Source organism: Dendrobates tinctorius, unplaced genomic scaffold (assembly GCF_039654945.1).
Source record: "Dendrobates tinctorius isolate UK_male_01 unplaced genomic scaffold, ASM3965494v1 ptg000015l, whole genome shotgun sequence".
Classification (NCBI taxonomy): Eukaryota; Metazoa; Chordata; class Amphibia; order Anura; family Dendrobatidae; genus Dendrobates; species Dendrobates tinctorius.
In genome coordinates, this window is record NW_027361683.1 from 43,446,021 (window position 1) to 43,518,109 (window position 72,089).

The 72,089-nt window shown below is 46.2% G+C and overlaps 2 protein-coding genes across 3 annotated transcripts; both read left to right on the top strand.

The window, feature by feature from the left end:
- Positions 1–8,163: 8,163 nt before the first annotated feature.
- Positions 8,164–34,646, top strand: SESN2 (sestrin 2). The gene is made up of 10 exons (XM_073564005.1): positions 8,164–8,410; positions 11,420–11,485; positions 11,556–11,702; positions 12,792–12,974; positions 13,550–13,726; positions 23,575–23,716; positions 23,802–23,920; positions 24,264–24,454; positions 28,692–28,836; positions 33,184–34,646. The coding sequence occupies exons 1-10, from the start codon at positions 8,405–8,407 to the stop codon at positions 33,268–33,270; spliced, it is 1,263 nt and encodes a 420-aa protein (XP_073420106.1). The 5' UTR covers positions 8,164–8,404; the 3' UTR covers positions 33,271–34,646.
- A 19,403-nt stretch (positions 34,647–54,049) lies between these two features.
- On the top strand, positions 54,050–59,603 carry MED18 (mediator complex subunit 18). 2 transcript variants are annotated; one of them, XM_073564007.1, is made up of 3 exons: positions 54,050–54,225; positions 54,365–54,442; positions 58,291–59,603. In XM_073564007.1, exons 2-3 carry the CDS (start codon positions 54,370–54,372, stop codon positions 58,842–58,844), a joined length of 627 nt encoding a protein of 208 aa, XP_073420108.1. In that variant the 5' UTR covers positions 54,050–54,225; positions 54,365–54,369; the 3' UTR covers positions 58,845–59,603. The 2 variants fall into 2 exon arrangements, with proteins under 2 accessions (XP_073420108.1, XP_073420115.1); XM_073564014.1 differs by having other exon boundaries at positions 54,051–54,225; positions 54,362–54,442.
- The last annotated feature ends 12,486 nt before the right edge of the window (positions 59,604–72,089 follow it).

The window sequence follows — 72,089 nt, forward strand, 5'->3', positions numbered from 1 at the left end:
GAGCCTTTTATAAAGGTGACTATGTAAGACGTGTCTTTAATGCAGGTAGCGAGTTGATTAGGAGCGTCTAAGGGTATGTGCACACGCTGCGGATTCTGCTGCGGTGTACAGTACCATAATATCCTATGGACATCAAAAACTGCCGTGCAGACGGTGCGGATTTTTCCGCGCGGATTTGCTGTGGTTTCTAAACCGCAGAAAGAATTGAATGTCAATTCTTTCTGCGGATTCCGCTGCGGTTTACCACCTCCTCCATTGTAGAGATGATAAACCGCAGGCTAATCCGCAGGGCAAAACCGCAGGTAAAACTGCAGGTCTTTTGATTTTGTAAAATCCGCGCGGCCAAATCCGCAGAGCATTCCGCAGCGTGTGCACATACCCTTACTGATCTGTAGGAGCCAGAACTCTTAATGGTTGGTAGGGGATCAAATACTTATTTCTCACAGTAAAACGCAAATAAATTTATATAATTTATACTATGTGATTTTCTGGATTTTAGTTTTGATATTCTGTCTCTCAAAGTTCAAATTAACCTACCAGTAAAATTATAGACTGTTCATGTCTGTGTCAGTGGGAAAACTTACAAAATCAGCAAGGGATCAAATACTTATTTCCTTCACTGTCTTTAGTCTGTGAATGTCTTTTAGGCTGTGTGCCCACGTAGCGATTTTTAAGCGTTTTTTTAGGCACGAAAATGCAGCGAAAACGTTTAAAAATCGTGTACAGAACGCACCCCATGCATTCCTATGGCATTCCGCACATGCTGTGCTAATGCTGCGCTTTTTTACGCGGCGGAATCGCATCGCGGAAAAAATCGCAGCATGCTCATTCTTTTGTGCGGAATCGCAAAGAATTGCCGCGATTCCGCACCCATAGGAAAGCATGAGAATCGCTTACTTCCCGCATGTGGCTATGCCCACCATGTGCGAAGTTAAGCTTCTCATGTGCGGTTGGTACCCACGGTGTGGAGGAGAGGAGACTGTCCTCCAGGCCCTGGGTACCATACCCCTGTAAAAAAAAGAAAAAAAAAGAAAAAATCGGGGTATATTTACCTTCCGTCGTCCCGCGCTGCATTCCCGGCCTAAGCGTTCCCAGTAATGCCTTTGCGGCAAGGTCCTGTGATGACGTAGTCTCGCGAGATCGCTATAGTAACGCGAGACTACGTCATCACAGGGCCTTGCCGCAAGGCATTACTGGGAACGCTGAGGCCCGGGAATGCAGCGCGGGACGCCGGAAGGTAAATATACCGATTTTTTTTATTTTTTTTTCGCATTTTAACATTCTATCTTTTACTATTGAGGCCGCATAGGCAGCCTCAATAGTAAAAAGCTGCTTCAAATCGCTTGGAAAGTGCTTGAATATCGCACTTGAAAATCGCGGCAAAATCGCGATCATAATCGTGGTAAAATCGCGGTGAAATCGCGCTGGAAAAAAACGTGCGATTTCTGGGAAGGAGTCCGGTTTTTGGTGTGCGTTTTAACACGCACCGTGGGCCCATAGCCTTAAAGAAGTTATCCGAGACAATTTTATTTGTATTCTTTTGTGTGGCTGCTCCTGCCAGCAATTCTGTTGCTTCCTGTGATGTCACAGGGCAGAACAGGCAGGTAGTTAACAACTACGTGCCAGGAACTTCTTAGACTTTAGGGACATCATACTGTGTTAGGGTGCTTTCACACATCAGTTTATGGCCATCAGTCACAATACATTGGCTAGCGGATCTAGCGTAAAAACGGATCCGTTGCATCATTTTTTCCATCCGTTTTTCGACAGATCCGTTTTTTAAAAGCCGGCAATACAGTGCACTGTACAGTAAAATCACACTGACATGTTAATCGAAAGAATAGATATATACACATAGAATACATATATACAGTATATATATACATGTCATTGAGACATACATATATATATATTTATAGTTCATAGAGTTCTGCATAGCAGAATAGCCGCTAAATCAGTTGCTGGCTTCTGTAAATCATTCCCGAACCCCAAATGATATGACACATGGTTTACATACAGTAAACCATGTCATATCAAAATCTAACATATAAAGCTCAATGTGTGTGTGTGTGTGTGTGTGTATGTCCGGGATTGGCATCTGCACCGTCGCAGCTACAGCCACAAAATTTGGCACAGTCACACGTCTGGACCCCGAGAGCGTCATAGGCTATGTTGTGAGGCAAAATTTTAACCCCGCGCGTTCCAATTCACCAAACAATTTGGCCCCTATCTACATAATGGGGAAAAAGTGAAAGGAAAAGTGTTGGAGGCAAATTGACAGCTGCCAGATGTGAACAAGGGGGACTTAAAGAATGAGAGCGATGGTGCCAAAGAGTATATACCGTACAGTTGCTAAAGTGGGGCCCTGACATGGGATACCACACACGGGGATATGAACACACACACAAAATGCGCCACATGCTACCACGTGCTTCAACACATATACCACCCTCAGCACGCATTTCACCACACATACACCAACCTTGTCACATAAAAGTCGAAACACAAAACTCGCCACTAAAAACTCGCCATGCTGTCCCAGAGCTGTTTAAAAGATGAAAAATGAGCTGTGATTGGTTGCTATCAGCAACAGTTTTCTTTATAGACAGTTGTGGTAACTGAGGCCTATTATTCTTATCATTTATATGGTGTTATCGTCCTTCTGTAAAGCTGGAAATAACACAATTTATTACCGTGCCAACACAGACAACCCTCTGACACAGACTGCAGGGGGAGCCCAGTATCACACAGGATAGGATTAGATACACGGCTCAGCAGTCAGTATCACACAGGATAGGATTAGATACACGGCTCAGCAGTCAGTATCACACAGGAGAGGATTAGATACACGGCTCAGCAGTCAGTATCACACAGGAGAGGATTAGACACACGGCTCAGCAGTCAGTATCACACAGGATAGGATTAGACACACGACTCAGCAGTCAGTATCACACAGGATAGGATTAGACACACGGCTCAGCAGTCAGTATCACACAGGATAGGATTAGACACACGGCTCAGCAGTCAGTGTCACACAGGATAGGATTAGATACATGGCTCAGCAGTCAGTATCACACAGGATAGGATTAGATACAGGGCTCAGCAGTCAGTATCACACAGGAGAGGATTAGACACACGGCTCAGCAGTCAGTGTCACACAGGATAGGATTAGATACATGGCTCAGCAGTCAGTATCACACAGGATAGGATTAGATACACGGCTCAGCAGACTGTATCACACAGGATAGGATTAGATATACGGGTCAGCAGGCAGTATCACACAGGATAGGATTAGAGACACGGCTCAGCAGACAGTATCACACAGAATAGGATTAGATACACGGCTCAGCAGTCAGTATCACACAGGATAGGATTAGATACACGGCTCAGCAGTCAGTATCACACAGGAGAGGATTAGACACATGGCTCAGCAGGCAGTATCACACAGGATAGGATTAGATACACGGCTCAGCAGTCAGTATCACACAGGAGAGGATTAGATACACGGCTCAGCAGGCAGTATCACACAGGATAGGATTAGATACACAGCTCAGCAGTCAGTATCACACAGGATAGGATTAGATACACAGCTCAGCAGTCAGTATCACACAGGAGAGGATTAGACACATACGGCTCAGCAGACAGTATCACACAGGATAGGATTAGATACACGGCTCAGCAGGCAGTATCACACAGGATAGAATTAGATACACAGCTCAGCAGTCAGTATCACACAGGATAGGATTAGATACACAGCTCAGCAGTCAGTATCACACAGGAGAGGATTAGATACACGGCTCAGCAGTCAGTATCACACAGGATAGGAATAGATACGCGGCTCAGCAGACAGTATCACACAGGATAGTATTAGATACACGGCTCAGCAGTCAGTATCACACAGGATAGGATTAGATGCACGTTTTTTATGTGCAATATAATCATTATAATTTGTTATAACTAACCACAGTTGATTACTTTGCCCAGGCAACGCCGGGCTCTTCAGCTAGTGATTTATATATGTCAGTGTTTAATCAATTTAGTAGTTTGTGCTAGGAAAAATTTGGAACTCTAGTGGTTAAATTTAAGGCTATAAGGTTAAATTGAGTGGGCTCCTGAGCAATTTTCTCTGCCAGAGAGGGAAAGCCAGTGAGAGAGGGCAAATATTAATAGCCTAGAAAGGGACCATTGTTTTTGCCCCCCCGGCTAAAAAAAATCTGCCCCCAGCCACCCCAGAAAAGGTGCATATATAAGATGCACTTTTTCTGGCACTTAGCCTGTCTATTCCCATTGCCTTTAGCGGTGGCTCATGGGTTAATAATAATGGGTTAATATCACCTTGCTATTGAAAGGTGACATTAAGCCGGGTTAATAATGGAGAGGGGTCAATAAGACACCTATTCATTATTAATCCTATAGTAGTAAAGGGTAAAAAAAAGACACACACACATTAATTAAAAATTATTTTAATGAAAGAAATACACAAAGTTTTTGACCAAATGTATTATTCTGCCAATCCAACAAAAGCCCTTGTTCTGTAAAAAGAAAAAAACAACAATATCCATACCTCTCCGTCGTTCAGTCAGGTCCCCCCCGCTGCATTCCATCACAAGGGGTTAACTAGTTTACAACAGGGAGCGGTGCTAAGGGTATGTGCACACGCTGCGGATTTACCTGCAGGTTTTTTCCCGCGGAAACGCAGGTAAAACCGCAGGTAAAGTGACCTGCGGTTTTGCTGCGGTTTGGCCTGCGGTTTTGCCCTGCGGTTTCACACCTCTACTATGTGAAAGGTGTGAAACCGCAGCAGAATCCGCAGAAACAATTGACATGCTGCGGAAAAAAACCCGCAGCTTTTCCGCAGGTAAAAAACCGCAGCGTGAGCACTGCGGTTTTGAAAACCCATAGGCTAACATGGTGAAGTACCATGTCTGCAGAACTGCTGCAGTTCTGCAGGGCCAAAACGGCAGCTGAACCGCAGCAAAACCGCAGCGTGTGCACATGGCCTAATGCTACCGGCCCCGCTGTAAACCACTGCAGAATGATTGAAATCATGTCTGCGCAGGCGTCCCATATCATATTATGGTGGCACCATAGTGTGCATGTACTGGGGGTATCATATTATGAGGGCACCATACTGCGCATGTACTGGGAGTATCATATTAGGGGACATCATACTGCGCATGTACTGGGAGTATCATATTATGGGGACATCATACTGCGCATGTACTGGGGGTATCATATTATGGGGGCACCATACTGTTCATGTACTGGGGGTATCATATTATGGTGGCACCATAGTGTGCATGTACTGGAGGTATCATATTATGAGGACACCATACTGTGCATGTACTGGGGTATCATATTATGGGGACACCATCCTGTGTCGGGGGCATGTTTGCTGGCATCACACGCTATATCACATCCAATGTCCATGTGGTGGCTGATATTTAGTGGACGGCGTTTTGAACTGCAGTCTCACAGATCCATGTACACATCTGTGGCAATGACGGATCCAAGTATGAGAGCATGTCCTTTCTGATTGGATGGTGAGGATCATGTGTCCCACTCTGTTTTTACAAGTTGGTCGGTATGACTCCCCTCTCACCTACTCCACTAAATACTTTTGGGGGAAATGGAGCCCCATGCTTTCTTTGCCACGACGTGTGTACAAGATGCAGCAGTCGTGTGCTCCGCATGTGCTCAATCAGCTGGAGTAACCAGTGAACTGCATGTTTGCACACATTTTCCTCGAACGTCCACGGAGCGCCCTTTCACCCCACACTGAGGCGCCCTTTCACCCCTCACTGGGGAGCCCTTTCACTCCACACTGAGGCGCCCTTTCACCCCTCACTGGGGAGCCCTTTCACTCCACACTGAGGTGCCCTTTCACCCCTCACTGGGGAGCCCTTTCACTCCACACTGGGGCACCCTTTCACTCCACACTGAGGCGCCCTTTCACCCCACACTGAGGCGCCCTTTCACCCCTCACTGGGGAGCCCTTTCACTCCACACTGAGGCGCCCTTTCACCCCTCACTGGGGAGCCCTTTCACTCCACACTGAGGCGCCCTTTCGCCCCTCACTGGGGAGCCCTTTCGCCCCTCCCTGGGGAGCCCTTTCACCCCTCACTGGGGCGCCCTTTCACTCCACACTGAGGCGCCCTTTCGCCCCACACTGAGGCGCCCTTTCACCCCACACTGGGGAGCCCTTTCGCCCTTCACTGAGGCGCCCTTTCGCTCCACACTGGGGAGCCCTTTCGCCCCTCACTGAGGCGCCCTTTCGCCCCTCACTGAGGCGCCCTTTCACTCCACACTGGGGCACCCTTTCACTCCACACTGAGGCGCCCTTTCGCCCCTCACTGGGGAGCCCTTTCACCCCACACTGCGGCGCCCTTTCACTCCACACTGAGGCGCCCTTTCGCTCCACACTGGGGCACCCTTTCGCTCCTCACTGGGGCGACCTTTCGCCCCTCACTGGGGAGCCCTTTCGCCCCTCACTGGGGAGCCCTTTCGCCCCTCAGAGGCGCCCTTTCACTCCACACTGAGGCGCCCTTTCGCCCCTCACTGAGGCGCCCTTTCGCCCCTCACTGGGGAGCCCTTTCGCCTCACACTGGGGCGCCCTTTCACTCCACACTGAGGCGCCCTTTCACCCCTCACTGGGGAGCCCTTTCACTCCACACTGAGGTGCCCTTTCACCCCTCACTGGGGAGCCCTTTCACTCCACACTGGGGCACCCTTTCACTCCACACTGGGGCACCCTTTCACTCCACACTGAGGCGCCCTTTCACCCCTCACTGGGGAGCCCTTTCACTCCACACTGAGGCGCCCTTTCACCCCTCACTGGGGAGCCCTTTCACTCCACACTGAGGCGCCCTTTCGCCCCTCACTGGGGAGCCCTTTCGCCCCTCCCTGGGGAGCCCTTTCACCCCTCACTGGGGCGCCCTTTCACTCCACACTGAGGCGCCCTTTCGCCCCACACTGAGGCGCCCTTTCACCCCACACTGGGGAGCCCTTTCACCCTTCACTGAGGCGCCCTTTCGCTCCACACTGGGGAGCCCTTTCGCCCCTCACTGAGGCGCCCTTTCGCCCCTCACTGAGGCGCCCTTTCACTCCACACTGGGGCACCCTTTCACTCCACACTGAGGCGCCCTTTCGCCCCTCACTGGGGAGCCCTTTCACCCCACACTGCGGCGCCCTTTCACTCCACACTGAGGCGCCCTTTCGCTCCACACTGGGGCACCCTTTCGCTCCTCACTGGGGCACCCTTTCGCTCCTCACTGGGGCACCCTTTCGCTCCTCACTGGGGCGACCTTTCGCCCCTCACTGAGGCGCCCTTTCACTCAACACTGAGGCGCCCTTTCGCCCCTCACTGAGGCGCCCTTTCGCCCCTCACTGGGGAGCCCTTTCACCCCTCACTGGGGAGCCCTTTCGCCTCACACTGGGGCACCCTTTCACTCCACACTGAGGCGCCATTTCACCCCTCCCTGGGGAGCCCTTTCGCCCCTCCCTGGGGCGCCCTTTCACCCCTCACTGGGGCGCCCTTTCACCCCACACTGGGGAGCCCTTTCGCCCTTCACTGAGGCGCCCTTTCGCTCCACACTGAGGAGCCCTTTCACCCCTCACTGAGGCGCCCTTTCGCCCCTCACTGAGGCGCCCTTTCACTCCACACTGGGGCACCCTTTCACTCCACACTGAGGCGCCCTTTCGCCCCTCACTGGGGAGCCCTTTCACCCCTCACTGGGGCGCCCTTTCACTCCACACTGGGGCGCCCTTTCACTCCACACTGAGGCGCCCTTTCGCCCCTCACTGGGGAGCCCTTTCACCCCTCACTGGGGCGCCCTTTCACTCCACACTGGGGCGCCCTTTCACTCCACACTGAGGCGCCCTTTCGCCCCACACTGGGGCACCCTTTCGCCCCTCACTGGGGCGCCCTTTCACCCCACACTAAGGCGCGCTGCAGATAAGCCGCTCGCATTGGCCGAGCTACAAAAGTTGTTTTTCTCACATAAAATCTATTGCAGCAAAAAGAGGCAAAACTACAACTCCCACGAACCATTGCGAACGCAGCGGGGCGGTTCTTGGTATTTTACGTGCACTGATTGGTGGAAAAGTCCAGGGTAAGGTTCTCGGTTGGCGAAGCTATATATAGAGGCTGAGCCGGCTTTGTAGAGTTGTGGTCGCTCTGTGTGGACGATGTACTAACGGCAGCGGTCCCGATGTGCAGCAGCCAGCAGACCTATGCATCTACTCCTCCAGCCGCCTCCAGCAGAGTCCGCCGGCTCCCTGCCTCTCCGCAGCCCTGGCGGCCATCTCCTCCGCTGCCATCCCGTTGGCAGGCCGGCAGTGTACTTGCTCCAGAGTCCTTGAGGATTGTTATCCCGGATGCCCACAGTGCTGTGCCCGCAGGGTCATGAAGGTGAGCGGATCCATAGTAACTGCTAGTTTCCCCGAGTGGCTGCCCCAGCAGAGTGCAGTCTGTGCCGGTAATGAGCGCTGTCTCCGGGGAGCGGGCTGCGGGAAGGCTCCGGTGACCTTTGCTCTAAGTGGCAGGCACGTAAGGAGCAGATCTGTGCAGCGGACGGTGTGGGCGCTAGGGGGCGTGCGTACCCTCCGGTTGCCATGGTGCCTCCAGCTGACGCCTCCGCTGCTGCTCGGCTGCCCTGTAACATGGCACAAAGTTACATCAGCTGTAGGGCCCACTGCATGAGCCCGGTCCGATCATGGCTGCACACAAGGAGGTGCCAAGAATGGGCTGACTCTTCTTTATACCCAAAAGGCATATTAAAATAGCAGCGCATTGAAATGGAGGATATGGCTCATACACACTTCAGTATTCCAGAGCCTGAGAATGATGACATTAAGTGTCTATGAGGGGTGTGGGTGCTCCGAGGGCTCAGTGTGCCGAGCTCTGGCAGTGAGTGCTGCCCATCAGCAGTGATTTAAGCCCTTGGTCCTGCCAAGACTGCACTGAAGACCCCACATCTGAATGTACCATGTTTCTCCCAAAAGACCGTGTGCAATGATCATTTTTGCTTTTCAGAGGATGTATTTTTTTCCATGGACATAAATCCACACCTATTCTTGAACAAAAGCTCCTGATTTCTTCATATATAATCAGGTCATCACATTCTGGATCACCACAGCGCTCCAGACCCTAACTCCATCATGCATTTTGTTTTTCAGTGTACCGCCATCTTCTGTCCACATGCTGCTGAAGGATCACTACCAGACCATTCTGTCCCCATAGATAATGTTATCCGCAGCACATCTGTTTACGCTGGGCGATGTGCTGATGAGAACAATGGCCTTAATCCATTAATACTGGCATTGTCAGGCCAGTCTTATTGAATGGCGCTGCTGGAGTAAGACCCACCTAATTCATTAAAGGGAATTTGTCAGCAGGATTTGGTACCGTAATCTGAGAGCAGCGTAATGTAGGGAAAGAGACCGATTCCAGCGATGTCTGAACAGCTGCACCCAGTAAACGATCAGTTCTTAGATTTGGCATGAAGCAGGGCTGAGAAGGCTAACCCCACCCACACCAGGCTGTATATACAAAGTCTATAGCTAGTGAGCTGCTTATTACAAGAGGCGGAGTCCGACCAGGAGGAACGCCCTGCTGGCAGTGCAATGAGGAGCTTCTGGTGCTAAAACAATCAGTGCAAGACTATGGATCTTCATACGAAAAGTATAACTAAAATTTGTGTTCACTCCTACAACATGATGTCTTCAGATTACACAGCAAAAATCTGCTGACATTTTCCTTTTAGAAAGTGCACACCACTTAATAAATTGGGAATCTTAAAAGTGAGATGCTCCTCTGGTAGAAACTGCACACTACATACCAGCTGGTCTCCTCTTCACACCCAGACTCCTATAGTTGAGACCTTTGGTGGCATCATGGTCACATGACTGATGTCCTCAAGCAGAATTGCCTGGTTTGCTTCCCATTCCTGTGCGCACTGGCCCTGCAAACCAGCCTGTCTCCTCTTCAGTTCTCCAGATTCCTGCAGTTGAGACCTCTAGTGACATTATGGTCACATGACTGAAGTCACCAAAGGTCCTCAAGCAGTCTTAACATGGAAGTAGAAATGCTGGGTGGCCCTAAGAGTGAAGGGCCCTGGGTGATTGGCCAGTTTGACTCCTCCTAATACCTGCCCTGACTGTAATTGGGACTTATTTTTGGTGTAGGGCTTGTATTTCAAGCATACCATAAAATCATGCTAGGTCATGATTCAGGGAAACACTAATGTTCTCAGGTAATGGTACTATTAAAGCATCGCTGCTGTGTGGGTTGCTTTTTATTGCAGTGCTGGAGTGGTGCTTCTCATCTTGGTTCCCTGCATTTGGTCTTGTATCAGCTGCTCTCTTCAGCTGTTCCCAGTGCCGCTCCGGCTTCATCTCCAGTGGCTTGTGGTCTGCAGATTGCTCCAGTGTTTGCTGGGCACTCGGGAAGTCACTTCTCATTGTAAGACTGAGTCTGAACAAGGCTCTTACATACCCTGAAAGCTTGTGATTGTTACTAGAGATGAGCGAATATCTTCGGTTCCCCGCTATAGTGGGAACCTGGCTTCCTGGATCTCGCCCGCTGAACTGATCGTCGCTGCAGCTTCATGTGTTGAGGCTGCGTCACGGTCATAGCACATGCATGGGAGTCCAACACACTGGCTCTCCATGCATGTACTGTGACAAGCTGCGACACGTAGCTGCAGCGGCGCGATCCAGGAAGCCAGGTTCTCGTTATAGCTTCGGGGAACCGAAGATATTTGCTCAACTTCCGTCAGTCAGAAGTTGTGGTCACAAGATGGTGGTGTGAGACCAGGGTCAGGAAACTTAATTAGTGGCACCACTTTTTGTTATAATAGGGGCCGAGCCCCCTATGTCACTGCACAGCATACGTTAATATGCATTGTTGATGTGACACTCCCTCTAATTGGGGTTATTTAATATAAATTACCTCTATTATCTGTCATTTCCTTTTGCTTGTTTACCGCACACATACACAATGCTATACATTGATTGTCCGCTGTTCTACGCGCTGCAATCTTGTCTGATTACACCTGAAGGCCAGTTGCGTGATCATGACTAGTGTCCATATGTTAATGTTGCCCTGTAGGGCCGCCCTATGGCATTACATAATGCTTCCCTTGTGCCGTTTGCTGGTAATGATAGATTGGCTGCTCTGCAGTTGGTAATGGCATGGCCGGTCCATCCGTCAGCTATGTGATATTTGGCACTATGCTGTGCTCCTGCATTCCTTGGTGATTCCAGTGCCTGGGGCGGTGTGACTATAGATAGGTGATGTAATTGACTCTATACATTGCACTGAGCCTGTATGAACACGTGCATCTTGCCTGCGTCACGGCTTTTCCACTTGGGTGGCTATGATTTGATTCTTCCGGTCTAATAGTGTTTCAACTTTCAGGATCGAGGTGATCAGATGGGACCAATAGATGCCATGGGGCCCAGTGCCTATGTCCCAGTGTCACAGGTGAGCGTGTCTGCAGGGCTGTACATTCGGCACATAATAGAAGCATGTATTAATGGTGTATTTATTACAGCTGCCTGGGCCAATTCTGAGTGATAACCTTGCTTCAGTAATGGGGCTTCATCCGGAATATCTGCACATATTTTGGAAGACCCAGCAACAGCTTCTGCGTATGGATGGAGCGTTGTCCCTTCAAGAGAGACACTATGTGGCTATAATGGTAAGTGATGGTATCTCCAGTTTGTCAATTCATTTAATGTCTGCCATATAAGATGGTCTGCAATCGTCCCCAGTAATAGTTGCCGTCATGATGGCCAAGGCAGGCAGCCTGACTTTAGCTTTCTACATGACGCCAGAAGAAAAACTCTCTTGGCCTCTTCAACTGGCTTATCACCATTGTGTTAATAAACTGCAAGCAATGGTCTTGTAGATGTTTCCTGGTTCTGTAAACCGCGTCCCATGCCCAGTTTGTTTTAACGGTGCCATATTCCTCCTCAGATCGTGTAGTCTCTGCCACTGCTCCTGATGCCTGTAATATCCTGCAGTGTTGGCATCATTGCAGTCGGTGGCTCTGCCTGAGTGGAGGGCATGAGCTGCTCAGATCACTGATTGGCTGCAGCGCTGTCAACATGATGTCAATGCAGGGTATTAGACATCAGGAGTAGTGAAGTAGACTTGTCTAAGGACCTGAGAAGGGTGCATAAATGTGTATTTCTAGCTTTACTTATGACTTTATGAAACCAGGAAATCAACTTTAACACATTCAGATTGAAAATCAAAGAATGCATGACTCATCCCTTTAATATTAACCTTGTAATAAGTGTGTGACCTGTTCTGGTTGTGGCAGTGTACCTTCTCTTGTGTACGCAGTCGGTGATGGTGGACTGTACGGGTGTACACCCTGCTCGTCTGTGTGGCACTGACTGCAGTATGATTGTGTAGGGTTCTGCTTGGGAACGCAGGCATTACCTGACCTTAGCTAGTAAGGGCTGCTGTTGTCTATGGGCAGGCAAGTTGGCCTCCTTGCACATGTCACTGGTCATGTATGACTCTAGCCACAGTCTGCTGCTGTAAGGACACTGGAGTCATTATATATTGCTGTGATAAGCTCACATGTATTGGGGGGGGTCAGAAACGTGAAGGCAAAACAGGGTGTCTGCTTTGCTTGCCAACTAAGGTGGAAGGTTTCTGCAGCCACACAAATGTGTTTTTTAGTGCAAGCTTTTTGCATTGAGACTGCAGGATAAAGGCCATTGTGTAAAGTGTTGATTACGTCTAGCACGTTCTCATGACACTACTTTTGTTTCAGGCTTCTGCAAGGCACCACTGCGTGTATTTGGTGTCCCTCCATTCGTCAAGCTTTCTTCAAGTTGGCGGAGATCCTCGCTGGTTGGAAGGTCTGAGTTATGCACCTTTGAAACTGCGCAGACTAAATGATCTGAATAAATATCTTGCCCATAGGCCATGGCTGATTACCAAAGAACACATTGCGGTGAGTGATGAGCAGGAGCGAACACTCGTATTTACAAGGAAAGAGAAAAGGCTCCGCTCCACAATGGTGCACAATGGCTTGAGTGAAAGAGTACAATTAGAATGTGCAAGGAAAATAGGAGATTTTGTCAGTGCATTTCTGGTGCAGTAGCACCCTTAATTGGATTTACCTTGCATTAAAGCCTGTTCAGGATTATGATCCTACACTGCTTGTAGTTTTAAACATGAATAGTCTGATTATCACGTCACTGGGTCCATTCTGCTATGAATTTTGAGGAAGCAGTTTCACATTGATGCCTGTCTTTATTATTATTATTATTATTATTATGCATTTATATAGCGTCATTTATTCCATGGCGCTTTACATGTGAAAAGGGGAAATATAGACAGGTACAATAAACATGTGTAAGACAAGTACATAAGGAGAGGGGACCCTGCCCGCGAGGGCTCAGTCTACAGGCATGGGTGAGGATACAGTAGGAGAGGGTAGAGCAGACTTATTTCCTAAATGGAAAATGTTTTGTTTGAGGCCATATTACACTGGGTTGAAATATTGACCTTTTTCCCTCTTTTCAGTGCCTTTTAAAAGCTCCAGCTGGCCATGCCTGGTCTCTTGCAGAGTTGATCCATGCGATTGTCCTGCTTACACACTTCCATGCGCTTTCCTCTTTTATTCTGGGTTGTGGCATTTACCCACCAGAGGGGAAAGAGGGCATTCAGCGGCCCCCTTCCCCTGATGTCTTAATTGGTGAGGTGAGTAGACTATAAAATCTGTTTACATGAATTGATAACCCAATATGGCTAATTGGTCCACTTTTACTAATCAATGGTCAAACAATGCTCTCAGGTCAATGGTGCGCTTGAGCTTCACTGTCCTGTGTATTGTAAGTATTGTTTCCCTAGGACAAGGCCCTGCTGAGTGACCCTTCTGTGCAGCACATAGGATAATGTCGTCCAATGAAAGGGCAGTTTGCATGTTCATCATGAAATCTGCTGCCTGTTTATATAGCAAGATAATGGTGACATAAGCATTTTGACCACTTCACCATTATCTTGTATTGTTCCTGCCCTTTAAGTGTATGCACATAAATATTTGGTGCTAACATTTTTGCACCCTCCCTGCAGCTTGCGTTTGCAGTTGGGTGCAAATATTTCCCCACTCATTATTGGTGAAATCTTCAACAATAAATATCTAAAGAATTAACATGTTGCAGACTTAAATCTGCAAGTCACAAATACGCAACATGGGCAGGAGACTTCAGGATTTGAAAAGCTACAAAAACACAATGTGTGCACACAGCCTAAATGTCTAGCTCAGGGGGCCAGTTCAGTGTCCCTCAGACCATTGGCGGGCCGGAATATACCGTAGTTTAAGAAAACTATGAACAAATTCCTATGCACACAGCTTATTTTGAATTAAAAAACAAAAAACAAAACTGGAACAAATGCAATATTTAAAATGAAGAACAAGTAAAGTTAAATCAACAAAGTTACTGGTATGGGCCTGCTTTTGGCTAATGAGATGGTCAATGTCCAGTTCCATTTTTGTCACCGCTAGTTGTAACAAGTGAAGCAATTGTTCGTTCTTGCTATCATACAGCACTATAAAAACAATATACCAGCAATAAAATTGCCCACACAGAGACATACAGACTGCACTGCCCATCGATGCAGTCCGATCAGTGCCCATCAATGCAGCCTTACCAGTCCTTATTTCAGCCTCACCAGTGCCCATATTGGTGGAACTGCGCTTTTAACCTCAGGCTCAGACTGGTGTGGTGTGAGAGTCCACAATAGGCAGCATAGGTCCCCACTAGGCATAATAGACCAGACCCAGCGTTCAAAAAAGAAAAAACAGCACTCACCTACGTCCCCTGCTGCTCTGAAGAGAAGCCCACTCGACTGTCTTCTGGCACGGACGGTGTGACATCATCAGGCTGTGTAGGTGGTGTGATGACTATTGTGTCTGTGCTGCAGACAGAGGGCTGCAAGTCTTCTGGAGTGGCAGTGCATTTCCATGCAACTGTAGTGACGTTCAATGTCTGCCGGGCCCAGGGGTCGATATAGCTGAGGTAGGAGGAACAGCTGCTCGGGGCCCCTTGAGACGGGCCGGATAAATGTCCTCAGAGGGATGCATGTGACCCGCGGGCCGTAGTTTGAGGACCCCAGGTCTAGCTTATGGAAATGCAGTGTGTGCAGTATTTTTGCTGCACCATAACCTAACTTGGTTAAGTCAAATAAAGGGGATTTGTATAGCTCTGTAATTTGACCAAATTAAAGATTTCCTCCAAATAAAAAATGGACTAAATAGTGCTTTGTGCCCCAAAAGGATGATCAGCTCATTTTGATGAAAGTTGTCAGTCTAAATGGAATATGGTGAAATAAAAACAAATGGACCTCACACCTTGGTATTCAATTAATGTACAGGTGTACAAATACTCTGCGGCAAACATACATTCACCATGCGTCAGCATACTAAAATTAATGAATACATGAACGTCAATATTGCTGGAGTTCAGTAATAAAGCTCATATATTGGCTGTAGAGGATCTGTGCACCCGTACATTCATACTAAAAATGTGCATCTGTGTTGTGCCCCCCTCCATGGCTCTACACACATATCCACCTACCTTTCCCATACATGGTTTCCTTTTCACTCCCCGTTCAGATGAGGCCTGGTTTGGCACATGGAGAGGTAGGACATTTAGTGATGGGGACAGCCATATGTAGGTACAACTCTTGATTAATGGCTTTTGCGGTTATCGATCACAAAATGCTAAGTACCTTGTGTTTGACAGTTAGCAGCAATATTGCAGTTCATGTATTAAACTGTGTATGTATAAAAACAAATTGTGACCATCCTTGTTGTGATATGAAGCAGTATTCTAAAATGTTAGTATATTTAAAAAAAAAAAAAAAAATCCTCTCCCGACCCATAAGGGTGTGTGCACACGGTGCGGATTTGCCTCCTGCGGAACCGCAAGCAATGTACAGTACAATGTTAATGAATGGAATTTAAAAACTGCAGTGCACATGCTGCGGCTTTTTCTGTGGTTTTTAAATCCGCAGCATGTCAATTCTTTCTGGAGATTCCGCAGCGGTTTGACACCTGCTCCATTGTACAGGTGTCAAAAGACAGGGGCAAATCTGCAGGTAAAACGCAGGTCATTTTACCTGCAGATTTACCTGCAAATCCGCAGCACAATCCGCACTGTGTGCACTCACCCTAACAGTGAGCCACAACCTATTACTATTAATAGTGCTGCTTTGGCGAGACTGTCAGTCCTATGCCAGAGGAGTTCAGTAAAGCAGTGGTGAATGACCAATTGTTAGCCCAGAAATCCTACAATTTCGACTTGGAATTGGATGCCCTAAAGCCTTGAACATTGCTTTATTTCTAAAGTTGTTGTGCAGTATTTGTTGAATTGCAGGTTGTTCTCTCGTCACTATTTTTGCAGCAAGTGTGTTAAAAGCATTGATTTGTCCGTTCACCCAGGCCCTCTGACATACAGCTGACCGTTTCTTCCAATTCGTACTAATCCGAAAGATTCTGCTCCTGAAAAGCAGACTTTGCCCTAACGTTCCGCTTCATAAAGTCAGAACACTTGTTTCCATATTTCTCTGAATGTCGGCCTTCTGTTCTTAGTTGATCGCTAAGCCTGGCTCCACAAACCCCTGGAAATCATGACGGTGGCTAAATCCTCTATGGCCTATGTTTAATATGGAAGGATACACTTAAGGCTATGTTCACATGTGTTATGCTAATGTAAAGTTGCTTTTTTTCCAGTACCAGCAGGTGCTATGACACTTCAGAAATCTCATGCACAGTTTTCCTGACTGAATTGGAAAACTGCTGTGTTTTTGAAAACTGCAACATGTCACTTCAGCAATTTTTCACCAACAGAAGGCAATAAATGAATGCAAAAACACGGCTATCAGCATTTTTGGTTAAGAAAACTCTGGTTTTGCATCCTGCCGTAACAATTTTATTATGACTTTCTCCTGAGTCATAGTGGTGATTATAAAAGCACTCCTATCTTTTTGGCCTATTAATATATTGCAGACATCATGCTATATAGCACTGGGAGCTTACAATTGCTCATTTTGCCCTTCTACCCAGTTAATGCTTCTCTTTTCTATTCAGTCTGATATGTAATTAAAAACTAGCTGATTCCTTCAAAGCTCTATGTAGAAACGGGAGGTATTTTCCCTTAGACTCATCGTCAGTGCAAATGTGCCTGGCTGGGTCAATGATAACTGCAGGGAGCAGGAATTCCTGTTTCTATATACAGTATAGAAAATGGCTAGGTAGAAATGCAAAATGAGCAATTGGACGTATACAACACTATATGAAAGGAAACGATTGCAACATGAAGAGGATAAAAACTTTAATGGGAGTAGTTCTTTTACCCCTTCCCAACATGTGCTGTATATATTCAGTGCTGTGGGAGCTGTGTTACCATAAGTGTGTGTGTATATGTATGTGTGTGTGTGTGTGTGTGTATATATATATCTATATCTATATCTATATCTCTATCTTGGTAATCGCATAGACTCTGCTCTGAGAGCTGACACTCTGAAACACCCACAATTGGTGCTGGCACTGATCGCCGGTGTTTACCCCGTCTGATGCTGATTGCGATCCTGTTGTGCCAACGGTGCTCCCAGGCTGAAATACTGCCATGGGGTCACCCAGTGACACTGCCCTGTCAGCTCATGCTTAGAGCATCTGAGAGCTGCTGATCTAATGCTATGCATAGCTGCTGTAGGTCACATGGTGATCTCCAGGTCTGCCAGCCACGGTGGCCTGTGACTCAGCTGATGGCTAAGTGCCCACGTTGCAGAAATGCTGTGGAAAGTTCCGCAACTCTCGCCGCTGGTAAAACGCATGCGAATTCACATGTGTTTTTCCCATGAAAAATAAGCGTTTTGCTTGCGGATTGCTTGTGCATTCCAAGCGATTTGAAGCATCACTTGGAAATGTGATTGACAGGTTGGTCATACTTGTCAAGCATAGTACTTGACAAGTATGACCAACTTTTTACTATTGACTCTGCCTATGCAGCATCAGTAGTAAAAGATAGGATGTTAAAAAATAGTGATATTCTCACCTTCCGATGGCCGCCAGAGCCTTCCCGCCTGTCTGCCACACTCCCGACATCTTCTGGTCTCAGTGTGGTAAGGGCCCAGATTGGGGGGTGGTCCACTGGTTACCGTGACCAGACGACAGACACCAGACGGAGGCAGATTTTGGTTGCAACAGGTCTGAGTTTATTGGCCGTCCTCCTGACGACCGTAGCCATACACCGCAGCACCTTTACAGCTCTCCGTATCCAGGCCCGGGTACCTTCACCTTCCCTCAGTTGTAGTGACGTTCCTCGCGGATCTTTTGCTGGGGCTGCCCTAGGCCTATCTACCGCCAGCGCTTCACCAGTCCGAGGTCGTTGTCCAATCGGTACCTCCGGGGCCTCGTCTGTCCTGCGGTTCTTTGTGTCAGGGCCACCCCCCTAACTGTCTCTTCCTATCAGTCCCCTGGTCGAGCTCTCCACCGTTGTCATTTCTCTGTACTGATTCTCCGGAGCTCCTCCTGGGACTAGACTCCTCTGGAACCTTGTCCTGTCCTATTTATCCCCCTCCTCGGGAAATCCCCTCCTGGGTTCCTATCTCCCTGCCCCCCCATGACTAAGTGGTTTCTAAAGCCCTAAGCTTCTGTCAGGTCCTAAACTACGCTCCCCCTGCCATCTTGTGGTCAACGCTAGGTACTGCACTCCTTTTCCATCTTCCCCAGCTGTTTCCCTTCTGTCATTGCCAATATCCGTCTACAGTGCACAAACCGTCCCTTCTCCCTACAGACAAGTCTGTCCATCAGGTCACCTTCCCTACACTAGTAATGCTTTGCGCGAAGGACCTGAGATGACGTCACGCTCGCGAGAGTGCAACGTCATCAGTGGTCATTCGTGCAAAGCATTACTGGGACCAGAAGATGCCGGTAGTGGGGTGAGAAGTGGGAAGGAAGGTTCTGGGGGCCGCCGGAGGATGAATATATCACTTTTTTTTTTTTTTTTTTTTTTTTTTTTTTTTTTTTTCTCCAGGATTATGGTACCCAGGGCCTGGAGGAGTGTCTCCTCTCCTCCAGACACTGGGTACCATCCACATATGATCCACTTACTTTGCGCATGGTGGACATAGCCACTTGTGTAAAGTGAGCGTTTCAATGCAATCCCATGGGTGCAGAATTGCCGCGATTCCGCAAAAAGAATGAGCATGCTGCGAATTCTTCCGCTATGATTCCGCGGCAGCAAAATATGCAGCGTTGGCACAGCATTGCGGAATCCCATAGGACTGCATAGGATGCCTTTTTTGCATTTTCGCGGCAATTCTGCAGCAGAAAAGCGCCACAAACGCAATGTGTGCACAGCCTAAAACTGACAAGTCTCATGCGTTGCAATACATATGTATTGCAGTGCATGAGACCAGTGATCAGAAAATTAAAAATTTAAGTCTTGTACAAGGACCAAGTAAAAAGTTAGGGTCCCGTTTCACTTAGCGACGCACCAGCGATCCCGACAACAATATGACCTGTTAAGGATCGCTGGTGTGTCGCTAAATGATCGCTAGTAAGCTACCAAACCGGCAGATCTCTTCAGCGACGCAGCAGCGATCCGTGTAATGACCTCGTCAGTCGCTGGTACCTTGTCACACAACAGCTTTTCAGACGATTCCCGCCTGTGTCCCTGAGTTCTGAGTCGCCGACAACGAAAAAATGGCCCAGGACATTCAAGCACGATCAGCAATATCGAGCGGGGGAGGCGGTCGCCGCTGCGTGTCACATGTAGCAAGATCGCTGGCGAGGTCGCTGTTGCGTCTCAAAATCGGTGACGCTTCATCGATCTCACTATGTGAGAAGAGGGCTTTAGTTTTTAAAAAAAAAAAAAATAATAATCTGATATATACGTATATTTATGTAAAAACAAAGTACACATCTGGTATCATCGCGTACAGAACGACCTGACCTATAAAATTGTCAGTTAAGCCCTTCAGTGCACACCGTAAATTAAACTTTACAAAAACTGCTTTTTCATCATAACACCAAAGTGGAGTAAAAGGCGATCAAAAAGGCAAATGGAAATAAACATTGTACCAATGAAAACCATTTTCTTCAGCAAAAAAAAAACAGCTGCCTCATAGCTCAGTGGAAAAATAAAGAAGTTATAGCTCTCAGAATAAAGTGATGTGAGAACAATTCTCTTCTATAAAATAGTTTTTGTATAAATGTGATATCGCTGTAATCATACTGACGCAAAGAATAAAGCAGTCTCATCAATTTTAAAACATGTGGAACGGCATTAAAAAAAATCATGAGTTGCTATTTTTTGTTCTGCCTTTCAAAGTCATCTGCCCAATAACGATACCAATAAAAAATGTCAACACGTCCCATGAAAAACAAGCCCTCTCACATGAATTTCTACATTCAGCAAAAACTGTGGGACACATTTTGAGGTCTAAAGTAATGTTTTTGTTGGAAGCTTAAATGTTCAGTCTTTCCTTCCACGTTCCATTAATTCCTGTGAAGCACCTGAAGGGTTAACACACTTGAATGTGGTTTTGAGCACCTTGACAGGTACAGTTTAGACTGGTCTTGCTTCTGGGCATTTTCTGTCCTATCGGCCCCTCAGTCACTTCAAATGGGATGTGGTCCAAAAAGTGTGGTGTAAACTATTTTGTGACATAACTTCTGTGTAACACTAGTTTCACACTAGCGTTTCACTGACCTGCATCGGTGTGCACACGGCCGCCGCTAAGCTCCGCCCCCGGCCGCTCCACCTATGGGCGCATGACAATGCATGCGACCTGAGTACCCAATCTTTAGCATTGGGTACGCAGGCCATGCGCAGGTATGTGTTTGCTGGCGCATGTGTCCTTTTGACGGTGCGCCAAACGCACCGTGTTGCATTTTTGGTGCGCTTAGCGCACCGTAAAAAGGACGCATGCGCCGGCAAACGCACGGCCTGCGTACCCAATTCTAAAGATGGGGTACGCAGGCTGCATACAGCGTCATGCACCCATAGGCGGAGTGGCCAGTAGCAGGCGCAGTCGGGGGTGGAGCTTAGCGGTGGCCGTGCGCAGACTGACACAGGTCAGTGAAACGCTAGTGTGAAACTAGCCTAAAGGAATAAATTACATTTGTGAAAATATGGGAAATTGTGAAAATTTTGAAAAATTTTTAAATAAACACAAGTCATATTGAACAAATTTTACCATGACATGAAGTACAATGTCACAAGAAAACTGTCTCACAATCACAGGGATCCATTGAAATGTTCCAGAGTTATGACCACAAAGTGAAGGTGAAAACTGTCTTCAGGGTGAGTGGGTAAGGCTGGCTTCTCATTTGCATATGGAGGAGCTGCGGACTTCCTCCGTAAAGCTCTGCCCACGGCCGCACCTCCTCCGGTCAGCTCCGCCTCCGGCATGAGACCTGCGTACCCTACTATCCTTACATTGGCACAGCCTGCGTACCTAATGCTATGTGGATGCCTCCGCATGCGTCGTTTTGATGGTGCGGCGACCTGCGCCAAACGCATCGTGTTGCTTTTTGGTGCGGTTGCATCCGGAGGCATCCACATTGGCACAGCCTGCGTACCTAATGCTAAAGATAGGGTACGCATGCCGACAGAGGCGGAGCTGACCGGAGGAGGTGTGGCTGTGGGCAGAGCTTCACAGAGGAAGTCCGCAGCTCCTCCATACGCAAATGTGAAACCGGTCTTAAATTGGTGGTGTGTATTGAGTAAACCATGCCCTACCAATTCAACATCTCCCTGCTGCTTTTACATTTGCCCTTTTAATCAAAATGTTTTATGGTATTGTCATGCAGTAGTGTTGTGAATTCTCTCTGGCTTTCCTCTGGTGATTACTGAGGGTGGTGGAGCTGGTCAGATTGACAGAGGGGTTGCGAGTTCTTTCTGGGCTCCCTCTGGTTACTGGAGGTAGTGGAGCTGATCTAATTGACAGAGGCTTGCCACCTGATAATGAGGAAGACTATTGGAGATCTAGGGTTTCAGATTGGGATTTGACAGCCGACTCTCTACCCCTGCTGGTGATTTTCTTTTGTGCTTCCTGAGGTCTGATGTCTCCTTCTCTGTCCCTGCATGTTCAGCTAACTGGTTCATTTGCTATTCTGTTTGCATTTGATCTGGTTTTGTCTCTCTGCTTTGTGCAGATCAGCCAGCTCCGGCTGGGGCTGTGCTGAATCACTGCCCATGTTACTGCTTGTGCCAGTTTTGTCCCCTGTTATATTGGTCTCTTTTTGCTTTGCTTTCAGAATATACCAGAGTGATATAGTGGGGGACAAAGTCGTGCGACTTCATTGTTTTTGTGCATCAGATGTGTTGGACTTTTGCAGGGTGTTTTGTGTGACTAAAGACAGTGTCTTTCCTTTCCTGCCCTGTCTAGTCAGTGTGGGCCCCATTGTTTACTCAGTCTATTTTTCTGTTTGTGTTTTCGTCTTGTCTCACCGACAATATATGTTTGGGGGCTATCTATTCCTTTGGGGTCTGCTCCAGGGCAGTTTAGATTTCCCCTTTCTTGCTTTAGGCTTAGTTAGCTCTCCGGCTGTGCAGAGGCGTCTAGTATCATCGTAGGTACGCTCCACGGCTACTGCTAGTTGTGTGGACAGGATCAGGGGTCTGCAATCCACTTAGTTACAACCTCTCTGGTTTTCTGTGGCTTAGCCTGGGCCTGCTATCCTCCTCAGTGACCCATTCATAACAGTAGAGGCCTAACACACCTTGTATTGTTTTATGCTTTCATGGTGGAAGCAAAGCTCAGCTTTGGAACTCTAAAACGCAGCAAAAAAATTACTGGAAACCTTGTGATTTTTGGTTGCAGCATAAAAAAAGCAAAAAAATCAACGTGTGAGCAAAGCCCTTAAAGGGAATCTCACACCTTTTTTTTTTTTTTTTTTTTTTTTTTTTTTTTTTTTTTGGTCTTTCAGCTGCCGGCATAGACATCGGGGGCTTATCTACAGCATTCTGTAATGCTGTATATAAGCCCCCGATGTAACCTGAAAAGAAGAAAAACATGTTATGTTATACTCACCGAGGTGGCCGGTCCGGTCCGATGGGTGTTGCCGTCCCATCCAGCGCCTCCCTTCATGCGATGACGTCCTCTTCTCCCGTTCTGTAATGGCGCAGGCGCACTGCTCTGCCTTGTTGAGGGCAGAGTCCTGCAGTGCGCAGGCGTCAGGAGAAGTCTAGCGCCTGCGGACTGCAGAATTCTGCTCTGCCCGTTGACTGCCCACCTCGGTGAGTATAATATAACGTGTTTTTCTTTCAGGTTGCATCGGGGACTTATCTACAGCATTACAAAATGCTGTAGATAAGCCCCTGATGTCTATGCCGGCATCTGAAAGGCCAAAAAAAGTGAGATTCCCTTTAAATGCATATATTTTAAATACCCTGCTTAGTAAGGTTTGTGCTCACTGTATGATAAGAAATTGCATCACCTTTTTTGATTATTTCTGAATACTTCATAAAATGTGAATGTTGGGGCAAAAAAACAGTTTATACAATGACAAAATTGCAGTACATTTGTGTCGACAGGGAATCGGCCCACCACAAGAAGCAGAACGTGTTCTGGCCCAGATTAAGAAACTGGATGAAGTGGAACAGGAGGCAAGCAAAGAAGAGATGGAGACTAGGTTTGAACAGGAGAAGAGAGAATGTGTAATGGTAACGCCTAATGGTATGACTTGTTTTTAACTTTTTTAAAATCAAAGCTTATAGATGTGCATGTTTGTATTGAACATAAAATGCTTTCTATTTGACAGGTGATATTGTTAGTTCTTTCTGCTCACCAAGTGTTCTCCGCTTCCTGGATGACCCAGATTTTAACTACATTGACTTCACTCGAAGGGGAGAGCAGGCTCCCCCTACATTCCGTGCTCATGTGAGTCATCCATTACCTTTTTTGACAATAAGTGTTAAATGGCATTTAGGCCAAATGGACCATTTTACACTGAATGTATCATCTGCATTCCATTATAGATTTAACTAATTTGTTTTTCATTTCATCGAAGACCTGAATCTGACACTGAAAACCATCCTGAGCTTAATATAATAGTGGATTAGTCCTCACTTAACCATAACTTGTCCTTTACGATAGTTTCTAGTCCTCCTTCCAACAAAGAGGTGGGGATTGGTTGCGCTTCATGTTATGTTCCATACCTCTGGATTGCAAGGTGTTTAGGGGCTTGAATTTGATGTTTACATTAAAACCATTTCTTTTTCAGGACTACACTTGGGAAGACCATGGCTTCTCTCTATTGCATAGATTGTATCCAGAGGTTGGTCAACTGTTGGATGAAAAATTCCAAGTGGCCTATAACCTGACATATCATACTATAGCTTCTCACCAAGAAGTGGACACTTTCAAATTGCGTAGAGCCATCTGGAACTATATCCAGTGTATTTATGGGATCAGGTAGGAAGTTTAATGAGCTGTTGAAAATATTGGCATTGTGACCAGGATAACAATATTGTGTTTTTGCCAGGGAAAGGATGTCAGGCATGGGGCCTGGGATTTTTTTTTTTTTTTTTTTTTTTTGCCAAATGGGGAAAAAAAAATCACTTTTCTTTCCTCAACCTAGCTTTGTTTGTATTTTTTTTCTTTTACGGGAGGAGTTGTGGTATTGAATGACCTCATTCATTATATCAGTGTTCTGAATAACTGCAAAAATCCAAACTGAATGAAAATATGCAATTCTAAAATCACTTGTTTACCAATCTGGTAAATTTTTATATCTTGATGGGACTTTTACAGACCACTAACATAATTTTGTATTTTTCCTTCCGGGGAGGGTGATAACTACTTTAGTTGTGTTTGGGGACTTAAACCTGTCATGAAGCTAACACCTTCCTGAACTTTGACATGCGACGTGGTCAGATAGTTTGCTGACCTTTTGAAGTATGGGTACGTCATGGCGACTGCAGGGCACAGGAGCTGTGATTGCCACTGGGAGCTCGGCTTAAATTAAAGCAGTGACTCTGCTGTCCCTGGCAGGAGCAGTGCCCACACGGCCCTATGAATTTTAACCCTCCTAAATGCTGCAATTGATATCTATCGCAGCATTTAGAAAGGGAGGGGAGCTTCTAGGAGACTTCGGTCACTGTAGCACTGACAGGTATAATGCAGTGTTGTTGCATTTAACTAGCAATCAGTCAATTAGGGCCCCGTCACACATAGCGACTCACCAGCGATCCCAACAAGGAAGTTACCTTGTCAGGATCGCTGGTGAGCTGTCAAACAGGCAGCTTCACCAGCGATCAGGACAGCGACACATGGGTAACAAGCGACGCGTGGCGCATAGAAACCCTATGTGTACCTTGGTTACCAGCTCCCTGCACCAGCGCACTGGTAACTAAGGTATACATCTGGTTTCTAAGCACCGCGCGGCGCTTAGAAACCCGATGTTTACCTTTGTTACCAGCTCGCTGATCACTGGTCTCCTGCCTGCCACACACAGCAATGCGTGCTGGCCAGCGGGAGACCAGCGATCAAAAAAAAATGTCCTGGCCATTCCAGGACGATCAGCGATACCTGGCAGGGGGGCCGGTCGCTGATAAGTGTCACACACCGCGATCTCTCTGGTGAGATCACAGTTGCGTCACAAAACTTGTGACTCAGCAGCAATCTTGCTAGCGAGATCGCTGTGTGTGACTGGGGCATTAGTCCCATAAAGGGCCTGAGTAAGCTTAAAAATGTAATTGCTTTTATTTTGCAATTTAAAAAAAAAAAATTAGAAGATTGTACACAAATATGGATGTTGGTAAAAAAAGTACACATTCGGTATCGCTGCATCCAGAACAACCCAACCTATAAAATTGTCACACTGGTAAAGCCCATATAAAAATGAAGCAAAAAATGATGATTTTTCATCATACCAGCGATCAAAAAGTCATATAGAAACAAAAATGGTATCTTATGAAAACCTAATCCTGTCCAGCAAAAACAAGCCGCCATGCAGCTCCCTCAGCAGAGAAATATATAGCAGTTAGAGCTCTGCGAAAACTAACTGTGTAAAAGTGGCAAAACATACAAAAATACAAATGTGGCATCGCTGTATTTGTAATGACCCGAAGAATAAATCTTACTGTTTACCATCTGGTAAAAACAAATCCTCAAGTCATGAACTGTTAGATTTTGTTCATTCTACCTCCCTAAAATCTGAATAGAAAGTGTTCAAAAATGTATTGTGCCTGAAAATAGTACCAATAATAAAAATACTAAATAACAATCTTTATGTATAGCACCAACATATTCCGCAGCACTTTACAATTCAACAGTTCATACGAGTCTTAAGTAATAACGTTAAAAATAATACAAGAATTGAAGCAAAATAATGATGACCCTGCTTGTGAGTGCTTACAATCTACAATGAGGTGGGGGTGACAAAGTACAGGTGTTTATTTGCAATGATGATCCAGCCATTTTGAAGAAATGGGGGGTAGATAAAGGCTGCATGAGTTAGTAATCAGCAATATTTGTGGTGCTTTTGGGTGCAGGGGAGTTGTGTTCAGAGAAATAGTGAATGGGCTATATAAAAGGACTTCGATAAGGGAATGTAATAGGTTGCTTTGAACAGATGTGTTTATAGGGAGTGCCTAAAACTGTAAATTGTGGTTAGTCATAATATCTTGAGGTAGAGCACTTCGGAGTAGTGACACCACTCGGGAGAAGTCTTAAAGCCAGGATTAGTGTGGATTAGTCGAAAGTTGCTTGCAGAGTGTAACAATAAACATCAACTTGTCCTGTCAAAAGCAAAGCCCTCACATGTCTGTCAGCAGAAATATAGAAAAATCATAGCTCTTAATATGGCAACGCAAAAACTTGTTTTTGAAATAAAAAGCATTTGTCTGCAGCAAAACATATATAAACATATATAAATCGCTCCAACTCAAAAAATAGTCTTTTCACTTATACCGCACAAGGAACAGCATAAACTAGTTCTTCACTTGGTGTTGATTTGTTCATTCTGCCTCCCAAAGATCACAGGAAGGCTTGGCTCAACTTTATCCTGCGCACTAAACTGAGCACTTAACACCAGTGTCTATGTAGACCTCTGAAATGTGGTTTAGACAGAACCTATGACAGAAAATTCCCTATAATGAGAAAGATGGAGACATTGTGGGCTCTGATTGGCGTATGATCCAGCGGTGTCATCATTTTAAAGTGTGCATAAAAGTGAGATTGGCCAGCTTTTTGTACTTTTGAAAAGGAAACTGCTGAACAGCGACAGACTAAGTTCAGAGTAACTCTGCTGCACAAAGTGCAATGGCTTTTTTCCACCTTCCACCCCTCCAAAAATAATATCCTGTGAATTCTGCACTTACAAATCCAAATGCCCCTCTCCCTTCTGAGTCCCTCAGTGTGCCTAAACCACACTTGATGTCCATGTTTGGCATATCTGCAGTTATGAGAGCCTGCCTAATTTAGGGGGTCTGTGTATCCAGAACCAAAAGCTGGACATTGCAGTTTATGGTCACTACACTGGCAGATTTGCAACTTTCACTCGGTAGCAGCACCTACTACTGTTTCTGCAAAACTCACAAGGAGTCGATCATCTCTACACTAGCAGATTCCCATGGCATACTCAGGAAAAATTGCATAACAATTTGGTTTATTTTCTCCTATTTTCCCTTTACAAAATTAAAAAAAACTTGGGGCTAAAGAAACATTTTAGTGGAAAAAATATTTTTCATTGACTCGGCTCAATGTTGTGCAAATCTTGGAGGGTTAAAATTCCAACATGGGGTCACTTGTGGGGGTTTCTGTTTTGGCATATCGGGGGCTTTTCATATGTGACATTGCAACTGCAATCTGTTCCTGCCAAAATTGCACTCCAGAAGTCAATTGGTGCTCCTTCCCTTCTGAGCCCTGTCATGTGCCCAAATGGTAGTTTTCAACCACATAAAGGGTACCTGTGCACTTAAAAGATATCGTGCAACATACTTTGCAGTCCATTTTCTCCTGCTACCCTTGTAAGGCTGGAGTCACAGTGCCATATTTCTCATGCGATAATCGCATCGCACTGCACGGACTGGCCGGCATCTCTCCTGACCTGAGCATGACAGCATGATGGATTACTATGCAGCGGTCAAGCTCAGGTCAGGAGAGCCGACAGCCAGTGCAACTTACGATGCGATTCTCACACGAGAAATACGGCAGTGTGACTCCAGCCTGTCAAAGAAAATCTGGGGCTAAAGCAACATTTTTGCAGGAAAATTTATTTTCAGTTTCACAGCTCAACGTTATAAATGCTATGCACCTGTGGGTTAAATGTGCTCACCACACCTCTAGATAAGTTCCTTGAAGGGTGTAGTTTCCAAAACAAAGGTCCCTTCTGGTGGTTTTCCACTGTTTAAGCACATTAGAGGCTCTACAAACATGACATGGTGTCTATCTATTCCAGCCAATTTTGTTCACCAAAAGTGAAATGGCGTTCCTTCCCTTCCCCAGCTTTGCCATGCCCCCAGTTTTCCACCACATGGGGTATTGGCCTACACAGGAGAAACACAATCTAGTTTAAAGGCATAAAAATTTAAAGTTTAAGAACTGGAAAATGTTCAATATTGTAGTAATGCATAGGATAAATCCTCAATAACGTGGACAACCTCTTTGAACCTTTGTTCACTTCCATTCTTATTTTTTTTGCTACTAGGTATGATGATTATGACTATGGTGAGGTTAACCAGCTGCTAGAAAGAAGCTTGAAGACTTATATGAAAACTGTGACTTGCCACCCAGAGAGAGTGACACGCCAACTGTACAATGACTTTTGGAGGCAATTTAAGCACTCTGAAAAGGTAAATTTTGAAACTTATGTTCATTGCTTCTGCAAAAAAACTCCTCTCAATTCTCAGATGGTGAAAATGTATCAGACAATCTCCTTTTGCATATCTGACATTTATTGTACTGGAAGACTATCAAAGGGTAAACTGATCAAATCCACCTCGCATATAGCTGTTAACTAAAGAAAAGGACAATGATTTTAACCCCTTTCTGTCATGTGACGTACTATCCCGTCCATGTGCCCTGGCACTTAATTCCCAGGGACGGGATAGTACGTCACAGCGATCAGCGGCGCCCACGTGGTGAGCGCTGCTGATTGCGGCCGGGTGTCAGCTGTGATAATGTGTCAGGGGCGGTCACGGACTGCCCCGACACGTTAACCCCTTGCACACCGCGATCAAACATGATCGCAGTGTACCGGGGTTAAAGGGAAGCATCGGCAGGGAGGGGGCTCCCTCTGTGCTTCCCTGAGCCCCCCACAGCGGCGCAATGTGCAGCGCTGCTGCGGGGGGCTCCATCCCTGCAGGTCCCCGAATCCAAGATGGCGACGGGGACCTTCGGGGCCTGCAGGGAGCTGGCTTCCTCAATGCCTGCAAAGCGCAGGCATGAGGAAAGCCTGTGCAGTGCCTGTGACAGATCGCTGATCTGTCAGTGATCTGTGATGTGACAGATCAGCAATCTGTCACATGACAGCTATGTCCCCCCTGGGACAATGTAATAAAGTTAAAAAAAAAAAAAAAGTGTAAAAATCATTTTAAAAAAATCGCTAAATTAAAAAAAAAAAAATAGATAAAATTCCCTAATTCATTTTTTGGAAATAAAAAAAACACAATAAAAGTACACATTTGGTATTGCCACGTCCGTAACGACCCACGCTATAAAACTGTCCCACTAGTTAACCCCTTTAGCGAACCCCTTAAAATAAAAATAAAAACTAAGCAAAAATTATTTATTATCATACCGCCAAACAAAGTGCAATAACGCGCGATCAAAAAGACTCATAAATATCCATGGTACCGCTGAAAACATCTTGTCCCGCAAAAAACGAGCCGCCATACAGCATCATCAGCAAAAAAATAAAGTTATAGCTCGCAGAATAAAGCGATGCAAAAATAATTTTTTATATAAAATTATTTTCATTGCATAAAAGCGCCAGAACATAAAAAAAACCTAAATGAGGTATCGCTGTAACCGTACTGACCCGAAGAAGAAAACCACTTTATCAATTTTACCGCAGTCGGAACGGTGTAAACGCATCCCCCAAAAGAAATTCACAAAACACTGGTTTTTGTTCGTTCTGCATCCCAAAAATTGGAATAAAAAGCGATCAAAAGATGTCACGTGCCCGAAAATGATACCAATAAAAACGTCAACTCGTCCCGCAAAAAATAAGACCTCACATGACTCGGTGGGTCAAAATATGGAACAATTATAGCTCTCAATATGTGGTGATGCAAAAACTATATTTACAATAAAAAGCGTCTTTTAGCGTATGACAGCTGCCAAACATAAAAACCGCCATAAATAGTAAATCAAACCCCCCGTTATCACCCCCTTAGTTAGGGAAAATTAATAAAATTAAATGAAAATGTATTTATTTCCATTTTCCCGCTAGGGTTAGGGATGTGTTGGGGTTAGGGTTGGAGTTATAATTGGGTGCTCTCCAAACGCAACATGGCATCTGATCTCAATTCCAGCCAATTCTGTATTAAAAAAGTCAAACGGCACTCCTTCCCTTCCAAGCTCTGCCATGCACCCAAACAGTGTTTTACCCCCACATATGGGGTATCGGCTTACTCAGGACAAATTGCAAAACAACTTTTGGGGTCCAATTTCTCCTGTTACCCTTAGGAAAATAAAAAATTGGGGGCAAAAATATCACTTTTGTGGAAAAGATTTTTTTATTTTCATGTTATAAACTTCTGTGAAGCACTTGGGGGTTCAAAGTGCTCACCACACATCTAGATAAGTTCCTTGGGGGGTCTAGTTTCCAAAATGGGGTCACTTGTGGGGAGTTTCAATAGTTTAGGTACATCAGGGGCTCTCCAAACGCACATGACACCCGCAGACCATTCCATCAAAGTCTGCATTCCAAAACGTCACTACTTCCCTTCCGAGCCCCGACGTGTGCCCATACGGTAGTTTTCTCAAACATATGAGGTATCAGCGTACTCAGGACAAATTGGACATCAACTGTTGGGGTCCAATTTCTCCGGTTACCCTTAGGAAAATAAAAAAATTGGGGACTAAATGATCAGGTTTGTGGGGGGAAAAAATACGATTTTTTTTTTTTTTTATTTTCACGCCCGGGCGTTATAAACTTCTGTGAAGCCCTTGGGGGTTCAAAGTTCTCACCACACATCTAGATAAGTTCCTGGGGGGTCTAGTTTCCAAAATGGTGTCATTTGTGGGGGGTTTCCACTGTTTTGGTACATCAGGGGTTTTTCAATCGTGACATGGTGTCCGATCTTAATTCCAGCCAAAGTCAAATGGCGCTGCTTCCCTTCTGAGCTCTGCCATGCGCCCAAATAGTCGTTTACACTCACATATGGGGTATCGGCGTACTCAGGACAAATTGCACAAAAACTTATGGCCCTGTTACCCTCAGAAAAATAAATATTGGGGGTGAAAAGATCATTTTTGTGGAAAAATGTTTTTTTTTTTTTTTTTTAATGGTGTACGTTATAAACTTCTGTGAAGCCCTTGTGGGTTCAAAGTTCTCACCACATATCTAGAAAAGTTCCTTGGGGGGTCTAGTTTCCAAAATGGGGTCATTTGTGGGGGGTTTCCACTGTTTAGGTACATCAGGGGCTCTCCAAACGTGACATGGCGTCCGATCTGAATTCCAGCCAATTTTGCATTGAAAAAGTCAAACGGCGCTCCTTCCCTTCTGAGCTCTGCCATGTGCCAAAACAGTGGTTTTCCCCCCCCCCACCACATCAGGTATCGGCGTACTCAGGACAAACTGCACAATAACGTTTGCAGTCCAATTTCTCCTGTTACCCTTGGTAAAATAAAAAAATTGAATCTAAAGTATTTTTTGTGAAAAAGTTAAATGTTCATTTTTTTTTTTTTTTTTTTTTTATATTCAAAAAATTCCTGTGACACACCTGAAGGATTAATAAACTTCTTGAATGTGGTTTTGAGCACCTTAAGGGGTGCGGTTTTTAGAATGGTGTCACTTTTGGGTATTTTCTATCATATAGACCCCTCAAAGTGGCTTCAAATGTGATGTGGTCCGTAAAAATAAAATGGTGTTGCAAAAATGAGAGAGCGCTGGTCAACTTTTAACCCTTATAACTTCCTAACGTGAAGTAAACATGTGGGAAATGTTACTTATTAAGTGTTTTGTGTGCCATATCTTTGATTTAAGGGCATAAAAATTCAAAGTTGGAAAATTGCAAAATTTTCGCCAAATTTCTGTTTTTTCACAAACACAAGTAATTTGAATGAAATTTTACCACTAACATGAAGTACAATATGTCACGAGAAAACAATGTCAGAATCACCAGGATCCATGGAAGCGTTCCAGAGTTATTACCTCATAAAGGTGGTCAGAATTGTAAAAATTGGCCCGGGCATGAACGTGCAAACCACCCTTGGGGTTTAAGGGGTTAAAGACTTCCTGTTGGCTCTTGATGTGGTGATTTAAAAAAAATATTTCTCATAAGAGACCATTCTGGACATCTTGAAACTGCATTGTGCTGCTCATGGTCCTTCATAAGTGTGTTAGTAAATTGACAGCTTGTTGATGTTGTGTCCTCATCATGGTACAGGCACATACCCTCTGACAAGGGAAATTACATTCTATTAACTTATTCATTGACTGGGCTACATTCACACTTCTGCTTAGACATGGTTAGCCTGTTTTGTTTGTTTTGTTTTTTTAAAGACAATTGGAATTCTGTCACAAATAGATGTGTTGCATAACTGATTAAAACAAAGAGGTGGGATCCCATCAATTTGGTTTGGATTACTATAATTGTTAATTCTTGAATAGAACACTTTCCTTGCTACAGGTTCTTGTTTGTGCCTTGAACAGCTGGATTTGTTGCCTCTTCAGGCAAAACTAACCAAAGGAATTAAATGTATATCTTAAAGCTCCCAACCACCAGCCACAGATTAAACATAATGGATGAATTAGATCCTACAAATTGATTTGCGCCAAACTTAAGTCTCCTTATTTGGTACCCTTTGTTTGCCACCTCCTGACTTTCACTTCAGTAGCCATCTTGTGAGAGGAAAGGGACTCTTTTCTGAGCAAAGGCAAGATCATATTATTGAGGAATATAGTTTGAATTGTCCCCATAGCCTACCTTGAGTGCCTGTATTTGAGATGCTAACTGTGCTTTTTGTCTTAGGTCCACTTGAACTTGCTATTGCTTGAAGCCAGACTACAAGCTGCTTTGCTTTATGGCCTTAGAGCAATAACCCGCCACATGACGTGACCATGGACAAGATAAAGTGCCAAAGCCCTGATCACTCCTGTCATTGCTGCAATTCTAATGCTTATTTTGCACAATTGAGGAACAATGTTGAATTCTCTTCAAATGTTAAGAGCGCTCTCAGCCTGGTGTTCTAATGTATAAGGAGCACTCCTGGTAGTCTTCTGGTGTGTTCTCCTTGACGCTTGAGCACTATGCTGCTGGGTATAGTACTGTGCACTGCTACATTGTGTAGGTACAATGTGATTGTATACAAGTTTGTGAAGCTATTAATGTTGTACACTGAAAAATTATACCTATGCAGTATGATCCACTTTTTTTTTTTTTTTTGTTTACATCTATCAAATTTGTATGGACTCTAGAGCCTTACTAAGCTTTCTTATGGCGATCCTTCATTCTATTTATTTCTCTCCAAATGAGTCACTTGGGGATGTTATAACACATTTCTAACACTACCTGTGGTCCTTTCAGGTCTTTCTCTAAAGACAGATCTTGAAAGGTGTGCACATTTTATTAGGGCATTTGTTAGCCCAGAAGTTCATTTAAGTACCTGTCCTGTGATTACATAATGTATTACACAATTGGATCACAACAAATCTTAAATTGCAATGATACAAAAATGCTAATGTCTCGTTACTGCTGTTGCATACTAAAAACTCAACCTCCAAGTGTTGATTCCCTCTTGGAACATCGACCTAAAGATGTCCAGTGGTGGAGGGAAGTTTTTTTGTTTTGTTTTTTTCAGTGCAGATTCTTCTGAACAAGCTTGCACCATAGCATAATGCTTTTAAGTATTTTGACTGGCACAGAACACATTAAGCCAAAATCGGAAGTATGTCAAAGTATGGACCATGATTGGTCACGTCTCTCAACTCGTTTTCATAGCATCATGAGTGTATCTGAGGCTGTCAAGTTAAGATCTGAAGACCTTTTGGCCAGTCTGTACATTGTGGCACGTACTTAGACATCTGAGTCTATGAAACAGCAGGGGCGACAGAATAAGTATGTGACATACTCACACTTCAGCATTTTCATGATTCCAATTGAAAACTTTATTTTGCAAGGTCCAACAGAATATGTAATATTTGTAGGGCAGGCTCTAAGATATCACTGTTTTGCACAGAAGTAGATTTAGATGTCATTTGCAAACTGAATGCAGTGTTCTACTTCTAATGTTATATTTCTACCTCCTGTTTCAAATACACTTTTGCTTGGTGATGCTTCAATATTTTATACTGTGAATGCGTTTCTCAGGTTGACTCTTGAAATTCAGAAGAGCATATTTCTTGTAGTTTGTGTTTTTACTGTTTGACTTTTTTCCTGAAATCTTTGTGTTTAGTGTGTGACATAAAAAATAAAGATTTTGATTTGTATACAAATCTAGTTGTCTTGGCCTTTCTGTATAAACAACTATTTTACAAATATTCCCAGAGTTCTAAAAAAAAAAAAAAAAATACGAAGCTGATAATTGTATATACGGTCAGTAACCATTGTGTATCTATATAATCTGACCAAAAGCTGTTAATGTAGCATATGCATGATGTATTTCTGGGTTGCATGACATTGAACATATTTAAATTCTTTGCATTCATAATTACAAATAAAATTTTACATTTATGTTGATGCTTGCACGTTGCATAAAATGCCATCCTACTCCCATTAAGTTCTTAAAATTCTATGCTATTGTCACATTGCAAAACTTTTTCATTTCATTTGAATTTTTACACTGCGTTTTTCCCAGGACATCCCTCATTACAGCACGTCAGGAGGTAGTCCTACTCTTCCTCTAGGGATAAGTACTCGTGTTTAAAAGCCCCCTCCCCCCACCTCACCCTCTGTGTTTTTTCCTGTCAGTAGTAGGACTGCGCAGGAAGAAGGAAAAGCTTACTTGGGAGCGCAAGGGGATCCGAGGGGCCTTCAACTCTTCCCATCCCGCCTGTCAGAAGGATCCAGGCTGATGCCTCACTGAGTGGGGTTCCCTCAGCGAGTTGGTGGAGCAGGATGGAGCTCCTGGCTTCTGCTGTCCCCTGTGTGGCGTGCTCTTGGCGTCATGCTGCAGCAGCTGACCAGGACTTCCAGGTCGTGCATATTGGTGTGTGCGTTCCAGCGGTAAAGTTCACTTCTGGCGGGGACGACCTTTGATGCTTGTGCAGTCCAGAGTGGAACGCATATCCGATTTTGAGGGGCACTGCTGATTGGACCGGCATATCATGCATTTCAGCATGGGATGCTGGAAAAAGCTATGGGGAAGCATGAACAGAGACTCTCTTAAAATCCAGATCTAAAAGTCTAAGAAATAGAACATATTAAAATTCTTCATAGAAAATATGTTGAACCCTTCATGCATAACGTGCATAAACCAATAGTGAAAATGAAAGGGCAATAATTTATTAATATAAAATATTAATTTTTTTCCGGTCACCCTTGACTGCACCATTAAGAGGGGATCCGCCCTTCGAGGACAGGTAACCTTTAAGATAAAAAGGTGGCTCCTCTCCGCATCAGTGGCTTCCTGTCCTTGATGGGGGAGCCTTTACTTGCATGATGGCGGCAGCATTGCAGAAGAAAAGTTCCTAGGCCTGGGCCAGTTGGTGGCAGCAGGTCACCATCTCTGCTTCAGCTGGTGCCAGAGGTACTGGAAGTGCCGCGGTGGGGCCCGAAGGGGTGTTGGACGTGTGGGAGCTTGCGGTGCCTTCGCCGCATGGTTAGCCAGCAGCCCTGCGACCTGGCGAGGTCAGAGCATGGCCAGGAACAGGAAGTCACGCTGAGGTGGCCGGGACCTTTTTGCCCAAGAACACTTCTGGGGGTGGGTACTGGAAGCTGCAGGAGACACTGGCCAGCAGATCCCCTACAGGCATAGTACTTAAGGGTGGATGGTGGGCCAGGCAGGGGCACTGGTGCAGCAATGGAGGCACAACGGCACAGACCAGGATGGAAATTCCGGATGGTCCAGTGGGGCATGCAGGTCCAAAGATTCCAGGACAAATCGGCGCAGCTCTACCAGGATGGAAGATTCCACGGTCCTTAAGGGAGACCTTTTGGATGATGTCCTACCTTCTGTTCTGGTAATCTTTAATCTGAGTGGTGAGTGAGCCTGTGCTCTGTGCAGGCAGGATCTGGCTAGCACATGGCCCAAAAAATGTCAGTGGTGTATCAATGATGTGGTCAATGAGACCCCTGACTTCTCTTCCACCTGAACTCTCATCAGAGCTGAGGTGGAGAACTCCTTAAACTCAGTTTCAGGGGAAACCTCAAGAAGGGTTAGGGCCTAAGTGTTTCCTACACTGTCTATGACATCTGATGAGAGTTCTGTGGGTTATTTCAGAATACTTATCAGAAAGCAACTCTGGCTTGGGTTATTGCATCCCTCTGGAAGAGGTGGACAAATTGGTTAAGGCGGTAAGGTCCTCAATGGGTCTGGTTGACCAGAAGCCCAAAAAGTCTATTCAGGTTGACTATGGTTCTCCAAGAGCCATCTGGTTTTTGTATTAAGAGGGGGGAGTAAAACCCCCTTCCTTCTTGCACTGGGACTTCTTGTAGGACTTGTTTTTGCACTAGTCCCAAGACTTCCATCTCCAGGGCCAGCTGTTGCTCTTGGGCTCTCCTTCGAGGTGTCATTATAAAGGTATGCCTGGGCGGACGGGTGAATTTTATTTTTAAACCGTCCTTGATTATGTTTAGGACCCATGTACTGGGGGAGATATTTGCCCAGGTGGAAAGGAAGAGAAAGCCTTCCCCCTACCTCCGACCTGATGTCATTGGGGAGATTTTTTGGAGGAAGTAGAGGGCCCTTTAAACATATAGCCCGATCCTCTCCTTTTAAAGTCCCAATTTTTCCTATCTCCCGGGGGACGACCCCTGTTAAATTTCCTCCTCCAAAAGGGCTGCTTTTTGGGTTCGCTGGGAAATCAAGGAAAGCATTTCTTCCTATCCCCTGCATGTTCCAAAATTTCCTCTAGTTTTTTCCCGAAGAGGAATTGGCCATCACATGGAATGGAACATAATCTGTTTCAATGGCAAATCCCCTGGACACCCTTTAAGCCACAGGGCTAGTCTTGCCGCATTTGACAGGCTTGCCGCTCTAGCTGTTAATCTCATGGAATCTGCTGAGGTAACCGCTAGGAAAGTCGCTGCTCCATGTACCAGTGTCAGATTAGACAGTATTTCGTCCCTAGGAACTCTATTCTTCAATGATTTAGGGGTCTTTTCCTCCTTAAGGCCCATTGTAGACCTGACAGCTTTTCCACGTCTTCTGTTGGGAAACACTGACGGCCCCCTATATCTCTGTCCGAGGAGGATTCTGAGGACTGAGTAGAGGAGGAGGGGGATGGGGATCTTTCCCGACCTTTCTGCACTAGCGAGGCCTCTGAATCAGAACCCCTTCTATGGCTTCTTTTATCCTTTTTAAGGGCTGCCTTTAGGGAGCCTTTAACCTCCTCGTGTATTATAGCCCTTAGGCTAGTCACCAAATCTGGGGTTTCATCCTGTATGGTTTTGTTTATACAGTCAGCGCAGAGATCTTTCTGCCACTGATCTGCCAGCGGGTGTCTGCATAGGGCGCATTCTCTATTCTTTGTTTTGCCGCTAGACTTCCTCAACCCCTAGTGATCAAACAGAAAAATGGAACCCCGTTACCATAAGGGTGGCTCATGTAGATCACTCACCACCGCTGTTTATCAAGGGTACCGATCTCGGAGGCTCCTCAGATGCACTCGTGATGTTTCTTCTGGATGTTTCAGTCATGTCGGCCGCGTTTACGGCTGCCGCTCCTACCACTCGAGCGGCTGCTCCTGGTATACTGGAGGCTCGGCCTGGCATCTGACGAGAGCTCTTGCTGCTGCTGTCGCTGCTGCTCTTCTTGCCCCACTTCCATTGTGAAGTTCTGGGCATGAGTGCGTCTTCTGTGGTCATCCCCCTTATTGGGGGATACACTGCACTCTCTGCCTCCTCCGGTTACCCCCCCCCCCCCCCCCCCCCCAGGATCATCTTTTGCCGGCTGGCGCTTTCTGATGGGTGCCGCCATCTTGGATTCCGGTGCCGCCTCACAACAGCACGCCCCTTTCCCAGCGTGCCATGCGTGCAACGTCAGGGGCACGACCCAGAAGCGGCCGCCCCTTCTGGACTGGATAGATGCGGCAGAGGGGGGAAGGTGGCACGGCAGAGCACCTGGACCCCAGGCCGTACTGCATCTACGCCCGCTCGGACACTGAGCCCCCAGGGGACCCGTGGACGGCGCTTCCCCCCCCCCCCCCGACGCACAGCGCCCAGGACTGCGCTTGTTCTTCCACACCGGCACGGGAGAGGGGCAGGTACGTGTGATGCCATCTTCAGCACACGGGTCCCTGTCAGGACAGGAAACCCAACTGAAGCGAGGGAGTGGTACCGCCCCTTTCATCTTCAGTAGGGTTCCTGTCCTGGTTGGGCAGATCCCCTCTCATGTGTGCCATCATGGGAGATGGGAAAACTTTCTTGTCTAAGGTGCCAAACAAGACATCTTGAGGAGACTCAGTCAGTGGGTAGACAATTGCTGCTTCAAAATGGAGTCAATACGGTCACAAAAATCCTGTTCCAGCACTGCCTCATGGCTGTGATAGACTTAAAAGATGCCTACTATCATATCCCAATCCATCGGGAGTATCAAAAATACTTGAGAGTAGCGCTTTATGTCCAAGGTCAGGTAAAACACTACCAATACGCAGCCCTTCCGTTCGGCCTGTCTACAGTCCCCAGAGTTTTCATCAAAGTGATGGCCGAAGTAATGTCATTTCTTCGTTCCCTGGACATAGTGATCGTCCCATACCTGGACGACTTTCTTGTCGTAGGGAGGTCGGAGACCCACTGCACACACCAAGTGAAGAAAGTGATATTAACTTTAATAGGACTAGGATGGATAGTAAATATCCCCAAGTTATGTTTAACACCAGTAAAAGTGCAGTCCTTCCTAGGGTTAATACTGGACTCCAAGCGACTACACTGCCTCCTGCCAGAGAACAAAGTGACCAAGATAAGGGGCCTAGCTCGCACTGCAATACAAAGGCCAGCTATGACACTGAGGAACGCAATGTCCCTTTTAGGCTCGTTGACATCTTGCGTACCTGCGATAGCGTGGGCACCGTACCACTTAAGACAACTACAGTGGGAAGTTCTGTCAGCACAAAAACAATTGAAAGTGCATTTAGAGGGCGAACTATGTCTCTCCATGGCTGTAAGAGATTCCCTACTCTGGTGGACTGTAGAAAAGCATCTAACAGCCGGTGTCCCGTGGCAAAAACCAGTCGAGGACATCATTACAACCGACGCGAGTGCCACAGGATGGGGAGCACACCTGAGATCCCACTCAATACAGGGAACCTGGTCCTCGCTAGAAAAGGATCACAGTTCTTTTATATTTGAACCATGGACAGTAGAAAAAGCTGTGAAACATTTTCTGCCCTTGCTTCGGGGCCACCACACTCGAGTCATGACGGACAATCGGACAGTGGTAGCTTACATCAACCACCAGGGGGGAACAAGATCTCAGGGCCTCATGGAAATATCATATCTACTTTTCCATTTAGCAGAACAACATCTGTTATCCATCACGGCACTGCATATAAAGGGGGTAGAAAATACACAAGCAGACTTCCTGAGTTGCAGGCATCTAAGACAGGGGGAATGGTCCCTAAACCCCCAAGTCTTCCAACAAATAGTTCAAGCCTGGGGCAAACCGGAAATAGACCTGTTCGCCACCGCACGCAACAGAAAGGTCAGGAAGTTCTGCTCACTGAATCCAAGAGAAATCCCTTCGCAGTAGATGCCCTACAAATACCCTGGAAGTTCATCCTGGCCTATGCATTCCCCCCCGATAATGATCCCAGTAGTGGTCCGGAAAATCAAGGAGAATAGAGCGAGAATAATTCTTATAGCTCCGTTTTGGCCGAGGAGGCCTTGGTTCTCCCTTCTGAGACTCATGTCAGTGACAGATCCATGGATCTTACTGGAGGTTCTAGACCTGCTTTCCCAGGGACCAGTGGTCCACTCTCAGGTGAAGGGCTTCCATCTGGCAGCCTGGAATTTGAGAGGGCGCTACTGAATCGCCAGGGATTCTCTCCAGGGTTAGTCTCCACCCTGTTGAAGAGTAGGAAAACTATAACATCCCAAATCTACGGTAGAACGTGGAAAAAGTTCCTAGACTTCCTGAGGGAACCTTTAGGGGATGTAGCTCCAGTGGGACCTATCCTAGAATTCCTACAGTCAGGGCTGCAACTTGGGTTAGCCACTAACACCCTCAAAGTCCAAGTCTCAGCTCTGGGGGCCCTATATAACTGCAACCTAGCAGCCAATAGGTGGGTGCCCTGGTTCATAAAGTCCTGTGGCAGGTCGAGGCTGGTCATTATCCCAAAGATACCACCCTGGGACCTGAATCTAGTCTTAGAGGCTTTAACCAAAGATCCCTTTGAACCATTACAAGAGCTGTCACCAAAACTACTCACACTTAAAACTGTATTACTGGTAGCCTTAACATCGTCCCGTAAAGTGAGCAACCTACAATCTCTATCTATATGCCCTCCATATACGCAGATCTTGGATGACCGAGTGGTTCTAAGACCAGACCGACCCGGCCTACCTCCCCAAGGTTGTCCAAAAGTTTCATAGGACTCAGGAGATCTCCTTGCCATCTTTCTGTAATAATCCTGGAAACCCTGGGGAGCAAAAGTTCCATACATTGGATGTAAGGAGAGTCATATTACAATATATGTCAATAACTAGTCAGTGAACGAAAGATCAGTCCCTTTTTGTAGCCTTTCAGGGTAGTAGGAAAGGGTACGGGGTAGCTAAGAGTACCATTGCCAGATGGGTCAGGGAGGCCATTATGTTATCCTACTCTGCAAGTGGCGCTCCGGTTCCAGAAGGCATCAAGGCTCACTCCACCAGAGCCGTGGCTACCTCCTGGGCAGAGAAGGCTGAGGTATCGATTGAACAGATTTGTAAAGCCGCTACTTGGTCCTCACCTTCAACCTTTTTTAACCCCTTCCTGACATCCGACGTACTATCCCGTCCACGGTACCCGGGCCCGTATGACCGTGGACGGGATAGTACGTCTACCGCGATCAGCGGCGCCCACGTGGTGAGCGCCGCTGATCGCGGCCGGGTGTCAGCTGATTATCACAGCTGACACCCGGCACTATGTGTCAGGGGCGGTCACGGACCGCCCCCGACACGTTAACCCCTTGCACACCGCGATCAAACATGATCGCGGTGTACCGGGAGTTAAAGGGAAGCATCGGCAGGGAGGGGGCTCCCTCCGTGCTTCCCTGAGCCCCCCACGGCAGCGCTGCTGCGGGGGGCTCCTATCCTCCAGGCCCCCGAATCCAAGATGGCGACGGGGGCCTTCGGGGACCTGAGGAAGCTGGCTTCCTCAGTGCCTGCAAAGCGCAGGCAAGAGGAAGTCTGCTTCAATGCCTGTGACAGATTGCTGATCTGTCACAGTGATCTGTGATGTGACAGATCAGCGATCTGTCACAGAACAGTGATGTCCCACCTGGGACTATGTAATAAAGTAAAAAAAAAATTAAAAAAAATGTAAAAATAAATTTAAAAAAATCGCCAAATAAATTAGTAAAAAAAAAAAAAAAATTCCCCAATAAATTCATTTTTTGAAAATAATAAAAAAAACCAATAAAAGTACACATATTAGGTATCGCCGCGTCCGTAATGACCCGCCCTATAAAACTGTCCCATTAGTTAACCCTTTTAGCGAACCCCTTAAAAAATAAAAATAAAAAACGAAGCAAAAAATAATGATTTATTATCATACCGCCAAACAAAAAGTGTAATAACCCGCGATCAAAAAGACGCATATAAATATCCATGGTACCGCTGAAAACATCATCTTGTCCCGCAAAAAACAAGCCACCACACAGCATCATCAGCGAAAAAATAAAAAAGTTATAGCTCACAGAATAAAGCGATGCAAAAATAATTATTTTTTATATAAAATAGTTTTCATTGCATAAACCGACAAAAACATAAAAAACCGACCTAAATGAGGTATCGCTGTAACCGTACTGACCCGAAGAATAAAACCGCCTTATCAATTTTACCGCACGCGGAACGGTGTAAACGCACCCCCCCAAAAGAAATTCATGAAACGCTGGTTTTTGTTCATTCTGCGTCCCAAAAATAGGAATAAAAAGCGATCAAAAAATGTCACGTGCCCGAAAATGGTACCAATAAAAACGTCAACTCGTCCCGCAAAAAATAAGACCTCACATGACTCAGTGGGTCAAAATACGGAAAAATTATAGCTCTCAAAATGTGGTGATGCAAAAACTATTTTTACAATAAAAAGCGTCTTTTAGCGTGTGACAGCCGCCAAAAATAAAAACCGCCATAAATAGTAAATCAACCCCCCGTTATCACCCCCTTAGTTAGGGAAAAATAATAAAACTAAAAAAAAGTATTTATCTCCATTTTCCCGTTAGGGTAAGGCTGTGTGCACACGCTGCGGATTAGGTGCGGATTCATCCGCGCGGATTTTGTAAAATCCGCAGGTGAAACCGCAGGTCAAAAGACCTGCGGTTTTACCTGCAGATTGCTCTGCGGTTTTGTCCTGCGGTTTTTCATCTCCTCAATAGAGGAGATGGCAAACCGCAGGAGAATCCGCAGAAAGAATTGACATGTCAATTCTTTCTGCGGATTGAAAACCGCAGATAATCCGCGCGGAAAATTCCGCACCGTCTGCACTGCGGTTTTTGATTCCCATAGGGAATCATGGTACTGGGGTCCGCAGCAGCCAAAACCGCTGCGGAACCGCAGCAAAATCCGCAGCGTGTGCACACAGCCTTAGGGTTAGGGTTAGGGCTAGGGTTAGGGCTAGGGTTAGGGCTCAGATTAGGGTTAGGGGTGTGTTGGGGTTAGGGTTGGAGTTATAATTGGGGGTTTCCACTGTTTGGGCACATCAGGGGCTCTCCAAATGCAACATGGCGTCTGATCTCAATTCCAGCCAATTCTGAGTTGAAAAAGTCAAATGGTGCTCCTTCCCTTCCAAGCTCTGCCATGCGCCCAAACAGTGTTTTACCCTCACATGTAGGGTATCAGCCTACTCAGGACAAATTGCAAAACAATTTTTGGGGTCCAATTTCTCCTGTTACCCTTAGGAAAATAAAAAATTGGGGGCAAAAATATCATTTTTGTGGAAAATTATTTTTTTATTTTCACGTCCGAGTGTTATAAACTTCTGTGAAGCACTTGGGGGTTCAAAGTGCTCACCACACATCTAGATAAGTTCCGTGGGGGGTCTAGTGTCCAAAATGGGGTCACTTGTGGGGAGTTTCAATAGTTTAGGTACATCAGGGGCTCTCCAAACGCACATGACACCCGCAGACCATTCCATCAAAGTCTGCATTCCAAAACGTCACTGCTTCCCTTCCGAGCCCCGACGTGTGTCCATACAGTAGTTTTCTCCCACATATGGGGTGTCAGCGTACTCAGGCCAAATTGGACAACAACTTTTGGGGTCCAATTTCTCCTGTTACCCTTGGGAAAATGAAAAAATTGCGGACTAATTGATCATGTTTCTGGAAAAAATACGATTTTTTTATTTTCATGCCCTGGCATTATAAACTTCTGTGAAGACCTTGGGGGTTCAAAGTGCTCACCTCACATCTAGAAAAGTTCCTTAGTGGGTCTAGTTTTCAAAATGGGGTCATTTGTGGGGGGTTTCCACTGTTTAGGTACATTAGGGGCTCTCCAAAGGCAACATGACACCCGCAGACCATTCCATCAAAGTCTGCATACCAAAACGTCACTACTTCCCTTCCGAGCCCCGACGTGTGCCCATACAGTAGTTTTCACCCACATATGGGGTATCAGCATACTCAGGACAAATTGGACAACAACTTTTGGGGTTCAATTTCTCCTGGTACCCTTGGGAAAATAAAAAAATGGTGACTAAAAGATCATGTTTGTGGAAAAAATACGAATTTTTTATTTTCACGCCCGAGCGTTATAAACTTCTGTGAAGCACTGGGGGGGTCAAAGTGCTCACCACACATCTAGATAAGTTCCTTGGGGGGTCTAGTTTACAAAATGGTGTCATTTGTGGGGGGTTTCCACTGTTTAGGTACATTAGGGGCTCTCCAAAGGCAACATGACACCCGCAGACCATTCCATCAAAGTCTGCATTCCAAAACGTCACTACTTCCCTTCCGAGCCCCGACGTGTGCCCATACAGTAGTTTTCTCCCACATATGGGGTATCAGCATACTCAGGACAAATTGGACAACAACTTTTGGGGTCCAATTTCTCCTGGTACCCTTGGGAAAATAAAAAAATGGTGACTAAAAGATCATGTTTGTGGAAAAAATACGAATTATTTATTTTCACGCCCGGGCATTATAAACTTCTGTGAAGCACTGGGGGGTCAAAGTGCTCACCACACATCTAGATAAGTTCCTTAGGGGGTCTAGTTTCCAAAATGGTGTCATTTGTGGGGGGTTTCCACTGTTTTGGTACATCAGGAGTTTTCCAAACGCGACATGGTGTCCGATCTCAATTCCAGCCAAAAACGTCAAATGGCGCTGCTTCCCTTCCGAGCTCTGCCATGCGCCCAAATAGTGGTTTACCCCCACATGTGGGGTATCAGCGTACTCAGAACAAATTGCACAATAACTTTTATGGTCCTGTTACCCTTGGAAAAATAAGAATTGAGGGTGAAAAGATCATTTTTGTGGAAAAAATATGATTTTTTAACTGTATGGCTTTATGTTATAAACTTCTGTGAAGCCCATGGGGGTTCAAAGTTCTCACCACACATCTAGATAAGTTCCTTAGGGGGTCTAGTTTCCAAAATGGTGTCATTTGTGGGGGATTTCCACTGTTTTGGTACATCAGGGGTTTTCCAAATGCGACATGGTGTCCGATCTCAATTCCAGCCAAAAACGTCAAATGGCGCTGCTTCCCTTCCGAGCTCTGCCATGCGCCCAAATAGTGGTTTACCCCCACATGTGGGGTATCAGCGTACTCAGGACAAATTGCACAATAACTTTTAGGGTCCTGTTACCCTTGGAAAAATAAGAATTGAGGGTGAAAAGATCATTTTTGTGGAAAAAATATGATTTTTTAATTGTATGGCTGTATGTTATAAACTTCTGTGAAGCCCATGGGGGTTCAAAGTTCTCACCACACATCTAGATAAGTTCCTTAGGGGGTCTAGTTTCCAAAATGGTGTCATTTGTGGGGGGTTTCCACTGTTTTGGTACATCAGGGGTTTTCCAAACGCGACATGGTGTCCGATCTCAATTCCAGCCAAAAACGTCAAATGGCATTGCTTCCCTTCCGAGCTCTGCCATGCGCCCAAATAGTGGTTTACCCCCACATGTGGGGTATCAGCGTACTCAGGACAAATTGCACAATAACTTTTAGGGTCCTGTTACCCTTGGGAAAATAAAAATTGGGGTGAAAAGATCATTTTTGTGGAAAAAATATGATTTTTTAATTGTACCGCTGTACGTTATAAACTTCTGTAAAGCCCTTGTGGGTTCAAAGTTCTCACCACATATCTAGATAAGTTCCTTGGGGGGTCTAGTTTCCAAAATGGGGTCACTTGTAGGGGGTTTCCACTGTTTAGGTACATCAGGGACTCTCCAAACGTGACATGGCGTCCGATCTGAATTCCAGCCAATTTTGCATTGAAAAAGTCAAACGGCGCTCCTTCCATTCTGAGCTCTGCCATGCGCTGAAACAGTCGTTCCCCCCCACAAATCAGGTATCAGCGTACTCAGGACAAATTGCACAATAACTTTTGCAGTCTAATTTCTCCTGTTACCCTTGGTAAAATAAAAAAAATTGAACCTGAAGTATTTTTTTTGTGAAAAAAAGTTAGATGTTCATTTCTTTTTAAATATTCAAAAAAATTCCTGTGACGCACCTAATGGGTTAATAAACTTCTTGAATGTGGTTTTGAGCACCTTAAGGGGTTCAGTTTTTAGAATGGTGTCACTTTTGGGTATTTTCTATCATATAGACCCCTCAAAGTGGCTTCAAATGTGATGTGGTCCTAAAAATAAAATGGTGTTGTAAAAATGAGAAATCGCTGGTCAACTTTTAACCCTTATAACTTCCTAACAAAAAAAAATTTTGGTTCCAAAATTGTGCTGATGTAAAGTAAACATGTGGGAAATGTTACTTATCAAGTTTTTTGTGTGCCGTATCTCTGTGATTTAAGGGCATAAAAATTCAAAGTTGGAAAATTGCGAAATTTTCAAAATTTTTGCCAAATTTCCATTTTTTTCACAAATAAACGCAAGTTATTTGAATGAAATTTTACCACTAACATGAAGTACAATATGTCACGAGAAAACAATGTCAGAATCACTGGGATCAATGGAAGTGTTCCAGAGTTATGACCTCATAAAGGTACAGTGGTCAGAATTGTAAAAATTGGCCCGGTCATGAACGTGCAAACCACCCTTGGGGGTGAAGGGGTTAAGCACTACCGACTTGATCTATCTTCCTCTACTGACCTAACCTTTGGTAGAAGGGTGCTGCAAGCGGTGGTCCCTCCCTAAGGTGTCTTACTCTACAAAAGTCTCTCATGTGTGCCGTCATGGGAGACAGGAAAACACCAAGGTTACTTACCGGTAGCCGTTTTTCCCGGAGCCAGTGACGGCACCTGTATATTCCCCCCCTTATCACTCCTTTGGTGTGCACTATAGTTTGGGTGCTTTTTTTAGTTAGATATAATGTGGTGATAGTTTTAGCATGTGTACTAACCAGTGGGGGGGGCCTCTCATGCTCTGTAAACCAACTGAAGCGAGGGAGAGGTACCACCCCTTTTATCTTCAGTAGGGTTCCTGTCCTGGCTGGGCTCAGTCGCCACAGGTGTACTGCACCTCCTAAGGTGTGGTGCCCCACCATCCTGGTAAGTTGGGAACTCCTTTCCGCACTCCAACACCTTCATCCCACACACAGGATAGTTCAGCACTAATCACATTGCGGCTCATGCTTAGAGGGTAGCAGAGCACCTCTGGTGATTCCTTGCTTCGTAACACGAGATGTGCTGGGAGGTGGGTGGAGTTGAGATCCATATAAAAGAGGGAAAGTTTAGAATTGGAGTTCAGTCCCTGAGAGGGGTCAGTCCCTTACGGGTCAGTCTGACAGAAGGTCGGCGGAGTAGGAAGCCACTCAGTGAGGAGTGGGGGATCCCTGGAAGAAGGGATGGAGGAAGGAGTGCTGCAGCTGCCTCAGTGACCTGAGACAGCTGGCACGGGAAAGAGAAGAGGAGAAAGACGTAGAACTGCAACCTAAGCTTCCATAGAGAGAAAGACAAGTACGGAACGAAGGAGAACAGAGAGGAGTGGGTTGGATAGGAACCCTGCCTATAGGTTCTCAGCACAAGGCCGGGGCCCGGTCCCCGAGGTTGTTTGGACACTTATGGTTCTGCAGCAGACACCGGTGGAGTAGTTGGCTGTAAATGCACTACTCCCATCCAAGACTTGGGGCACAACAGCAACTGAATAGAGAGCCGGGATCCAGGAGCATCCCCGAGCAGGCTACAGCTGTCTGTCATACAAGTAGAGTTGTTAGGAACATCTGACAGGAGGAACTTCAGAGAACCACTGTACTGGAGCTCTTGGCACTAAAAGGCGCAATAGAGGAGTCGTTCAGGAAAGGCACACGTTGGCGGAGTGTTGGAGAGGAGAGCCCTGACTTGCCCGGGAGGTTGATTGAGTCTCTACCCCGAAGGACATGGCATGGAGGCAGGCACCAGTGTGTACCACGAGCTGTGAGTAAAGCTTTGAAACTGCAAGCTCCGGTGTCCTCTGTTATGAACGGGTCACCGAGGAGGAAAAAAAACAACAAGCTAAGTCTCAGAAAACCAGAGAGGTTGGTAACTATGCAGATTGCAGATCCCTGATCTTAACCACACAACTAGCAGCAGTCGTGGAGCGTTCCTACGATGGTCCTAGACGCCTCGTCACAACCGGAGAGCTGCATTCTCACAACCACAGTGTCCACACCTGGGCAGGACGAAGATTCCACTTGTCCTGAAGAGAATCGAGGATGAAACCCAAAATTACAGAAAAAGGTGACATCAAAGTGGCAGAACTAGCTCTATTGTTCAGCGCAAATTCGGCTAAGGGCAAAAATGAGACCCAATCATCTTGATCAGCAGATATAAAACATCTTAAATAAGACTCCAGGGTCTGGTTTGTTCTCTCAGTCTGCCCATTGGTCAGGGGATGAAACGCGGAGGAGAAGGATAACTGAATTCCCAGATTGGAACAAAAGGCTTTCCAGAATCTGGAAACAAACTGGACCCCTCTATCGGACACAATGTTCTCAGGAATCCCGTGTAACCGAACCACCTGTTGTAAAAACAAGGGTACCAACTCAGCAGAAGATGGCAACTTTGGGAGTGGTACAAGATGGACCATCTTCGAAAATCTATCACAAATCACCCAGATAACAGTCATTCTCTGAGAGACAGGAAGATCAGAAATAAAATCCATTGAGATATGGGTCTATGGCCTCTTGGGCACCGGCAGGGGCATCAGCAACCCACTAGAATGAGAACAGGGTTTAGACCGAGAACAAGTCCCACAGGACTGTACAAAATTCCTGACATCACCAGATAAGGCAGGCCACCAAAACGACCAACTCACCAAATCTCTGGTACCAAAAATACCCGGATGACCAGCCAATGCGGAGCAATGGACTTCAGACATCACACTCTTTCTCCACTGGTCAGGAACATACAATCTTCCCATAGGGCAACGCTCAGGTTTATCCTCCTGAAATTCCTCCAGGACGCGTCTCAAATTGGGCGAAAAGGCAGAAAGAACTACCCCCTCACCTAGGATAGTAGTAGGCTCGGTCACATTAAGAGAATCAGCAAAAAAACTCCTAGAAAGGGCGTCTGCCTTAACATTCTTAGTGCCCGGAAGAAAAGAGACCACAAAATTAAAACGCGAGAAAAACAAGGCCCATCTAGCCTGTCTAGGATTCAAGCATTTGGCCGACTCCAGATAAATCAGATTCTTGTAATCGATGAGGACCACAAATTGATGTCTAGCTCCCTCCAACCAATGTCTCCACTCCTCAAATGCCCATTTCATGGCCAACAATTCCCGATTCCCCACGTCATAGTTGCGTTCAGATGGGGAGAACTTTTGAGAAAAGAAGGCACAGGGATTCATCTTAGAAGTCACAGGGTCTTTTTGGGACAAAACAGCTCCTGCACCAATCTCAGAAGCGTCTACCTCCACTTGAAATGGAAGCGAGACATCAGGTTACCGTAAAACTGGAGCTGAAGAAAATCTCCGCTTAAGCTCCTGAAATGCTGAGACAGCCTCAGGAGACCAATTCAGCACATCAGCTCCCTTCTTGGTCAGATCAGTCAGTGGTTTGACAATACTAGAAAAATTACCTATAAATTTACGATAGAAATTAGAAAAACCCAAAAACTTCTGGAGAGCCTTCAAAGAAGTAGGCTGAACCCAATCATAAATGGCCTGTACCTTGGCCGGGTCCATTTCAATAGTCGATGGAGACAAGATAAATCCCAAAAATGAAATCCTCTGTACACCAAAGAGGCACTTCGATCCCTTAACAAACAGGGAATTCTCCCTCAAAATCCGGAACACAGTCCGGACATGTTCCACATGGGAATCCCAATCACTAGAAAAGATCAAAATATCATCCAGATAGATGATCAAAAACTTATCCACAAAGTCTCGGAAAATATCATTCATAAAGGACTGGAAGACAGAAGGGGCATTAGAGAGCCCAAAAGACATCACCAGGTACTCAAAATGTCCCTCCGGAGTATTAAACGCCGTCTTCCATTCATCTCCGTGCTTGATGCGAATAAGATTATACACCCCGAGGTCAAGCTTAGTAAACCAGCAGGCACTCTTAACTCTGGAGAATAAATCAGACATCAGAGGTAACGGGTACTGATATTTAACTGTCATCTTGTTAAGGGAACGATAATCAATACACGGTCTTAATGAACCATCTTTCTTGGCCACAAAAAAAAAACCCAGCACCTAAAGGTGACGAGGATGGTCTAATATGACCCTTCTCCAACGACTCCTTAATATAGGATCGCATAGCATCATGTTCGGGTACAGATAAGTTGAAAAGCCGACCCTTGGGAAATTTACACCCAGGCATCAAGTCAATTGCACAGTCATAACTCCTATGAGGAGGCAAAGATGCAGACTTACTCTCACTAAATACATCATAGAAATCAGCAAGATAATCAGGAATATCATGAGACTGAGAGGTGGAGAAAACAGGAGCGTCCCTAAGAACACACTGACAACCCCAACTCACCATAGACACAGATTTCCAATCCAAAACTGGGTTATGAGTTTGCAACCAGGGGAACCCCAGAACAATAGTATCGTGAAAATTATGCAGCACCAAAAATGTACAATTTTCTTGGTGGCCTGGGGCAACTCGCATTATCACCTGGGTACAAAACTGAGGTTTATTCTCCGCCAAAGGAGTGGCATCAATACCCCTCAAAGGAATAGGCGTCTGCAGAGGCGTCATCGACAAACCACAACGTTTAGCAAAGTCCAAATCCATCAGATTCAGAGCTGCTCCTGAATCCACAAAAGCCTTAGTGGAAAATGTGGACAAGGAGCAGATCAGAGTAATTGCCAAAAGGAACTTAGGTTGTATACTGCCCACAGCAAATGTGTGTGCAAAACGTTTCTCTCGTTTAGGGCAGACAGAAATAGTATGAGAGGCGTCTCCACAGAAAAAACACAGCTTATTACGCCTTCTAAAATCCCGACGTTGTGCTCTAGACAAAACCCCATCACATTGCATAGGTTCAAAAGGTGGCAGCGCCTCCCGTGTAGTTTTAGGTTCACATAAACGCCGATCAACTTGAATGGCTAATGACATAGAGCCATCCAGACCAGAAGGAACAGGAATTCCCACCATAACATCTTTTACGGTCTCTGACAAACCTTTCCGAAAGGGCTGCCAATGCACTATCATTCCATGTAGTAAGGACCGCCCACTTTCGACAGTACAACTCTGCAGGATCCTGACCCTGGTCTAATGCCAACAGGGTTCTCTCAGCTTGATCAACGGCATTAGGTTCATCATACAACCCCAAGGCCTGAAAAAATGCATCCACATTAGTCAGAATAGGATTTTCAGGTGTCAGAGAAAAAGCCCAATCCGGGGGATCGCCGCGCAGCAAGGAGATGACAATTTTAACCTGCTGCACAGAGCTCCTCGATGAGTTAGGCTTCAAAGCAAGAAATAATTTACAATTATTCTTAAAACTCAGAAATTTAGACCGATCCCCAGAAAACACATCAGGAGTAGGAATCTTGGGTTCAGCAGCATGTGACTGAATGAGGTAGGTAGAAATTCCCTGCACTTCAGCAGCAAGTTGCTCCACACGATCAGACAGTTGCTTAATCTCCATTAAGAAAAAAAAAAAATCCTCCTACGGCCTCAGAGAAAAAGAGGAAAAAAATATACATATATATATAAAAAAAAAAATTCTGACACTTTTTTCCTTTCTACAATTTCTTCCAGCTTTTGAGTAACCTAGAATCTGCGGTATGGCTGGTGATTCTGTTATGAACGGGTCACCGAGGAGGAAAAAAAACAAGCTAAGTCTCAGAAAACCAGAGAGGTTGGTAACTATGCAGATTGCAGATCCCTGATCTTAACCACACAACTAGCAGCAGTCGTGGAACGTTCCTACGATGGTCCTTGACGCCTCGTCACAACCGGAGAGCTTCATAAGCCTAAAGCAGGAAAAGAGGAAAACTAACTGCCCCAGAGCAGACCCCAAAGGAAAGACAGCCCCCACATGTATTGACGGTGAAGCAAGATGAAAACACAAACAAAGGCAGGAAAATAGGCTGAGCAAACGATGGGGCCCGACTAACTAGAAAGGACAGGAAAGGAAAGCCACTGTCTGCAATCTGCCAAAAAACCCTAACAAAATAATGTCCAACACGTCTGATAGCAAAATAAACCCTGAAGTCACTAGACTTCTCCACTATATCAGCACTCTGAAATATTGTGAAACAGAGCAAAAAGAGGCCAATCTAATAAGGGACAAAAAGGCAAATTGGCAAATACATATAAATAGGAGTGGAAGTTCAGCATAGCCCAGCAGGGGCAAGCTGACCACACAAGAAACTGAATTGACCAACAAGCGCAAGTGTGAACATTAGCAAAAAACAAACAACTTGAGAAGACTGGAAGGGAGTTGAAGTGCAAGACCTGAGAAGCAGACTGAATCACCAGCACCAGGATAGGGCGTCGGTTGTCTTATATCCAGTCTGATACTCCAGAGATCCAATCGTTATCCTCCTCATCAGGTGGCAGATCACTACCTCCTGTCACCACCAGAGGGAGAACGGAAGAACTCTCAACTGGTGGTGCAGAAAATGAGCTCATAACAGTCCTGCATTGATTCGTCGCTAGCATCTTCAGCACCGCTACATCTGGGTACCAGCATCTATACCCTTCTGAGCCTCTCCTCATCCATTGCACCTACACTGCCCTGGGACTACAGCTCCACCTGTGGGGAGCTACACCATCTTTGCTGCATCACACCATCAGTCCCAGTGGATCTGCAAGCAGCGTTGGCTTAACATCTTACTTGCCAAACACCACGGGTGGCGTCACGAACTCTCCATATAAACTACATCACAAACATCACCCGCCATTGATATTGGGCGCCCAGGGCCACGGACCGGGTCCCCGCTGCTGTGACATTCTCCCCCTGACGCTGGCCCGGTGCCGAGTGCCCCACAGCCTTGGGACGGGGCGTCCCATAATGTGATGTGAACTGTGTCAATGATTGGGAATAGCCCATAGTAGGAGGTGCTAAGCTGAAGGGAAAGACAGCTTCCTGTTAGGACATCAGATAGGGCTCAGTGTGGATAGAAAGCAGACCTAACGTCTGATGTGAGCAGTGCATCATGACATGGGTGTCCACAACGTGAGGAGACCAAGACAGACGATAGCGAGAGCTTAGCGGAAAGTAGGAGAGGAACGATCGAAAGTCAGAGTGATCAATTGGAGATAGATCCACGGAGAGGATGCCTAGCAGTACAGCCCAGAGCTTTTAACTAGGTCAAAGAGAGTGCCCTGGGCGGGAGATTCAGGGACAGAGATCATTACGGGCCATTCTAGCAATTGACGTGGAACTGCGGGTTTAGTTAAAGACTCTTTCTAACTGGACTGTAGTTCTGAGCTGGGGTTGGTCTCCCTCATCTGTCCCTAGACAACCAAAGTCATCCGAAATATGGAGTCTGCAAAGGTGTAACACCCTCACAGCACAATTCACACACCCAGCAAGGACCCCCTTACTTTCATGTAATGTGGTGGGGCGTAAGAGAGAAGTACCTGCCCACAGCGAACGCCACGCTACACTGCCACAACTATACAAAATGGAGTAGATGGTACTTTTTAGGGCATAAAATAATGTAAAACCTGTGCTAAATAACGCCCATAGCCTTGTAAAGTCTGTGCCAAAATGACGTTTAGATGTCCCAGAGACAAAGGGATACTTGAGTTCATGTCTGCTTTCCACGCCACCAATAACACTAGGGCTACACATAGCCCAACGCGCTAAACTGTGGTCTTCCTGGGAGAAATTCACCTACGCAGAAAAGGGCCACAGCCCATGTTTCTCTATGTTCTGAACTCGCGGCCTCTCAATGCCAACCTCCTACGTCAGAGACCTGAACACTACAGCGGCCATTTGATTTACGCGCGCTCGCTCCAGAATTTTATAAAATGTCGTGCGTCACGTGGTTGCGCGGCGCCGCTGTGAGGAGGTCGCGCGGCGCGGAAGGAGGCGGCCTAAGCCTTCGTCTACTGATGATGCTACGCTCTGCGCGTTGACGGCGGCAGTCAGCGATCTCGACGTCCGTTGCATTGTGGGTGTTGTAGTTCTGAAGGCTTCTGCTGGTATAGTCGGTAAGGTGATGAGGGTGCTGTAACCCGAGGGCTTTATTTAGCCGACAGGGTGACGGCCATGACTAGTGTGATGTGTGCTGAGAGGGGGGCAGGAATAAGAAGTCTCGCTCACCTATCATTTATGTCTCCTCATAAGCAGCAGTAATGGAGGCACCCCCTGTGACCACCATGCCTGTATCGGGAGGAACCATTAACATGATGGAGTATCTGTTGCAAGGTAGGTTGGAAAACTGCATGTGAGAACTAAAAATCTATATTTTTGAAGGACACTTGGGGTGGGGGAAATCGGCTAATATTTCCCGGAGCCCTGTGAGGACGAGATTGGGGATGTCAGGGACCTCATGCCACCCATTTACAAAATAAAAATGCTGCCAGCTCTTCCTTAAAGGGGTTGTACATTTGTTGGGACTTGCATGCATGGAATTGGGGCTACATGTCGTTCAGGGTATGTTTCCACGGTCAGGATCGCATCAGGATTTGACGCAGGTAAATTCTGGACCAAATCTGCATCAGAGGTCACTGGCAGGTCACCTGCGTTTTTGATGCTTTTTTTTTCATGCGGATTGTATGCTTTTTCTTGTAAGCTAAATAAAAGTATGTTATTTAACAAAAAAAAGAATTGTGATGTCATTTCTGGTCCAACCTTCTCTTTAACAATTGTCCAACCCACACTCCATTACACACGCTCAGACAGACATGATGATGATAGATAGAAGGAATGAGATATATCGATATATCTATCTGGTTATGGCCTCCTCAAAAAAAATGACGTGGGCTCCTGTGCAATTTTCTGCGCCAGAGAGGGAAAGCTGATGGCCGGGGGCTAATATTTGTAGGCTGGGAAGGGGTAATACCCATGGATCTTCACAGGCTATGAATATCAGCCCACAGCTGTCTGCCTAGCCTTTACTGGCTATTAAAATAGGTGTGTCCCCCCCCAAAAAAAAATGACGTGGGGTCCCCCTATAGTTAATACCCAGAAAGGCTACGCAGACAGCTGTGGGCTGATATTCATAGCCTAGAGAGGGTCCATGGATATTGGACCCCGACTACAAACACCAGCCCGCAGCCGCCCCAGAAATGGCGCATCTGTAAGATGCGCCAATTCCAGCACTTAGCCTCTCTCTTCCCACTCCCGTGTAGCAGTGGCATATGGGGTCATAAGGGGTTAATGTCACCTTTTGATTGTCAGGTGACATTGAGCCAGGTTAATAATGGAGAGGTGTCAATAAGACACCTATCCATTATTAATCCAATAGATAAAGGGTTAAAAAAAAGATGCAGCCAGAAAAAAAAGTATTTTAATGATATTAAACACTACACAGTTTTCCATATTTTTATTGCATGCCCAAATCCAAGTGAAGCCTCCGATCACTCCAAAAAATAAAATAGCAAACCAACAGTATACTCCTTGATCCGGCGAAGTCCATTATACAAGTGTCCCACGACGAGTCCAGCTCTGCTACATCTGGATGCATGACGTCCAGATATAGCAGAGCTTGTAGATGACCGCCGGAGATCTCCAGCTATCACCTACACTGTGTACATGACTGGAGATAACCCCCGGTCACGTACATGGCAGTTCTCGCAATAAGCTAAGTTATCGCGAGAACTGCAGTGGACGCAGACTTCCGGCGGCGGGACAGGTAAGACATGTTAATTAGTAGACATGCATAGTAAGCTGCATTTACACAGTTACTACGCATGTGACTATTACATGCGGTTTTACCGCATCTAATGATTTTCTATGGGAAATCTACGGTGAGGCGACGAAGCATCACCGCATCGTAAACAGACATGCTGCGTTCTGAAAAGATGTGCCGCATGTCCATTTACACGGGTCTGCCGCCTGCATCTTTTAACGCATAGTGGAGACGCGATTTCATGAACTCCCCTCCACTATGCAGTAACATCTGGACACTGCTGATTTGACGCTGCGGCTGTATGCAGTGTCAAACCCGCAGCGTTTCCTGACCGTGGAAACATACCCTCACAATAGATTTTGATTAATAAAGCTCTTGCCTTCAGTAGCCTGTGCACTGTGTGTTGGTGGCGGCACAGTAGGTTCGTGGCCAAACACTCCCACACGAGTGCTATCGGCTTAATTTCACACCTGCACTCGTGCCTATGACAGTCTGTGGGGCTGATCACAAGACCATGAGATTTTTGCTGACCGTGTGCTTCATGCAAAATCGCAGAGACATGTCTGATATTGGTGTGAGTGTTGGGTCAAACTCACCAATGAAAGTCTATCGGTCAGTGAAAAAAGTACCGGTACAGCCGAGTGCGGCCTGATATGTGAGCTGTCTGATAGGAGGTAGAGGAAAATGTTGTTTCTCATCAGTGAAAAAACAAATGCAAATCACCAGGGAAACTCTGTTTTTCTTGTACATGAAATAAAACTGAATAAGGGCTCATGCAGACGTCTGATCACAGACTCCAATACATGGACTAGCTGCAGGTCTCCTAAATTGATCGTGACAGTGTGCATGGATAGTCTCTTCCTTTCTGAACTGTGAAGAGTACACAAGGGGAGTCCAGTTTTGTCTGACCAGTGCGGGTTCCACTTCCAGGACTACCACCTTTCAGACACTTGTCATGAACTTTTGATACACCATGAACGTTACAGAATCTCAGCTTTAATTTTGGGATTGGTTCAGTCTAACGATGTGACTAGGACCAGGAGACATTGTGCACCCCCTGCTTTAGGGAATTGGGCGCCATGTTTCTCTAGAAAGTCGTTAGTAAAGTGGTTGTCTGGACCTCTGATATTGATGACCTATCAATCAGATAAGTCATGAATTTCAGATGTGGTGGTGGTGGCGCCATATGTCGGACCCCCCACCAATTGGCTGTAATCGGCCTGCTGCTGCCAGGTGTGAACATTGTTTGGACTTCTGCTAAGCACTGCAGCTCAGCTTTCATGTTCTAAAAGGGAACCTGTCACCTCTTTTGGCCACTATAAGATATGGCCACGGCTTTTCAGTGCTTATCTACAGCAATGCTGTAGATAAGCCCCTGAGCCGACCTGCAAAATAAGTATTATTATACTCACCCAGGGGGGTGCGGTCCTGGGCCTCCCATCTTCTTGCGCCGCCGCCCTCCTGCTTATTTCATCGCTCCTGCACAGGCTTCTATGTCTGCTGAGGGCAGAGCACAGTACTGTAGTGCGCAGGCGCCAGGAAAGGTCAGAGAGGTCCGGTGCCTGCAGTACTGTACTTTGCCCTCAACAAGGTAGATAAGTACGCTTGCGCAGGAGCGCAATGCCGGGGAGCCATGAAGTAGGAGGGCAGCATCGTGAGAAGATGGGAGGCGCCAGACCTGCGACACCCATCGGACCGCCCCCTCCCCCCGGGTGAGTATAATAACTTATTTTTCTTATCGTTCCGGTCGGACCGGGAGCTTATCTACAGCATTATAGAATGTTTATAAGCCGTGAAAGGCAGTGGCCGCATCTTATAGTGGCCAAAACAGGTGACAGGTTCCCTTTAAATATGAGCTGCAGTTCTAGACTGCTTGTCCCTGCAGGCCTTGGTGCTAAGAAGTGGTAACACCCACTTGTCAATTTATTCCTGCATTTCCAGGAGGATAACAGAAACCACACGATGAAGCTTAGCAGTAAGCTATTTCTATGTACACAGACTTACAGACTATTACATATTACTGCTTGTAGTGATATCTGATGGTAAATTGTCACATTTCCCCATAAAGTACTGTCATAAAATAAATTACTGCATTTGTTTTGTTTTTTTTATTATGAACATAATTTCAACACGTATGCACTATGACACATACCGTGCATTAACCAATGTAAATCAATACGCTTGTTCACGTGAGCATTTTTTACTATGGGGAGAAAATTGCTGTGTACTCTGGTCTCAGCGGTTTTGCAGACAAGACACTACTAATGTCAATTGTGCAAATGTATTTCTGCAAACTACAGTACTTTTTTTTTCATTCAAAATACCCTAACAGGTATGCAAGTGTGAATAGAGCCAAATAAGTTTTATCCTTTATAACTGATATTCTCCTATTTCAAAGTCATTCTTCAGTTTTTCTCTTTAGGCAGTATTCTAGACCAAGGACTGGAGAGCCTCCTTCACCGCTTACGTGGATTATGTGACAACATGGAACCAGAGACATTTGCGGATCATGAAAGTGTATATTTACTAAAAGGCCAGCAAGCGAGCCCCTTTGTACTTCGTGCCCGTCGACCACTTGACCGTCCAGGAGCACCATGGCACCTTCGTTATCTCGGCCAACCAGAGGCTGGAGACAGAAGCCGGCACACATTAGTTAGGAACTGTGTTGACATTTCTACCTCAGAAGTCTTACCTGAATTCCTTCAAGAGATGGGCTTTCGAATGGATCATGAATTTATAGCAAGAGGACACTTGTTTCGCAAGGGAGTTATGAAAATTGCAGTCTACAAAGTGTTTCGTGTTATGGTGGCAGGAACAGCTGAAGGTGCTGAGCCACTGTCCCTTTCTTATTTGGTAGAACTCAGCGTAGTGGCACCTGCTGGCCAGGATAGTGTCTCTGATGAAGTCAGAAGTTTCTCTGAACAGCTTAGACCATTGGTGCAGCTAGAAAAAATAGATCCGAAACGTCTAATGTGAAAAGTTGATTTCATTCTGATTAAGGCTATGTGTTTTGTTTTATGTTCAGTGGGCTTTTTCAAAGCTTGCATCTGAACCCCTAAAACAGGATTCCTGCGTATGTAGCGACGCAGATGGAGTCACTGTGTTCTCTGTCATACATCATTTTCGGCCCTATATGCCTATTGGAGGTGGACAGCAAGACGTAGTAGCTTTCACCCTCAGCTAGGTATATGTACAGCTGAAAATGATGTATAACGGCAGACTGAGACTGCATAATTACTTTCAATGGCCCTGTTGGTACATATGCCAGAATCCTATTTTATGGGGGTTCAGACATAATCCCCAATGGAATAATCAAAATTAGGGTAAAATGTCATGTTAGCCTTGCTTTATTGAAAAAAAACATAAATGGGCCACAATCGCACAGTTCAGTTTTCTCTTCTAAATGTATGATTCTTTATTACTAGCATTTGTTGCCAATATTCATAATTTATTAATGAATAGAGCTGTGTATGCATGGCCATTTTACATGACGTGTGATGGACCACGGTTCTCAAGATAAAGGCTCACACTCAACAGCGTAAATAAAATCGCTCCAATGTTGTTCCTGAAAGTAGGACGAGTGTCATGCAAGTAAAATGTGATTTTTCTCACCTAGCATCCGTATGACATGTTAAAAATGCACTACATAAGGATTGCATACACCCAAGCTTTTACATACTGTAACTGTCATTTGAAAGCTAGTTTACTAGCTAATAAAACAATTTTATATACATATATAGATGTCATTGAGCTACATAATCCGTGCAATGGGTGTGCAACTTATTATTCAGTTACTTAGGGTTCCCCTAACTTTCCTTAGGCCTGTTTCACACTTCCGTTTTTTCAAATCCGTCAAAATCCGTTGTTTTCCGTAAAAAAACGGATCCGCCATTTTTTGCAGGATCCGTTTTTTTTGTCCCATAGACTTCCATTACGGTTACCGCGGATCCGTCAAAAAAACGGATCCGTTTGCATCAGTTTCCGTCAAAAAAACGGAAACGGATCCGTTTGGCGGACACAAAAACGGAAGTGTGAAACAGGCCTTAACCAGTTGATGGAAAGCTGACAGTTGGGGGCTGATGTTTACAGTCTGAAAAGGGGGTAATAAACATGGAGCTTCACAGGCTATTAGTATCCACTCACAGCGGTCTACTTGGCCTTTACTGGTATTAAGACCGGGGTTATTTTCGTTCTTGCGTTTGCTTTTCACTCCCTTTCTTCCCAGAGCCATAACATTTTTATTTTTCCATCAATATGGCCATGTGAGGGCTTATTTTTTGCAGGACGAGTTGTACTTTTGAACAACACCATTGGTTTTACCATGTCGTGTACTACAAAACGGGAAAAAAAATTCCAAGTGCGGTGAAATTGCAAAAAAAAAGTGCAATCCCACACTTGTTTTTTGCTTGGCTTTTTTGCTAGGTTCACTAAATGCTAAAACTGACCCACCATTATGATTCGCCAGGTCATTACGAGTTCATAGACACCAAACATGTCTAGGTTCTTTTTTTAACTAAGTGGTGAAAAAAAAATCCAAAGTTTGTTTAAAAAAAACACCATTTTCCGAGACCCGTAGCGTCTCCATTTTTCGTGATCTGGGGTCGGGTGAGGGCTTATTTTTTGCGTGCAGAGCTGACATTTTTAAGGATACCACTTTTATGCAGACACATTCTTTTGATTGCCTGTTATTGCATTTTAATGCATTGTCACAGAGATAAAAAAAAAAAAAAACGTAATTCTGGGGTTTTGATTTTTTTTCTCGCTACGCCGTTTAGCGACCGGGTTAATGCTTTTTTTTTTTTTTTTTTTTTTTTTTTTTTTTTAAATTGATAGATCAGGCGATTCTGAACGCGGCGATACCAAATATGTGTATGTGTAATTTTTATTTTTTTTATTTTGAATAGGGCGAAAGGGGGGTGATTTGAACTTTTATATTTTTTTTTTTTTATTTTTTTTTCATATTTTTTAAAATACTTTTTTTAATTTTGTCATGCTTCAATAGCCTCCATGGCGGCCGGAAGCGCCGGTTAAACGCCGTTGTCAGCGGCGTTTAACGGGTTAATAGGTGCAGGTGGATCGCACCTATAGCTAGAATCAGCTATTACAGTCTAACAAATTACAATTACATGTCCCGGCTTTGATACGGGCTCAGCGCCGGAGCCCTCATCAAAGCAGGGGAGAAGTCCAATGACGGAATGTGTCCGTCAATGGACATTAAGGGGTTAACAAGGGATGACCCAAAAAAAAATTGCGTGGAGTCCCCATATAATAACCAGCAAAGGCTAGGAAGACAGATGCTGGCTGATATTAAAAGCCTAGGAAAGGGTCATGGCTATTGGACCCCCTCCCAGACTAATTACACCAGCCTTCAGCTGCCCCAGAAATGGTACATCCATTAGATGTGCCAGTTCTGGCGCTTGGCCTCTGCTGTTCCCCATTTGCCCTGATGTGTTGGCAAATTACTAACCCCAAAGTCAAATGTAATAGATACTCAGAGAAAAAGCCCTTTATTGGAAATAACTCCCCAACCTTCTTTTACCCATTTATTAATGTAAAAATAATAAAGCACCATATTCCTCACCTGTCCCTATGTGATGCTGTCCCATGAAGAACTCCAGCTCTGCTACAGCCGAATGGTTTGAGCGGTGGCATGATGCGACCACTCAGCAAGCTAGCTGGAGCACACTGAGATAGGAGCGTAATCGCCCTCCTGTCTAGCGCTGACTTGAGTAAGGTCACTGGTGTTCATAGCCCATGAACCCTGGACCCCTTACGTCATCACTACCATCGTAAGAAAATTCCAATATACATGCCCACTCGCCACATGCTGCTACTATTTTATCAGTCCGATCTGAGCTGAGAAAAAAAAAAATCAGATGAACACAGAATCGTTGACTATCCGATTATGGTTTTTTTTTATCTGATTACACTCGTCCGTTTTAAGCGCAAATGAATGAGCCCTTACCCTGGCTCCCAGAGTTGGGTCTCTCCTCTATTAGATACTTATGCCATATCCTGTGGATATACCATTGATGATTGAGATGAGACCACACTATAGGCACAGATAAGTACTATTACTTTTCAATTGAGTATTTCTTTGCTTTTTTGATAAATGATATCCAAGTTTTTTCATTATGTTTTCTTGGATCTTTATTCTATTGTTATGTAAACATTTTTATTAAATCTGTGTTTTGTATACCATTTATATCTATAGTTTACTTTTCTTGTGCAAGATTCAGTGAGCTTTGAAGGTATTATCCAGTAATGTGAATCTGTGGAGCTGATTCAGGGAGTTTCTGCTGTTGGTGGTCCTACTCAAAGCTCAGTAAATGATAATGACTTTTTCATTTATAAAGCGCCATCATATTCTGCAGTAGTTTTACAATTCAGAGCAGATAGAATCAGCTCTTGCAGTCTAACAAATTACAATTCAGCCAAGAGGCTTGAGGGTCTTGTTCACAAGAGCTTATAGCCCATGTGGAAATGGGGAAGTTTGTCTATTTTTTTTCTGTAATGACCCTTAAATCTGTGGACGATCAGTCATTTTAGTGAAAACCAGCAGTACTGGAAGACAAAAAAGGATATTTTGAAAGTCCAAGCCCCCACAAGATTTGATCACGTATAATTAATCAATTTTATTTATTTTTTAACGGGTCACACTTTTGAGTGCTAGGCTATGTCTTTTTTTCCCCTCTTTGCTTTTTGTAGGCATTTGTGATTCTGTAGAGCAAGGGTGAACGTTTTTATGAAGCCCACATTGTCACTTTGTTTTCCTCCAAGTTTAAAGTACCACAATAAAACATAAAGGGAACCTGTCCGTTGATGTATGGTGTCCAAACTGTGTGTAGCATGTATCAGCCACTGGCGGTGTAATCACAACCATATATATTTGCATTTGAAACGCTGCAGCATTTCAGAAAAAAAAAACATACTTTCAATAGCCACCGTGGACGAGTCATGTTATGTTTCTTGGTGGCTAGTAGAAACATGTTTTCCTCTGAAACGCTGCAGAGTTTTTGAGACAAACATACACTCACTGGCCACTTTATTAGGTACACCTGTCCAACTGTGTGTTAAGACTTAATTTCTAATCAGCCAATCACATGGCGGCAACTCAGTGCATTTAGGCATGTAGACATGGTCAAGACAATCTCCTGCAGTTCAAACCGAGCATCAGTATGGGGAAGAAAGGTGATTTGAGTGCCTTTGAACGTGGCATGATTGTTGGTGCCAGAAGGGCTGGTCTGAGTATTTCAGAAACTGCTGATCTACTGGGATTTTCACGCACAACCATCTCTAGGGTTTACAGAGAATGGTCCGAAAAAGAAAAAAAATCCAGTGAGCGGCAGTTCTGTGGCCGGAAATGCCTTGTTGATGCCAGAGGTCAGAGGAGAATGGGCATACTGGTTCGAGCTGATAGAAAGGCAACAGTGACTCAAATTGCCACCCGTTACAACCAAGGTAGGCAGAAGAGCATCTCTGAACGCACAGTGCGTCGAACTTTGAGGCAGATGGGCTACAGCAGCAGAAGACCACACTGGGTACCACTCCTCTCAGCTAAGAACAGGCATCTGATGGCTACTTTCAGCAGGATAATGCGCCATGTCATAAAGCTCGAATCATCTCAGATTGGTTTCTTGAACATGACAATGAGTTCACTGTACTCAAATGGCCTCCTCAGTCACCAGATCTCAATCCAATAGAGCATCTTTGGGATGTGGTGGAACGGGAGATTCGCATCAGGGATGTGCAGCCGACAAATCTGCGCCAACTGTGTGATGCCATCATGTCAATATGGTCCAAAATCTCTGAGGAATGCTTCCAGCACCTTGTTGAATCTCTGCCACGAAGAATTGAGGCAGTTTTGAAGGCAAAAGGGGGTCCAACCCGTTACTAGCATGGTGTACCTAATAAAGTGGCCAGTGAGTGTATATGGCTAATCACACCGCCAGTGCCTGATACATGCTGCCCACAGTTTAGACTGCATGTATCAGCTGTCAGGTTCACTTTATGCTGTTTTGGTTATACTAATAAGGCACTGATACTTAAGTGGCTAAATACAGGTGCATATCACAAAATTAGAATATCAAAAAGTTAACTTATTCACTTTTTCAATACAAAAAGTGAAACTCATATTATATAGTCATTACATACAGAGTGATCTATTTCACGTGTTTATTTCTGTTAATGTTAATGATTATGGCTTGCAGCCAATGAAAACCCAAAAGTCATTATCTCAGTAAATTAGAATACTTTATAACACCAGCTTGAAAAATGATTTTAAAATCCAAAATGTTGGCCTACTGAAATGTACGTTCATTAAATGCACTCAATACTTGGTCGGCGCTCCTTATGCATCAATTACTGCATCAATGCGACGTGGCATGGAAGCGATCAGCATGTGGCACTGCTGAGGTGTTATGGAAGCCCAGGTTACTTTGATAACAGCCTTCAGCTTGTCTGCATTGTTGGGTCTGGTGTCTCACATATTGTCAAGACGAAGATCCCATAGATTCTCTATGGGGTTAAGGTCAGGTGAGTTTGCTGGTTAGTCAAGCACAGTGATACTGTTGTCTTTATCCCAGGTATTGGTACTTTTGGCAGTGTGGACAGGTTCTCCTGCTGGAGAATGAAATTTCCATCTCCAATAAGCTTGTCGGCAGAGGGAAGCATGAAGTGCTCTAAAATTTCCTGGTAGACGGCCATGCTGACTTTGGTCTTGATAAAACACAGTGGACCTACACCAGCAGATGACATAACTCCCAAACCATCACTGATTATGGAAACTTCACATTAGACCTCAAGCAGCTTGGATTGTGGCCTCTCCACTCTTCCTCCAGACTCTGGGACCTTGATTTCCAAGGTCTAGTGTGAAGTATCCACATTCATTGATGGTATACTCCCTTTCAGAATTCCCCATTATTAATTAGCTTCTGGTCCGCTTCCATTTAGTGTTACAAACATCATTCCTGTATCAGGCACATGCAGCATGTACACACAGCTCAAATATCAGAAACATAAAATGTGCACACACACTGCTCACATTATGCCTGCAGCATGAACACTGCTCACATTAGAGATGAGCGAATTTGTTCGGATTTAGTTCCAAATACATTTGGAATCGAATAGTTTTTGCAATATTTGTCGAACACAGCCAAGCGTCATTAGAGTCAATGGGAGTAGAAATTACCAAATATGTTCAGAACCGATCAGAAGACATAAATTCGGCACAAATAGTGTTCGAATATGGCATGAATATGTCAATCAGATTCGGGATCAAAATCCGAACAAATTCACTGATGTCTACTCTCATTATGCCTGCTGCAACACGCACACAGCTCACATGCAGCAGCACGCACACCTCTCACATTAGGCCTGCTGCAGCACGCACTCCGCTCACATTAGGCCTGCTGCAGCACGCACTCCGCTCACATTAGGCCTGCTGCAGCACGCACTCCGCTCACATTAGGCCTGCTGCAGCACGCACACCGCTCACATTAGGCCTGCTGCAGCACGCACTCCGCTCACGTGTTATGAGCGGTGGAACGCACTAAATAAAATTAAAATAAAGTGCGTTCACCGCTCGGGTCCACCGTGCGGTAGATGACAAAACCGCTGCTGAAAGAGGCAGGACACTCAGGCGGTAATGTGCACAGGACTTTAGCTGCAGTCAGTGCACCAAAGCAGACTTATATGCACAGAGCTGCTAACAAAACATAAATACCGCTGAATCTGTATAGGGTCACAGACTTCAGCGATGTGGACACGGTATTAAAGGTCACAGAAATAGCCTTACACACCAGGACTATCCCCTCTAGACCTACCGTAAAACTTAAGGTACAAGGTGTCGCAACTGCGAGCACCCGGGAGGCTGCAACCGCAGCGCGGCGTGAAAAGAGCCGCAAGCAAGGCGCTGCAAGAACGCTGGCGCAATGCAGGACGCTTAGCTGCTGCTAAAGGTACGGCTGGAGCGCGCTGGCGCTAGCGCTGCTACTGGCGGCTGCCCAATCACTCACTCACTCGTAATATCAGAGGGAAGGGGTTTCATAATAAGTCATCCACCAGTCCAAGCATGCATCACCATACATACAGCAGCAGTATGAAAAATACTAGTGCATGGCGGAACGTCCATGCGCACTTTTTATAGCGTATGGGACCTGCCGGAAATCTCCAGAGCCCTGAGCATAACCAGTGGAATCAGGAGCAGGACCTGACTCCTGAAGTCCAATGGGAGCTCATCCGATGAGCATGCTCAGAAGAAGGGACGAAGGACTTAGCCTCTGGAGACAAATGTGAGGATCTGTGTTCCTGCATTGGTATTGTAGACACCAGATTCCTAACACATTAGGCCTGCTGCAGCACGCACACCGCTCACATTAGGCCTGCTGCAGCACGCACACCGCTCACATTAGGATTGCTGCAGCACGCACACCGCTCACATTAGGCCTGCTGCAGCACGCACACCGCTCACATTAGGCCTGCTGCAGCACGCACACCGCTCACATTAGGCCTGCTGCAGCACGCACACCGCTCACATTAGGATTGCTGCAGCACGCACACCGCTCACATTAGGATTGCTGCAGCACGCACACCGCTCACATTAGGCCTGCTGCAGCACGCACACCACTCACATTAGGCCTGCTGCAGCACGCACACCGCTCACATTAGGATTGCTGCAGCACGCACTCCGCTCACATTAGGATTGCTGCAGCACGCACACCGCTCACATTAGGCCTGCTGCAGCACGCACACCGCTCACATTAGGCCTGCTGCAGCACGCACACCGCTCACATTAGGCCTGCTGCAGCACGCACACCGCTCACATTAGGATTGCTGCAGCACGCACTCCGCTCACATTAGGATTGCTGCAGCACGCACACCGCTCACATTAGGATTGCTGCAGCACGCACACCGCTCACATTAGGATTGCTGCAGCACGCACACCGCTCACATTAGGCCTGCTGCAGCACGCACACCACTCACATTAGGCCTGCTGCAGCACGCACACCGCTCACATTAGGATTGCTGCAGCACGCACTCCGCTCACATTAGGATTGCTGCAGCACGCACACCGCTCACATTAGGCCTGCTGCAGCACGCACACCGCTCACATTAGGCCTGCTGCAGCACGCACACCACTCACATTAGGCCTGCTGCAGCACGCACACCGCTCACATTAGGATTGCTGCAGCACGCACTCCGCTCACATTAGGATTGCTGCAGCACGCACACCGCTCACATTAGGCCTGCTGCAGCACGCACACCGCTCACATTAGGCCTGCTGCAGCACGCACACCACTCACATTAGGCCTGCTGCAGCACGCACACCGCTCACATTAGGATTGCTGCAGCACGCACACCGCTCACATTAGGATTGCTGCAGCACGCACACCGCTCACATTAGGATTGCTGCAGCACGCACACCGCTCACATTAGGATTGCTGCAGCACGCACACCGCTCACATTAGGCCTGCTGCAGCACGCACACCACTCACATTAGGCCTGCTGCAGCACGCACACCGCTCACATTAGGATTGCTGCAGCACGCACTCCGCTCACATTAGGATTGCTGCAGCACGCACACCGCTCACATTAGGCCTGCTGCAGCACGCACACCGCTCACATTAGGCCTGCTGCAGCACGCACACCACTCACATTAGGCCTGCTGCAGCACGCACACCGCTCACATTAGGATTGCTGCAGCACGCACTCCGCTCACATTAGGATTGCTGCAGCACGCACACCGCTCACATTAGGCCTGCTGCAGCACGCACACCGCTCACATTAGGCCTGCTGCAGCACGCACACCGCTCACATTAGGATTGCTGCAGCACGCACTCCGCTCACAATAGGCCTGCTGCAGCATGCACACTGCTCACATTATGCCTGCAGCATGCACACAAATATGAAGTTTGCACACACCGCTCACATTTCGGACACGTGCAGTGCGCATGCACTGCTCACATATTGGACACATACACAACTCACATGGTAACACATGCCCCACACATTCATAAATAATTACACATGACACCAATAAAATGTGTAATAAATTGGCTGTGGCGTTTGTTTTTGAGTTACTTTAAAATTCAGATTTTTTTCAACCATAACAGGTAAACCATTTAGATTCCGTAAAATGAATTAAATCATAACCAGCTCATCCAAATCCGCCCGGAAGCCGGGTGATTTTCCCACAAAATAAACAACATGACATCAATCAAGAAAACAGGGGAGGGAGGGATCTTCAGTCTTCTTGTGATGAATGAGGTAAATCCTACAAACAGCTGTTATTTATAGCATCAATCTTGCCGCAATTTTTGACAGGAGTCAATCAAATTGCCAGAAAAAAAAAGCGGGAAGAGGAATCAGACCAAACCAGTTTTAACCTGCTCATGCATAGCACAGCTTACATAGGTCCCTTAACCCTTTGCATACCTAACCAATGATAAACATCGTACATAACCTAAAACCATAAAATGGGGGCTGTGTTATCATGCGACCCCCCCATATTCATTCGAGGGGAGGGCGATCATTATGCCTGCAGAAGGCACATCGCTGACATATCAGATATGAAGTGCACACACCGCTCACATATCGTGCACATGCAGAAACCACATTATATAACGATCACCAGTACAATGGACAGATGTTGGTACAATGATACAAATCAAGAATTCCAACCATCACTTAAGGCCCATTTACACTGGAAGACCTTCATGAATGAGTGTTTCTAGCACCGCTTGCTTCCTATCAGCCAGTCTAAACAGGCTACCCAAACACTTTCATCAGGTAAAGTATGTGAAGGGATTGTCTGGTTTCAGAGATAATATCTGACAATTGGGGAAGAAAGGTTGAACTTGATGGACCTTGGTCTTTCTCAACATGTGTAACTATAAATCATGACAATTTGCGATGCATACGCCATCATGATTCTTCTGTATTACATATGCAGGCGGCCGGTCACATGTCAGCATGTGTGCTATTTACATACTTGGTCTGACATGCCACTAGTCTTATACTGCCTCCTTTAATAGGAGAAAACAGAGAAGTTGGATGAGAACAGTCACACATGACTACAAGTATGGAAATCACATACATTCCATCATGTGACCACCCACCCGCACAAGGAATGTAGGGGAATGGTGACAGTGTGCACATTACACACTGTCATGATTCAGTAGTTTACAGTCAGGGTGGCTGCAAACCTTTCTTCTGAGACTAGACAGCCTCTTTAAGTTTAATTAAAGATCACTGATCTTGGCTTCTTTCAATCCCCTCCTACAGAGAGAAGACAAACAAGTCTAGTCTGCACATAACCATGTGGCGCCCTTGAGGCTCAGTCGCCACAGAGGTACTGCACCTCCTCCTGAGGTGTGGTGCCTCACCATCCAGGTAAGTTGGAGGCTCCTGACCACGCTCCAACATCTGCATCCCACACAACACAGTAGTTCAGCAAAGCCACATTGCGGCTCCCTGCTTGGATTCTAGCAGAGCACCTTTGGTGGCTCCCTGCTTGAAACACGAAACGTGCTGGGAGGCGGGTGGAGTTAGAATACATAAAAGAGCGGGAAGGGTCAGTCAGTGAGGAGAGGGAGTCAGAGAGTCACTCAGAGAGGAGTGAGGACAGAAGATCCCTGGGAGAGTGATGGAGGAAGGAGGTGCTGCAGCAGACCTTAGTGACCTGGGTCTGCTGGCACGGGAAAGGAAAGTAGGAGAAAAACATTGAACTGAAACCTGATCTTCCATGAGAAGGAGAGATTAGTACGGAACGAAGGAGTAAAAGGGAACAGAGGACGTGGGTTAGAGGAGAACACTGCCTAGAAGTTCAAAGCGCAAGGCCGGGGCCCGATCCCCGAGGTTGTATGGATGCTAATGATCCTGCAGCAGACACCGGTGGAGTAGTGAGCTGTAAATGCACTACTCCCATCTAAGACTTGGCACAACAGCAACTTGGATAGTGAGCCAGGACTCTGGAACAAGGAGTCCCCGAAGCAGGCTACAGCTGTCTGCCGTACAAGTAGAGTTCTTGGGAACATCTGTCAGGAGGCACTCCAGTGTAACTCAGTACTGGGAGTACTTCACACTTAAAGGCACTATAAGAGGATACGTTCAGAAAGGTACATGTTGGCGGAGCGTTGGAAGGGAGCATTCCATCTGACCTGGAGGTTGATTGAGCCTCTGACCCGGAGGACACAGTACGAAGGCAGGCACCTGTGTGTACTAAAGACTGTGAGTAAAACGTTGGAACTACAAGCCCTGGTGTCCTCCATTGATTCTTGCGCCAACACACCCAGCACTGCTATATCTGGGTACCCGCTACTACACCGCTTGTGCCTCTCCTTTACCCCTACATCTACACTGCCCTGGGGCTACAGCTTCACCTGTGGGGAGCTTCACCATCTTGGCTGCAACACACCACCAGCCCCAGAGGATCTGCACGCAGCGTCGGCTTGACATCTCACTTGCCGAACACCACAGGTGGCGTCACAAACTATTCCATTAACTACATTCCACCATTCAATCTTTCACTGTTAATTGGGCGCCCAGGGCCACGGACCGGGTCACCGCTGCTGTGACACATCCCGCCGACTTCGGCCCGGTACCGAGTACCCCACGGCCCTGAGGGGTGACCCAACTTGGCGTCACGAACAGGATGACGAGACCCGATGCCATCGGGTTCTGTGTGCCTAAGACTTAAAGTTTTTGAAGATGTGCCGAAGACCCAATTTAATAGACTGTAAAATGAACATTAAAAATGGCCGCTGGCGTGGTGAAGAAGGGCGTGATGACATGGGAGGTCCTAAGAAGAGACTGCGAAGAGTCCTGGGCCTCCTCTGCTGGAATTACTATGCGACGGCAACATGGCCCACCCCCGAGGGGTTCGTATACTGGCTTGGTATGGAGGAGCTGGAAGAAGACGCCGCCCCAAGAAGGAGGGTTGAAAGCCGGTGGCGGGAAAAGAGCCGAGACAGGAAGAACGCCAGAACGCCATCTTGGAAGGTGAAGGAAGGAGGCCTGTGGAGCGCGAGGAGGTTATGCTGGACCTCCCCGGCGCCATGGCTGATGGCTCCGGCCCTGTGTCCAAGATGAACCGCCAGCAGCTGGAGGATGAAATCGCCCAGCTGACACGCCGCCTGCAACTGAGACAGGAAGCACTATGGACTTTGAATCTGCAGCGCACCCAGGAGGGGCCTACACCTGCGGTACCCGCCGCTGCTGCATCGGAACCTTTCCAGGCACTCTGTGGAGCCTGCGACCGCTGACCTGCCCCCGGCAGCATCCATTGTCCCCTCTCTGCCGTTACCACCAGAGGAGTTGTACATGGCCCTGGGAGCCGTAGCGGAGGAAGAGAAGCCCCTGTCCGGACCTGACGCGGCCGCACAGGTCCATCCAGAGACCCCTGCGGACCCGGAGCCGCCATTGGCTCCACCACCGTTCCCGGTATCTCACAGAATGGTACCCGCTGCCACCATGCCTACACCGGAGCAGAGGCCGCACCACCAGGAGGCCCCAGGTATGTCTGAAGCCAATACACTTGGGAAGGCCCTGGGGTGCACCGCGGTCGCGGCGGCCGGCCAGGTCGTGCTGGATCTGGTCTGGGACAGGGATATCTGTCCATGGGGGGAACCATCTGAACCCCTGACGGTGGTGCAGCGGTACACCACGAGCCGGGATCGGTCCCGGGAGGAACGAGAAGAAGATGAGAACTGGGCTGGCTGCCAAGTGACCATCCGACAACTGGCAGCTGAACACCAAGAGAGGGAGCAGCGGAGGTTAGCTGTACTGGGTCCTGATTTGGACCGGAAGGAGCAGGTCCGTGCCGGTCGCTATGGTCCCCGGGACGCAGCAGGTTGGGGGCACGTCCTGAATGTAAATCATGAGAGGGGGTTCGGCTTTATCCATGACCCTAGCCGAATTTCCGATCTGTTCTTTAATCGGCGGGATGTGGAACCCCACTTGAGAAAAGTGCACCCTGCCAGAAACCTGCATCCGGGAGATCATGTAACGTTTACCAGACATGAGGGATTGAGAGGCTGGTATGCAATGAACGTCAGACGGGTCCCAGAGGATCTCATCAAGTCCTGCAGGCAGAAGTCGCCTACTGCCCCTTCATCCCCAGTGACCACTCCAACAGTGTTTGTACCTACCCACACGTGCCAAGCTGGATCAGCACCAGTCCCGCAGCCAAGCATACAGAGGGTCACGGGTTTGACTTCGATG

What these genes read in the sequence shown, in the direction of transcription:
- SESN2 (XM_073564005.1), top strand. An exon ending in TGTAATGGTAACGCCTAATG is followed by an intron (nt 23,717 to 23,801) that starts GTATGACTTGTT and finishes TCTATTTGACAG; the next exon opens with GTGATATTGTTAGTTCTTTC. An exon ending in AATTTAAGCACTCTGAAAAG is followed by an intron (nt 28,837 to 33,183) that starts GTAAATTTTGAA and finishes TTTTTGTCTTAG; the next exon opens with GTCCACTTGAACTTGCTATT.
- MED18 (XM_073564007.1), top strand. Translation starts at nt 54,370, where the DNA reads ATGGAGGCACCCCCTGTGACCACCATGCCTGTATCGGGAGGAACCATT. An exon ending in GATGGAGTATCTGTTGCAAG is followed by an intron (nt 54,443 to 58,290) that starts GTAGGTTGGAAA and finishes TTTTCTCTTTAG; the next exon opens with GCAGTATTCTAGACCAAGGA.